The sequence below is a fragment of the Ruditapes philippinarum genome, unplaced genomic scaffold (assembly GCF_026571515.1).
Source record: "Ruditapes philippinarum isolate M1 unplaced genomic scaffold, ASM2657151v2 ctg16727_1_1_1_1, whole genome shotgun sequence".
Classification (NCBI taxonomy): domain Eukaryota; kingdom Metazoa; phylum Mollusca; class Bivalvia; order Venerida; family Veneridae; genus Ruditapes; species Ruditapes philippinarum.
This window is the reverse complement of record NW_026858401.1, coordinates 1-53,337: the sequence shown is the minus strand read 5'-3', so window position 1 is coordinate 53,337 and position 53,337 is coordinate 1. Positions and strand designations below refer to the sequence as shown.

Here is a 53,337-nt window from a genome sequence, read left to right as displayed (position 1 = left end):
TTCGAATGGTCTTTGTTGAATTAGTTTATTTTTCATTATTAAATTAAGATCTTTTTTTTTATTTCAGACATCCTGTTAGATTTTTATTTCTAAAAAAGAAAAAAAATTTTGAAAGTTATAAGATTAAATTAATGTAAAAATTGCAATATCTTTCTATGCCCCTGATGGAATAATAATAGGGGCAAGTGGATAAGGTGTCGATTAAATATCTTTATTTAGGCTGTAGTTAAAATCCTCATGTTTTTGGATTCTTTGTATTGGGGAATTTTACAAGCTAATTTAGGGGAAGGTCAGGGGTTTAGTCGGTGCTGTCGTATCTGAAATGTTTCACAAGGGTATCTAGGGTCTTTTTTAAACCCTAAAGCAGGATTTTTTCACATGATCAGGTCGTTGAAATTAAAACCAAGAAACCAAACGTAAAAAACCTTTTAAATTATTAAAAAAATAATTATGGTAGAGGGAAAATTCCCAATTAAAATAAAATTAAATTTTTTGCAGTATTGCAAAATTTAAATACTGTTTAATCACCCTTAGGGTATTGCTGCTTTTAATTTGTGTTTTTACAGTTTATCTTGGTTCGGGTTTCCCATTCTAAAAATTTCAATTTTATTTAGTTTCCACAGTTTTTCGAAGGAACCCTTTTTTAACCGGGGGGTAATATGCCTTTTCATAAATGGCAATAACTTTAATTTTGAAGGCCAGATAACCCCCCCATAAAACAATCCAAGATTTTAAAAAATCAAAAGTGTCATTTTTTAAGTAAATTTCTGCTGAACCCGGGAAAGGAGGCGTAGAGGGTAGTTTGCAGTTCCATACGTTCATAAACAGGTTTAATCAAACTGACCGAAACATTTTCATGTTTCCCTGTTGTTTTTTTTTAAGGGATTTTTTTTTCTTTATTTTATTCCCTATGGGATTTTTATATTGTTAATGAAATAAGCGAAATTTTTTCCCAATACAAATTGTAAAAATTTGTTGTTGTGTGAAAAAGTCCCCTTTCTTAGGAATTACTTATTTTGCAAAAATTCAAAATTTAAACTTAAAATAAGAAAAATAGCAAAATTTAACTTTTTGCTGAATAAAAAATAATACAAATTTCAGGGAATGTATTAATGAAAGGTATGAGTTTTCATACAAATAATAGATACACTAACTTTTTTGAAATTTTGGCAAGTATCTAAACTGTAACCGAAATCTGGGGGGATAAAAACTGTTAACAAAATTGGATCAATGTGCTAGGTCTTAGATGCGGTGATACCCTTACAAAATTAACCCCTCCCGCCTCTATACCCTGTAAAATTGTTTTTTTTTTATTTTCACAAAATGCCTTTTTACCACAGAAAAAAAAATAGGTTCAAAACTGGTCCATTTACTTTTTATAACGTTTCTTAAAAACAACAGGAAAACGTTTTCACCGTAGGGAACGTGTTACAGTATGCGTTTTTTCGGGTTAGTTAAAGTTATAGAATTTTCAAAGAAGGAGGATTATTTATTGGTAAGAGAGGTAGGTGATTTTTATTCAGGCTCCATGCCTACAAGTAGTTTAGTTTTCTTAAACGATGTTTTTTTTTGCTTTGCTTGTAATGAACAAAAAATCCGAATATCTTTTTTCATACATTTTTCGACCTTGCAATCGCAGATTTATCCTATATTGTCTCATAAATGTGCAGATTTGACGGTTTTAAAAAAAATTTGAATCGAAGATAACCAAACGCTTTTTTCCTCCCCATTCCAAACATTATTATTAATCATGCCTAGAATTAAAAGTAAATCACAAAACGTTAGTCCTTTTGTGTTTAAAAACGTTTATAAAAGTTAAATTTGACCAGTTCGAACCTTTTTTCCTGTTTTGGTTAAATGCGTTTTGAAAAAAGTAAACAATGTTTACAGTTTTTGAGCGAATGGTTTAATTTTGAAGGGGTTACAGCATAGACCTAGGCGACTTTGAGTCCAATTTTTGTTAACAGTTTATACCCCGATTTTCGGTTCATTTTAGATACCTTCCAATTTCAAACAAAGTTTCGTGTATCATTATTTTTTATGAAATAACCTCTTTTCTATTTCATAATTCTTGAAAGAGTTGTATTTCTTTTTTCTTCAGCAGAAAAGTTATAATTTGCTTATTTTCTTACTCTAATTTCAGATTGAGATTTTTTGCCAGAAATATAGTAATAATCCTAAGAAGGACTGTTTTTACGACAACCAACCAGTAACCCTTATATCCCCGAATTGTATTGCGCGAGAAGAAAGATTATTTGCTTGATTTTCATTACACATTTTAATTTAATGCCAAGTTAGTAATAAAAATATGATAAAAAAATCTCTCCAAAATATCCAACACGGAAAACTAAAACTGCAGGCTCAGTGTGATAAACCGTTCATGGACGGTAGTGCGTAATTTGCAAGCTACCGTCCCACGCTCGAATCCTAGCACCCCGGCGTTCAGCAAGAATTCTCATTAAACATGAACTGACACTTTAGATTTTTTATGACATCGTGAAGTGTTCGATGGAACCTTCAAGTACTGTTTATTGCCATTCTATAAAAAAGGGCTTTCCCCCATTTTAAAAAATTGGGGTTGTGCCCAAAGAAATACAATGAGTGAACTGAAAAAATAAAATTTTGAGAGGGGATGGAGGGTTATAAAGCCTGTTTCCATAGATATTAGAAAAACCCTTTAAAAAGCCCATTTTTAAAAGCGGGGAACCCCTAAAAACGTTTAAAACAGTTTTCAAAAGAGGATACGCAAACCTTTTAAATTTTTTTTTAATTTGGGAAATTTTCCATTTCCCTTTAATGTATTTTGTAAGTTTTAAAAGGGTTTTTTCCCGTTTGGTTTTTTGGGATTTTAAGTTTAAAACGACACTGGGGTTCATGTAAAAAACATTTTTTTTAAGTGTAAAAAAAGCCCCCAGACCCCCCTTTTTTGAAACTTTCAGGACCCCGAGGGGAAAATTGACGTAGAAACCAATCGCCCTTCTGTAAATTAGCTTGATAGGATTCCTCAACATACAAAGAATCCAAAGTCATGATTGGATTTCAAACTACAGCACAAAATTAAAAGATGATTTTGAAGGTCACTGCCTTACCCCGATTTCTGCCATATTATGTAACCTCCATCAGGCTCCCTAGAGAAAGATATTGTAATTGTCTGACGCTTAATTATTACTCCTAATAACTTTCAATATTATTTTCCTTTTTTCAGAAACATGAAAAACTGCTATACAGGATGTCTCAAATAAAAAAAACTACTTTTATTTAATAATGAAAAAATAACTCTCGTAACCTTCAACAAAAAAGCATTCGGAATGACGCCATGATCATGATCTGATTTCGATTTAATGCTTTGGTTCGAGATGAGAAGGGTCTTAAAGCATTGCCTTTTTTTTTCAAAAATCTTTGGCTTTGTTTTCGTATCCCCCCATCCCCCCCAAACCCCTTTTTAAAAATTTTAAATTGGTAAAAATTTTTAAATTTTCCCATCACTTTTAGCGTTTTACGGGGATGAATTGAAACCCCTTTTGAAACGACAGACGGAACCGAATGCAATCGGGTAATTAGCTCAAAAAGGGGTTTAAAATATTTGAAACCATTCTTTACTTTTACAGTATATATGAAAATTCGAAGTCAAAACTGAAACCGAAATCTGGGTATAAACTGTAAAAAATTGGATAAAAATGGGGTTTAAATGCTGAAACCCCTGCAAAATTTGCTCTTTTTATTAAATTATTTTTTTTTAAACCCGATTTAAAACGGAAAATGGTTCAATTTGGTCTTTCTTTTTAAACTTTTTAACAAAAAGGATTATGGGGTTTTCCCAGTTTTTACATTTTCTGGGGCATGCTAAAAAAGGGAAATTAGAAAATGCTTTTGGTCTTGCGTTTAAAAATTTTTAAAAATTTTTTAAAACTGCATATTTATGAGAAAATTTTGGGATAAAAGTGCGGTGGAGATGAAAAATAATGAAGATCCGGTTTCTTTTCCCTTAACAAGAAAGAAAAAACTTTTTTAAAAACCCTAACTACTTATATTTATGGCCCCGGAAAAAAATCACCTCCCTGCCCCCCAAACCAAAAAAAATCCCCATTTAAAAATTTTTAAAACGAAACCCGGAAAAGGGGGAAAACTGAAACCCACTTCCCCTACGGTGTTTTGAAGTTTTAACTTTATTTTGGGCATGCATAAATAATGTGAAATGGGAAAAAAACCCGTTGGTTTCTCGATTTAAATTTTTAAAACCGTCAAATCTGCACATTTATGGGGACAATAAGAGTTTAAATTTTGCCGGTGGGGGTCTGAAAAATTTTTAACTAGTTTGGTTTTGGTTCCTTACAGAAAGCAAAACCCATTTTTTAGAAAACTAAATATTTTTATTTTGGATGAAAAAAAATCACCTCCCTCTTTTCCCCAAAAAATTCCATTTTTTTAAAACTTATACTGTAACCAAAAACGTGTTTCATTTGTACTGAAACACTTCCCCTACGGTTTTTGTTTTTGGGGGCCTTAAAGTGTTCGATGATAAACCATTTTATATCACCATTTTCTGCCCTTTAAACGTTTTTCCTACCCCATGTGGGGAAATTTTAACCAAACTTATTGATACGCTAGTCCCTTTATCAAGTCCGACAGGGTTAAAAAAGCACTTAAACCTTAAAATTTTTTAAGCCCGTTTTAAAAAAAAAACCTTTTTAAGAAATGTCCCCCAAAGTGGAAAAGATGAGAAAAGCCCATAAAAAAAAGTAAAATTTAAGGGGGCGTAAACCAAAATTTTTTGCCCAATTAAAAGTGTTTTTAAAAATGAAAAAAAAAGAAATTAAAATTTGGAAATAATTTTTTAAAAAGTTTCGTTTAAGAATAATTTTTTGGGTTTTTAACAAAAATTAGCTCTCCGAAAAAATTTTAAAAAAGGGGTTAAAAAAATATGTTTTTAGTGGGACAATTTTGGTAAAGGTGCCCAAAAAATTTATTGTGGTTAAATTTCGAAAAACTAAGATTTCAAATATGTCGTATGGGAATAAAAATTGCAAAGAATTTAAAAAATGAATGAAAAACAAAAAAAAATTTTCCCTTTCCCAAAAATTTTATCTAATTTTGTTTTGGTTTTTAAAATTTTTAAATCATATAAAAATTTTGAAAACTTGTTTTTTTTGGAGCCCTTCCGGGGGCTTCCCGCTGGCTTTTTTTTGTGGATCTTTTTGGGGTTGGGTTTTATTAAAACCCCCTTTTTCCCCTTTTTTGATCTTGTTTATAAAAATTTTGGGGTTCCCTTCTTTTATTTTTAATAAAATTACTAAAAAAAAGTAAAGGGATCCCTATTCTGGGGGCCCTTTGAGGGCCCCTGAAGTCGTCACCTGTATTATGGGCCCCCTGGAAAAGGGGCCATTTTTAAATTTCCGGGGCTTTTATTTAAACACATTTGGTGGGAAAAAATGAAAGATTTTTATATTTTAAAAAATTGGTTAGCTCTTTGGGGTTTTTTAAAAGAAGTTTTTTTTAAGTTTTTTTTTTAAAACATTACTTTGTATTTAAAAAAACAATAAAACCCCCCCTGGGGAGGGCCAGTTTTTGCCCCCCATGGCTTTTATTTGAAAAACCCTTGTGACACTCATGGGAAGTTTCATGCTTAATATCTTAACTTGGGCTATTCGGGTTTTTTAAAGCAGATTTTTTAAGTTTTTGGCTATAACTTTATAAAAAACAATGTCCCCCAGAGGGGGGCCCTTTTTGCCCCCAAGGTTTTTATTTGAAAGATTTTGTAGTCACTCCCTAGAAGATGTTAATGTTTAGAAATTAAATTCTAGCTCCCCTTGGGTTTTTTTTTCAAAAAAAAACTTTTTTTAAGTTTTTGCTAATTTATACAAAAAAAAGGAAGATAATGCCCCCCGGGGCGGGGTAATTTTGACCTAAGGGCTTTAATTTGAAAACTTGGTAATCCATTAAAACATTTTTCATGCTAAATTTGGTTTTAGTTTTAAAGCTTTTGGGGTTTTTTTAAAAGAAATTTAATTTTTTTACTAAAATGCATATGGGGAAAAAACCAAGGGCCCCCTTTGGGGGGGGGCCAAATTTTTGACCCGGGGTTTTATTTGAAAAAATTTTTGGTAAACATTTTTTAAAAATTTTTAATCCCTAAATATTTTCCCTTTATCTTTGGGTTTTTAAAAAAAAATTTTTTAAGTTTTTACTATTCATATGGGGAAAAATAAAATGCCCCCCTGGGGCGGGGTAAATTTTGAACCCCAGGGCTTTTTTTTAAAAATTTTGTAGCCCATTATTGAACATGTTTATGTTTAAAAAACTTGGGCTTAGCTTTTTGGGTTTTTTAAAAAGGGAAAATTTTTAAATTTTTTTACAAAATTGAATAAAAAGGGAAAAATAATGCCCCCGTGGGGGGGCCAATTTTCCCCAAGGGTTTTTATTTGAAAAAATTTGGGTGGGACTCCTTTTATAATTTTTATGCAAAATATCTTAGCTTAGCTCTTTGGGTTTTTTAAAAGAAGATTTTTAAGTTTTTACTATTGCTTTTAGGGAAAAATTAATGAACCCTGGAGCGGGGCCCAAATTTTAACCCCAGGGTTTTTATTGAACAACTTGCGTAGACATCCATTAGAAACGTGTTTCATGCCTAAATATCTTGCTCTAGCTATTGGCGTTCTTAAAAGAAGATTTTCTAAGTTCTTTACTATTTGCTTATTATAGTGAAAATCGAATGACCCAGTGGGGCGGGGCCCAATTTTGACCCGAGGGCTTATTATTTAACCAAAACTTGTGACACACATTATAAGAATGTTTCCATGCTTAATATCTCTAAAGCTCCTAGCTCCTTTTCCCGCTTTATTTTAAAAGAATATTTTTTTTAAGTTTTTTTACTTTATCATATAGGGAAATCAAATTACCCCCTGGGGCGGGGCCAATTTTGACCCCAGGGCTTTTATTTTAACAACTTGCTAGACACCTTACTAGAAGATGTTTCATACCAAAGATCTAAGTTCTTAGCTCTTTTGGATTTTTAGAAGAAGATTTTTTTTTTTGCTTTTGGTTGGCCATGGGAAACCAGAGTTCTGCCATTGAAGGAATTCTTTTGAACAACTTTGGTTAAGGCTTCACACAAGGAACATCCCTGTGAAGTTTCATTATGATCTGCCTTATGGTTTCAGAGGAGATGTAAGTTTTAAAAGGGTGTGAACGGACAAACGGACGACGTAACGACGGGACGACGGACGAAGAAGTGATCCTAATAGGCTCACCCTGAGCATATGCTCAGGTGAGCTAAAAAGGGATGCAATAATACTAATTTGACTGGCGTAAAGGTACTAAATTGCACCACTGTCGCCGAGTGTCATTACCTATTTTCTTTCTTTCCAGATGCCCCTGAATGTTTAATATAATCAGATCCTGTTCCCAACGACAAGTGTAAAAGAAACGAGAAAAGTCTTACATTATTATGTAATGGGGACATGGTGTTTACCATCTTAGTTATTCCTACACAAGCTTTAATTCAAAGCTCGAACAATGTTCTTATACCAAATAACAACTACCAGCAGTAGAAAAAAATACAAAGAATAATAGCTCTCTTTACTTTAAATTTTACTCCCGACTTGATGATACGGGGGACATAAACATGTACATTAAAACAATGGAAAATATCAAACCCTATCAAGGAATACCTGGCCCCAAAGTGGCAAGGAAGAGAAATTCATTGTTAAGGGTAAAATTTCAAAGATTTTTAACGTCAAAAAATTAAAAAATCCTTTACTTATTCAGAAAACATACTAACTCCCCATTTCATAGTGTGTTGTATGAAGTGGCGCGTGCACGCAACGCGTGTTTGTACACGGACGAGTGTGTAGGGCGGTGGGAGGGTGTACAGAAGTCACGCTATCCCTCCCAATCAAAGTCTGTTTATACATGTACTCTGTTTATTGCACATTTGTGTTTCGGAAATGGTTGCCATGGAAGGTCACTGGTTGCTTTGGAAAGTCCCTGGTTGCTAAAGAGGTCGGCTTTCTTTAGGGATTCTGGTTTTATTTTATGGTCACGTCAGTGTTATTTGTGCCGTGAGGCGGCCGTAAAAAGTCTCCCCGTACATTTAATTAAAGATGTTATATTTTTTATCCTTGAAGATCGTTCAGCACGACATAATTGTTGTGTATGCATGTTATGTGGTGTTTTTAGTTTCTTCTATTTGGTCTCTTTCAACTTGGGTGGTTCCAGTATTCCTACTTGAATACTGTCTAATTACCCTTAGGATATGTTGCCTGCTTTTTAAATTGTCTTTTGACGTCTTATCTGTGATATGCAGGTTTCATAACCTCAGATCCCCTTTCAAAATTTCATTTTTGTGTCGCCTCTACGAAGTAGTGGCGGCATTTAGGGATCACTTCTCCGTCGTCTGTCTGTCCGTCTGTCTGTCCGTCTGTCTGTCAGTCCGTCCGTCCGTCACAAAACTTGTCCGGACTACTCCTCATAAGTACTTGGCAATTTCATCAAAACATATACAGGAATGATCAGTATCAAGTCTAGTTGTGCATTTGTCCAGCATTTTCCGGTTCAATGATTTTTTGTCAAAGAGTTATGGTCCTTTAATAATTTTTATTTTTCAAAAGTTTGTCCGGGATACTTCTCTTATACCCACTAATACAATTTCAATGAAATTTTTACAGGATTGATCTGTAGCTGAAAGCCTTGCGCATATTGCACGGCTTTTCCGGTTGAATGATTTTCGGCCGAGTTATGGCCCTGTGATAAAAAGGTGTTTTTTTCTGTGTGTTGCCAGATACACACAAGCTTGTCCGGACTACTCCTCATAAACTACTGGTGCAATTTCATCCAAACTTTACAGGAATAATCAGTACCAATTCTAGCTGTGCAAATTGTCAGCATTTGTTGGTTCAATGTTTTTTGTCAGAGTTATGGCCCTTTAATAATTTTCATTTTTAAAGTTTGTCCGGACTACTTCTCTTATACCACTGATGCAATTTCAATGGAAATTTACAGGATTGATCTCTAGCTGAAGTCCTTGGGCGTATTTCACGGGTTTTCCGGTTGAATGATTTTTGGCCGAATTATGGACCTGTGATAAATAGGTGTTTTTTCTGTGTGTTGCCAGGTACATAAAAGCTTGTTCGGACTGACTACTCCTCATAAACTACTGGTGCAATTTTATCCAAACTTTACAGGAACGATCAGTACCAAGTCTAGTTGTGCACTGTCCGTCTGTCTGTCCGTCTGTCACAAAACTTGTCCCAACATGAAATTGGCCATCATGAGGCAACACAAGTGATCACTGATCGCTCTTGTATCTAGTTCTGCCCATTGTTTTTTCGTTTAGGGCACACGCATTTTTAGCTCACCTGAGCATGCTCAGGGTGAGCTTTTAGGATCGATGATTGTCCGTCGTCCGTCGTCCGTCGTCCGTCCGTCCGTCGTCCGTTCACATTTAGTTGTTAACACTCTAGCGGTCACATTTTTGCCTTCAATCATCATCAAACTTGGTCAGGATGCTTATCTAGTTGATAGCTCGGATGAGTTCGAACATGGGTCATCTCGGATGAGAAACTAGGTCACAAGAGCTAAAAATAGAAAAACCTTGTTAACACTCTAGAGGTCAGCATTTTTGCCTCATCATCATCAAACTTGGTCAGGATGTTTGTCTAGGTGATAGCTCAGATGAGTTCGAACATGGGTCATCTCGGGGATGAAAAAGTAGGTCACCGGAGCTAAAAATAGAAAAAACCTTGTTAACACTCTAGCGGTCACATTTTTGCATCAATCATCATCAAACTTGGTCAAGATGCTTGTCTAGGTGATAGCTCGGATGAGTTCGAACATGGGTCATCTCGGATGAAAAAGTAGGTCACCGGAGCTAAAATAGAAAAAACCTTGTTAACACTCTAGCGGTCACATTTTTGCATCAATCATCATCAAACTTGGTCAGGATGCTTATCTAGTTGATAGCTCGGATGAGTTCGAACATGGGTCATGTCGGATGAAAAAGTAGGTCACGGAGCTAAAATAGAAAAACCTTGTTAACACTCTAGCGGTCACATTTTTGCATCAATCATCATCAAACTTGGTCAAGATGCTTGTCTAGGTGATAGCTCAGATGAGTTCGAACATGGGTCATCTCGGATGAAAAAGTAGGTCACCGGAGCTAAAAATAGAAAAAACTTGTTAACACTCTAGCGGTCACATATTTGCATCAATCATCATCAAACTTGGTCAGGATGCTTATCTAGTTGATAGCTCGGATGAGTGTGAACATGGGTCATCTCGGATGAAAAAGTAGGTCACTGGAGCTAAAAAATAGAAAAACGTTGTTAACACTCTAGGCGGTCACATTTTTGCATCAATCATCATCAAACTTGATCAAGATGCTTGTCCTAGGTGATAGCTTGGATGAGTTCGAACATGGGTCATCTCGGATGAAAAACTAGGTCACAGGAGCTAAAAATAGAAAAACCTTGTTAACACTCTAGTGGCTACTGTTGTGATCCAAATATTCTGTTAATTGGTCTGAAAGTTTGTTTTGATGATTTCAAAGTTCGAACATTGGTCATCTTGGATGAAAAAAACTAGGTCACAACGCCCAAATATAGAAAAACCTTGTTAACATTCTAGTGGTCACATTTTCGACTCAAATATCATCAAACTTGGTCAGGTTGCTTGTATAGGTAATTGCTTGGATGAGTTCGAAATCGCATGTGGAACTAGGTCACCGGAGCTAAAAATAGAAAAATCTTGTTAACACTCTAGTTGCTACTGTTTTGATCCAAGTATCCTTGAAATTGGTCTAAAAGTTTGTTTTGATGATTTCTAGGTCAAGTTTGAATATGTGTCACCTGGGTAAAAAACTAGGTCGCACTGCTCAAATATGGATAATCCTTGTTAACACTGTAGTGGTCACATTTTTGACTCACCTGTCATGAGACTTGGTCAGAATGCTTGTCTAGGTAATTGTTTGGATGAGTTTGATAAATCAGGTGAGCGATCTAGGGCCATCATGGCCCTCTTGTTTTTAATTGGGGACCATACGCCGCTTTTTCATTGAATGGCACTACTGTGTCACATTGAAGGTTCCATGAAAACCACCGTATAAACACATCTGCGTATGTTTCTTAATTCAAAATTTCGCCATTTTCGTGTTCAAATGTTGAATTCTGCTTAAGCCGGTGCTAGGGGCGTGGACGGTAATTTACACTTGACAGTACCGTCTTTGAACAGGCTCAATCAAACCGAGCCTGCATCATTTTTAATTTTGCCGTGTTGGGCTTTCTTTAGGGATTCTCTATTCCGTTAGTGTCATTCCATAAAAAGCGGCATATTGTCTCCAAGTAAAAAATGCATGGACTCGAAACGAGAAAACAATGGGCGGAACTAAATAAAATTAAATTCTAAAAGGAGATCCGCGGATATGTAATAGGGAAAATACGAACCCTGCATATCACTGATAACACGTCAAAGGACAAATTTGAAAAGCAGACCTCATATCCTAGGGGTGATTCAACAGTATACAAGTGAGGAATATTGGAACCACCCAATAAGAAAACAACCGAATAGAAAGAAGTAAAAAAAACTATTTTTTAATAATTATGTCGTGCTGAACTATCACCTTGTCACTTTGTTGAGGTCACTCCGTCATAATCGAGGTAAGATAATCTTGGACAGTTGATTTGTTCTTTCTGTATATAAAATGTAAGAATTTTCGCTTAAAAAACAGAATATTTACGAGACAACCGTGGCGAAACCATTTGCATGATTCCGATCCAATTGTGTACGAGTTTGAAGGGTCTTCTTTTCAGTAACATAAGGCCATGTAAAACGTCCAGGAGATTTCCGAGTAACATGGTCGTTTTCTTGTTCTTTCTGTTAATGAACTGTAACAATTGCAAGTTAGTTTAGGTTAGTTGATATCAATTTCATAGCTGTACATACATCGAAGAAAAAAGTAGGTCACTCGGTCAAAATCTATGTCAGCTAATATCAAAGTTCAATTTGACATCTGAAACTGTAAACATCGTCCACATTTCATAGGTTTAGATCATACGACAAGAAATAAGGTCACTAAGTGAAAATCTAGGTTAGCTTATATCAAAGTGTAATTAACATCTTAATCCAAAATACATAGTTTAAAGGACAAGAATGTAGGTCACATCATCGAAATAAAGGTCAGCTGATATCAAAGTTCAATTTTACATCTTATTCCATGTATTCCAGACTTCCAGTTGACTATATCTGAATGCGGATAAAAGAATATCATAACTAAATAGCATAACAGGCAAAAATGCCATCATACGTAATTTTGAAATTGTTACAAATAAGATAAATTTAACATGAGTCTTTTTCATAATTGATGATGTGACGTCATGATGTGATGACGTCATAAAGGAGAATGTGCGATGTTACGCGACTAAATCACTGAAAATACCAAAAATCACTTAAAAGAATGAAATAGAAAGAAACTTCATTTGTTTATACGTTGCGTACATCTTTTGTTAAATTAGCCTCATTTAATATCTTTGTACATATGTCACAGGTCGACATTAGCGGTGGTCCATTGGTCCGAGACCACCTGATTTTGGCAAGGACCACCTAATTTTACAGGCAACTGGTCCGTTAGACCACTTGAATTTTCCAAATGGTGCATGGCTCATCTGGGAGAATGGTTATTTGGTCGAAAAACGTGTTCTATTATTGTTGTTTAAAACCATTTCTCCGATGTACAAGTGTTTTCTAGTAGACAGTGACATTATATTTTGATTTTATAATTGAATAATAATAATTTTTTAAATGCAGATGAAAAGATAGCATTATGAAATATGGTCAGAAATACATTATGTCATAAATTAAATGTGTTTGATTACAAGAAGCACATGGAAACCAGCACACATCATTTTATAAGTGTAATAAAATTCGTGAAGTTTAAAAGAATTAATTTTCAACAAGAGCAACCTGACGTCATTGTTTCATGACATCATATATAAGTGCGCAGGTCGGTATGCCTAAACATATGTAAAAATCGCGGAAAACCACCAAAAACCACGGAATAGATATAAAAAGCATGTCCCTTTGGAAAATGAAACTGTTCAATTTGATAATCACTCAGTTAAAGATATTTCGGTCTTACTTAATAAACATATACTTATCCTCTATGTAATTGATTTCTAAATGGAGAAGCGATACAACTTAATATTATATAGCGCAGAGCCTGTATGTTGACTTTTAAAGCAAAAATAAAAAAGGATTTTATTCATATTTTCAATTCTTATAATGTTTTATTTTTATGCAATACCGAAATAATATCTCGCACATACAGTAACGCCACAGATTTGATTTTCATTAAATCATTTATAAATATTTTAGACGAACGGGCCAATGTTTTAAGTAGCGTAATGACGTCATTCTAAGTATTAGTCACCAATAAACGCTAAGGTCATTTTTAAAACAAATTGGCGCACGTTATATAACACAACTACATATTCTAGACGTAAGTTTTTTAATTGATAAATATTTTTTCTTAATTATTTTTTTTGGTGTAGTAAATTAATATATATCCCTTAGCAACAATGGGTTGCGTTAACAGCGGTTGTCACGAAAGTAGGCACAGCGGAAGACTATTTCGCTTGAAAAAATAATAACATAAGTGATAGAAGTTTTATTTTATCCTGTAAGAATGGAAGTAATATCGGTCTTTGTAGCGGTGTTTACCGTTCTATTATAACAACGGGTTTGTCGATTTTGATTGCGGAAAAAATAACCAGCCTCTAGCTAACGGCCTTCGTGGCTCAAGTTCCTAAGGGCATGCAGTCAACTGGTGTTCAAATAAAGCTCGATAAACACCTAAGAACCTTATTTATTTCCTTTAAATTGATACAACTACAATTTATCATAATAAAGGAAGTTAGAAATTCGGCTGAGGTGACTTATGTATCATCAAACACGCACTTCTAAGTCATATAGGGAAATTGTTTGTGGCTTGGTAAGCATTTGCAACAGTCCGAGTTTTGTGATGTGTTTAAAATTTGAATTTTAAATATTAAAAATCGTTTTGTACTTTAATCTGTCTTGTGTGATGTCATGACCGTGAACGTCCAAGAAATTCGTCTATGAATGCAAATTCCAGATGAAAAAAAATATTTGTCTGCCGAATAATTTAATAAAATTAACGTATGTTAATATGCCCTATCCTTTTTTTAGACAAGTTTATTATGTTATTAATCATGTGTTTCTCATCTATTTCCTCCTATACTCATCAATGATTTTATTTCCGATGTTCGCTTCTTGCATTTACTTTTTTCGTTACTGGAAGTTACTTGCAAATGATGCGTCTTATAATTTATTGTATTTATGGATAATTTTTTGATGCAATACTTTCGCTTAGTACTTATTTCTTTTAAATTACAACATTATTTAACAATATAGACAGTTATAATATATAAAACATGCAAATAAAATATATACAAATCATCAGAGCCCGGACTATAGAACATGAATTAAATTAATAAAGACTAGATTTAGTACATCATTATCATTTATAATCTTTACCCAGCAGTGGTAATAAACGGAAGCGTCCTGGTGCCATTTAATAATCTAGGACTTTTAAAACCCCTACATAGGTGATTATAAAACATAACTCCTACGCAGGACTTAATAACTCCAACGTAAGGATTTTGAAAAAATCCTGCGTAGGAGATGAAAAATCCTAATTAGGAATTTTAAATTCCTACGAAAGACTAAATAACTCCTACGTAGAACTTTGAAACTTTTGCTGCTTTCATTATATAAGGGGCACAACTCGGTGCGATGATCGATGTTCTACGTTTCGAGTTAGTAAATACTATAAAGTTTATTAAATCTCCTACGTTAGGAGTTTTCAAAGTCCTACGAAGTAATTTCAAACATCCTAATTAGGAATTCTTATCTTCTACGTTGGAGTTTAAAAGTCCTGCGTAGAATGAATGGTTTTTGGTGGTGGTATTGGGGTAGTTTTCACTTTACGGATGATGGCAGTTAGCTTCTTGAATTAACCAGAGCACAGTTCAGACACCGCATCTTTCTTGATAAGGTGTCAAGCAGTTATGCAAGTAGTTTGGCTTCAATTTTTGCAAGGAACTGAAAACGGTCTCAATGCAAGGCCAGATAAGGTTCAAATCGTATGACCGTAGACAAGATTTCATGATCAATCACAAACAAAAGTGACCTGCACCGTCGGGAATCGAACTCCGGTCGTCAGATTCACAGTCTACCAGCGCTCTACCTATTTAGCTAACACTTAGAAAGTTTAAAACTCCTAATTTGGCTTTTTATCTCCTACCTAGGAATGACAAAATTCTGTGTAGGAGTTTTATTAGGCTTTTGCATGTCCTTCATAGGAGTTATAAACTCCTGATTTTGATTTATTTTTAAAGAACATTATGAATTGGCAGCTAGGGCGCTTCCGTTAATAATATATACATTGATGGGAATGTAAATTAAAATACCAATTTTTAACATTTATATGTTTATCATTATACTTTGACTTTACAGTTTCTCCGAAGATACTTAGAGATGATCTTCGATTTACTGGTTCAACGGGAGACGCAATAAATATTGAAATCCCAATTTACAGCAATCCTGTATTTGACACTATAGAAATAACAAGATATGATGGTCAGTCTATTTCTAGTGATATGTATACTGTCATGGATGATTCTGTAGAGACACATTTTTATGGAAAAGATGTAACACTGCCAGGGAATGTACTTTATCTCACTTTGAATGATGCAAGGGAAGAAGATTTCGGAAATTATTCATTCAAAATTACAAATGTTATTGATACAACACAGACGTTTGTTTAATGTTTGTGGATAGCCAGAAGGTAAGCAGATAATGATTTCATTTTACAACATTATCAAACTCACCTTTAATGGCCTGATTAATTATTGTAAAAATATTGCATGTAATTATTGTATTTTTTTTCTTTTTCCCCAATTTTAAAACCTATTTATATTTCAATAATAAGATTAATATAATTATTATTGATTGTGTTGGTATGCTGCAAAACTCTTGTTGTGATTATAGCTTATGGACGTGTTACGAAAATATCAAAATTTTGTATTTTTGACTTACATACTTATGTACTGTCTTAGGTGTCCGACTAAATATAGTGAAAAATGACAAGATTTTTCGCAATGACTGGCAAGATGTTAATTGATAACATCGGCTTATAAGACATCTTTACAGAAAACGTTCCCTGTGGAATGTCGGGGCGGCTATTCCGAGCTGAAATGCAACACATGACTGATGTTATTAATATATGACTGGATTACAATAAATAAGCATATCCATTTTCTGAAGTGTTCGTGTGTTCGATATCCTGAATTAATTTCAGTGTATTGAACATGTGAAACATATTTAACGCTTCTATCACGAGACATTGTAAAAGCAGGTACTTTTTTTTAATTTACAAATTTACACATGAACAAGATTTTCAATTACGGGAAATGAGATTTGTTTATCTTTAAATTTCTTTATCTTTATCTGTGCAGCCAATATTTTCTTTATGACATTTACTTCGATTAACTTTTTGCTTCTCTCATATTTACGCAATAGTAAGGAAGCGTCATGGTGCCATTTCATAATGTTCTATAAAAAATTAAATCCTAATTAACTTCTACGTAGGAGAAACAACAGACTAATTAAGAGTTTAAAAGTCCTACGTAGACCTTTTACACTGCAACTTAATATTTTAAATCCCTACGTAAGGGATAAAAAAACCTATTTAGGAGTGTTTAAGTTTAAAACTCCTACGTAAGACTTAAAACTCCAATGTAGGAGTTGAAAAGCATTATTAGTCAGTTTTATTATAAATGTTGAACTTATTTCTCCCTCTATTTGCATCAGGATTTTCATTTAGAAGACATTTAAGGGTATACTAAACTTGTATTGTTATATACATGTACATTCGTTCTGGTAAATTGGCGAAATATTTCAATGCAAAGTTGTACAAAATTAAATTTTGTGATTATTAAAGCTCTAATTAGGCGTTTGTATGTCCTACACCGGAGTTTCAAAGTCCAACCTTGAAGTAATTAAGTCCTACGTATGAGTTTAAAGTCCTAATAGGTTTTATGTTTATCCTAGACGTACGAGATAAAAAGTATTCTGTAAGAATTTTCAAAATCCTACGTTGTAGTTATTTAATTCTACATTTAATTATACGTAGGAGTTTCAATTTCATAATAAGTTTTTTTTTCTAAATCTTCTATTTGGTGGTTTAAAAGTCAAGCGTATGAGTTTAAAACTTTTATCTAGTTTTATTTTTAATTTCCTACGTTGGAAAGTTCTGTATAGAAATCTCCTTATTATGCTTTTAATATCCTACGTAGTCATAATTTACTTCGTAGAAGTTTTAAACACCTAATTAGGCATTTTTATTTCCTTCGTTTGAAAGGGTGTATATATCCTATGTAGGAGATTTTAACTCCTAATAAGGCTTTTGTATCTTTTACGTAGGAATAATAAACTCCTAAACAGGTTTTTTTGTAGAACATTATGGTTTGGAACAAGGACGCTTCTATACAGTAACAATAGCAACTTTGTCGCTAAATGCAGCTGTTTGTCACATTTTGCTTAAATACGCAACACTTCTTCCTTCGCTTTAATAATCTACCTGACATTTTCAAAAAACGTCTTATCGAATCAAAACAAAAAGGATTGTATCATAGGTATGCATCAGTTTGAAAGATTTACAATTGCACGAATTCTCGGCTTTGCTTACATTTATCTTATGAAAATGTGATAGTTATAATGCCAATTGATATTTTTTTCGAATTTCCAGGTCCACCTTTGCCACCTAAATTCTTACAGTTACTGTCAGAAAAAAACGTACTAAAATTTGTGTGGCAAAAAGACTTCAATGGAGGACTTCAACAATATTTTATCATACAAACCTCGATTGTGGGTACAGAAACATGGACAAATCTGTTTAAATGTTAGCGAGGTGGACAGTAAATATAACTAAACAGTACTTTCTATACCGCAAATATAAAGGGTCTTTCACCAGAAAAATATAATCCTCGAATTGTTTCTATCAATGCGATAGGGAGTTTAGGATACACAGAGTTAGCAACAACATTTGTTATAGAAAGAGGTAAGTTTTTTTCAAAGCTTCGGTACAGTTTAATGGAAGCCAGTAAGAACTGGTTGGCCTGGTAACTATGGGGTATAAATGATTATTTAGATACAGTATTAAATTGTTATAACATTTTTTATAAATAACATATACAGAAAGTATGAATTCAATATGCCACTGCAAAAAATGTCAGTAAAAACATGGTGTTCTAGAGTTTCAGGCTCCAAATCGCTTTCACAGAACTGGAACTTTTTGTCGCTGTCATTATAACTGTAGTACTTATTGCTGCCGCTATTTGCATCGGGCTTTTCATATGGAAGAAAAGAAAATCGGTGAAAGGTATGCTTAACTTGTATGGTTATTTATATGTACAAGTGAATTCGATCTAGTAAATTTGTGACATATTTCAATGCAAGTTTTTTTCCCGTTGTAAGAAAAAGAATTTTGTGGTGATTTAATCGTTAAGAATATTAATGCCTATTTACTAAACTTTAACATAATGCATTTACGACTAAAAATGAAACATTTTGTTATGGTGTAAACATTCTTTTAACCATGTTTTGTAGATCGGTATATAAGCACCTAAATAAAATTGAGCAAAAAATAAATACGGTAGATGTTATAAAAGCATTTATATGTTTTACATATTTTTCCAAATAGAGCAAGCTAATGGAAATATATATGAATCGTAAGTATTTTTATTTCACAAATTAAAAACGTTTTAATATGTATTTTTACTATCATAGTGTAGAAGACGAAAAGTGAATGTGAACACTTACTTTTGGCTATAAATGGGGAATCTTGTGTTTAATTTTAAGAACGTTTATCTTACCCTTTACGATACTATTTGCTTTCTTATTCAATTGACCAAATCATACAAGTATAGAAGTAAATAATCTAGTAACTGTTGTAATTCAATTATATTTTGTAGAACATCACGGTCTGATACAACATCCCAAGAACCGTATGAAGTCTTACACGGTAAGAATCAGACATGAATAAATAATCATTTTCTTTTAGTTTCCTAACTCTTCAAAACCTTGTAATAATTATGTTAACTTAAGCAGCATAGTACCATCTATGTAACTGGACTTACTTTAATTTAATAAATTGCTAAGTCTTGCAATACAAAATACTCAATGGGCTTCAAAATATTTTACTAGTAATTAATACACCATTGTTGAGCAAACATGCAAAAAACAGCAATATATCATACAATTTGATTTTACCGAACAAATGATAAGATTACATGATATCGCAATGCGGCCGGCACTTCGTTATGTGATATTATGTTAATGTGTTTCCTTTTCAATTTATCACCTGCGTCAAGGATATTCTTTTAATGTCAAGCCACCTACTTATAAGAAACATACATATATTGTCTTTTGAAATTCTAAGCACACTCAATTTTCAACTGTGTAAATTTCTGAGATACTGAGAACTTTTTGATGTCTGTCTTCATTAACAATGTTTTCAATTCCACCCACTGTTCATGATCCTTTGACTTTTGGAATCGCATTTTTGCTATTTTTTTTTCTCAATACAATCATGTAACATATCTCCTATGACACTTGTGTAACAACAACACAATATTTTGGTACTTTTCCCCAGTGTAAAACTTTTTTATCTGGATTGTTACTGTCATGCAGCATTAAAATGCAGATATTAATAACCATCTACGGGTCGTGTCAACGCCAAACCTTGCATTTTTTGTTATGCTTATATTACACCGTGTATACCCAGTAACGCCTGAACGTGAAAACAACGCACGATTCGTGCAATACGTAACGCAGAATTATGCAATAAATGGTGGATACCTGACAGGATTTCCAAAGGCCAATATATGTTTTATTTTACCGGACTAAAAAAAAGAATACCCGCTTCGGCTGCGAAGACATTACTCTTTATCCCTCATCAAGATTATTTCCATCGTTATAACATTACATGTGTTACAGCACAAGGTCTAAAATGATCAAAATCTGCATAAGTAGGGTAGTATAGTTGATACGTTATTAGTATTTATATTTCTTTCCGGCACGTTAAGCTTGATTTTGTTTTGATAATTAACATTCCTAGAATTATATTTTCTCCTGAATAATCAAAAAGAATAACTATCCATTGTAATAATAAAAACAAAATCTACTTAACACAAAATTAAAAACCTCAAAATGTGAACGCCTTGAACAACCTTGAATAACCAGGGTTCTTAGGATCGTGATATGATCAACATAGTTGGACGCTTTACTGTTTTACAGTTGATTGAACACGGAAACAACCTGAGTTTAAATCTTGAAATGAAGTAAAACACCAGTAGTTAATATTGAACAAATCTATCAAATACTGAAAAGCAACAACATTAAATAAATAGTTTTAAACATATCATTTACATTGCTGTGGAAATCTTTCAATTATTTTTTTCATTACACAGGTTTCAGAGATTCCAACACGTAAGCTATACTTTTTTATTATATATGTTATTAATATTATATATGTTATTAATATAATAATTTCTTTAAGGACTATGCAAATTATACCTCAGCAATCGGCCTTACTTAACAAGATTTTTTTAAAATTGTAGACAAATTAATATTTTCTTTAGTCGTTTTAAAAGTATAAATATTAAATTTCGTATGAATGCAAACGCCTGTACTGTAATGCTGAAAGAGAATATAATACATAATACTTGCCATGTAATACACGTATGTATCCAAGTTTATATATTTGTTTTTTTTGATTCATACTAAAATTAGAATATTTATATAGATATATCAAACCCCGGAAAAGATAAATAAGGACCAAGTCAATGTACATGATGTAGATTTCCATGGAAATATCAATATTTTAGTTTAACATTATCGCAAACAAGAACATCACAAAATATATTGCTGGATGTTCATCAATATAAAGTTTATTCACATTTCAATTCGTAGTAAGATTACAACAGCAGAATTACTGTTTTCAATAGTTTGTCTTAGTATGTAAAAAATAACGCAGGAATCGTTATTAACTCATTGCGTCCTGAAGATAATGATTAATTTTAGAATGCAGACTCCGGGTAAGATCAAATGAGCGTGAAACTAAATTACAGACTAATAATATAATATTTAAATCCAAGATTTTAAAACAAAATGTATACCATTTAGTATTAAATAAATAAGGTTATAGTTACGTCATGTTTTTAACGAGAAGTATATCATACAAATATTTCACAGGTTAGACACCTATGACAGTCTAAATACCAAAAGAAAAAGATGCTCGAATTAATCCGTTTCCAAATGGAGGAGATGATATAGGTAAGTAGACGATTTGTTTCAAAATTCAAAACAAATACAATGGACATTTACCTAGTATATTTTTACTCAAAATACGGTTCCGATATGTTGAGCACATGGAAACAGCTCCCAGTATTATTGTATTATGCAGTACATGTATAGAAAGATAATGCGTTTATACAGAATAAGAGATTAATACAAAGTCTTAATAAGCCTGTAAAAACTGAATACCCGAGGGTTTCAGCCCGAGGGCAATTATTCATTTCAGGGCTGATTATCACCTTCTGGCCAATCTATGACGTGTATTAATGTCATCAATACACTTGATAGATCTAAAATTTACTTTGAAATTTCGTTAATTTAAATTGCGATGCTGTAGTTTTCAACTGTACTTTACAGTAATTTCTGCAGTAAATTCTCCAGAGTTGCTTTCCTTATGTGAATGTAACCGAATCAAGAAGTTCTATTTATGTTCACGGAATGAAATTGTAGCTAGTATTTTTTTTAAATTCATTAAAGCTGTGTTTGTAGAAAAAACGCTAATTTCTAATTATAAAATCAAGCTATTCGTGCTTCAATCCTACTTTTATATTTACAGGTGTTTTGATGACAAAAAATATGACGTTATTGTTTCAGTTTGTGCACGTATTCATGTTCAATTGGCCGATTATCATTATCAGTTATCGGCCCCGGGTCACTGACTGAAAATCGGTCTTTTTGCACTCATAATCAGTTGAAATCATAGGCAATTGTGCTATTAAATATAGTAGCAAGTGTATTTAACATAGTTATACACATTTTGTTTGATATTGTCTAAACACTTTGCAACGATATGAGTTTTAGTTTTGACAAGATGCGCATTGAGACAAAATTGTCATAACAAAAAATCTCGATAATTGTTTAACTTTTGTAACCGTTTCACCTTATATACAAATAAATCTAACTATTTTTTTTCCAGCTCTTCAAACCCACGATACCACTGACAATGTAAATATGTACGAAAACCTAAAAATTGGAGGCTTCAAATAAAGAATCATTGGTGGAGAAATATTCATTAGTAAAAGATTTCAACGATAAAAGTGACAATGTCTCAGGATTGTTTATATCATGGAATGTCGTTACAAAAATGTGTTGATAGGAAACAAGACTTTGTTATTAGTTTTAGCAGATCTAATTAAGATCAGTATAAAATAAAGAAGTATAATACAATAACAGTGAAAAAATGAACTAGAGTCTATATGATAGACGAACAATAACATTGCTTAATTATTCATTATTAACATGTTCGTTAATATTGATTCTTTATTCATTTCTAACTTTTTTTGTAACAAAGTTTTAAAAGTTTATTTTAAATGTTACCTTACTTTCACACTTACTTGCAAACAGCGAAAACAGTAGAAGCAAATATTGAGACTGCAAATGATGGCTAGTTATTAAGAAAGTAGTTATCAAAAAAGCCTCGTATCAATTTATCTATCTAGATTCTTTCTGTTACAAGCGTATACATTCTTACCATATGATTTGAAAAATACTAGTTATTTCTTTACACAATATGTTTCTTTCAACGAAGACACAACAACTTTTTTTAAGTTTCATTATTTTGAGTTAAACATAGAAGCAGTATCAGGTATACATCAGAAGAAGATTATTTTCTATGAAAATTATATTTTCCTTTTAACTACCTAAATAATCTGCAACAAAAACTCAGCAATATGATCAACTAAACACATTTAAATAAAATGAACGCTGATAAATATCAGATAATAAAACAAGATCTTGCTAATACGTTTAACTGATTCATTTATATATGTTGGTCAAATGGCATTATTAATTCAAAATCACATTTATTAAGTTAAAGTGTTGATATATGCAAGTGAAGTACAATCAAATACCTCTAGCATTGGGTTTAAGATGCGTCATCCATAGATACAATTTTGCTAATAATTTTATGTAATTAGATCATATAAACTAAAATGATGTTAATAAATTGCATTACATTATCAGCTGATTATCATTACATGTCAAAGAACGTTTAACAAAATAATAAAACACTAACTTTTTGTTGTTGCTGTTTTTTCATGTTTATCGAAATATATATTTATTGTTTACATGCCATTACTTTTCTTTGTCAATGTTGTAAAAAAATATGAAAAAAGAAACAACGTAGCTATCGCGATGATACAAAATTGTTATTATTGTCCCCCGCCTTTGCGAAGAAAAAGGGGGATATAGAAATGGCCTCCGTCCGTCCGTCTGTCCGTCCGTCACACTTTCATGTCCGGTCCATAACTTTGTCATTTATCAAAGGAATATGAAATAACTTAACACAAATGTTTGTTATAATAAGGCGAGGCGTCAAGGTCAAGGTCGCAATTGCTCATTCATGTGTGCGGTCTATAACTTCTTTATTTTTGAAGGGATTTTGTAAATACTTGCCGCATTTGTTCACAATAATGAGATAATGTGTCATGCGCAACAACCGGTCACCTACCTCCAAGGTCAAGGTCACACTTGGAGGTCAAAGATTAACATAGTCTGTTATAGGGTGTTTTTTGTGTCCAGTCCGTAACGTTTTCATAGATCGAAAGATTTTGTAAATACTTGCCACAAATATTCACTATAATATGATAATGTGTCATGCACAACACCTGCATCCCTACCTCCAAGTTCAAGGTCACACTTAGAGGTCAAAAATTAACATTGTCTGTTTTAGGGTATATTTTGTGTCCGATTAAGAACTTCTTCGGGATTTTAAAAATAACTAGGCACACATAGTCACAATAGAAGACTATATATCAAGTACAACACCTGTATTCCTACCTCCAAGGTCAAGGTCACACCTAGAGGTCAAAGGTTAACAGTCTGGTATATTTTGTTTCCTGTCCATAACGTCTTCATAGATCAAGGGATTTTGAAAATACTTTACTCAAATAGTCACAATGATAAGATAATATGTTATGCGTAACATCTGTGTTGCTACCTCCAAAGTCACACTTAGAGGTCAAAGATTTTCAAAGTCTCTCATAGGGTATATTTTGTGTTCGAAATAAGTTCTTCACAGTTCAAGGGATGTTGAAAAAACTTGGCACAAATAGTTACAATAATAAGACGATATGTCATGCTTAACACCTGCAACCACTACCTCCAAGGTCAAGGTCACAATTACAGGTCAAATTTTAACATGATAGATTTTTAAATTCTGTATTTCATTTCTTAAATAAATTTGATTTTGCTTTTGCAGATCTAGCATTGATCACAAGTTTATACTGAAAGTCCTGAGATCCATACCTCAATCTTTTGAAATAGCACAATTTTATGCTTCGTATAAAAATTCTCCGAGGCGGGGGACGTTGGTAACTCTGTTGCAAATTCTTGTTTAAACAAAGATTGTTTGTGGATGAAAGCGATATATGCAAAATACCGTCCGCCCCCAACCTTCCCTGCCCCTGTGCTGGCCTAAAGAGTATGAAAATAATTAATTTCAAAATACATCTAGCAGATGTCTTCATACGGCTGTTGATACAGAGCCCACAATGTGTCACTTTCCAACAAAGATAACGAAGGTGTTGAATGAAATTACACAATAAACTTAGACTTAAACTAGAACAAGCATGAGCGTTTGAATAGTGCTATTTGAATGGAATGCCAATTTCATTATCTAGAAAAATGTCGGTTTAAAGACTGTTAGCACAAAATGTTCATGAGATGAACATAAGTTTTTTTCTAATTATAACCATTTAAATTGAAACTGATAAATGTTTTAAAAGTGCGTCCAACCATGTCTTTATGTCTATATTTTTAGAGCTTTTAAGAATTAATAAATGACTGTAAAGAAATGTTCCATGTAATAGAGGATAAAGTAATAGAGAGCGAACAATATTTAATTTATTAAATTAAAACAGACAATTCAAGCCATGATGGCTTATTACCGGTCATAGTTGTGACGGCACTGGCAGGCGACGTTTCGATAAGGAAGTCAGGCCCCGGATTCACAACAATATCGACTGTAACGATATTAAGTCATAAACCTACACATCTTGTGACTTTTGTCTAACAAAACTTTTATCATCTCATTACGCGTATAATGCTCAAAATCCTAACTTGAGTCTTCTAATTTGAGATACCTTTAACGTTCAAAGTACGACTGGCTTTTTAGATGCATAAAATATACCCAGAGACGCCAACATTATAAATTAATACTATATCACTTCAAATAATTAATTTGTGTTCATAAACGTAGCTCAAACGTCCACCTGACAAAGACAATGCGCAGTACGAAGTCACCATTATTTAAAATTTTTAGTAATCTCATGTTTGCCCTTTGTTTAAGAAGGAAATATCAACTCTTTGCTGAGGTATAATGTGCCTTAAATTTTTTTTACGTTGGTAAAAAAATGTGTATCGTAAAGTAAATGACATAATATAATAAACAAAAGTGCGGACAGGCAATTTGATTGATCATGGAAATGGCAGTGTGAATGTGTCTTTTTAGAATCTCAGTCACATGAACCTCATTTTAAATCAAATTTTCCAATGAAATTATCTTCAAATTTCAAATGTATGTTCAAAGGAATAAAAAGAATCAATACGTTATACATGTTGTATTAAGTGAAATATTTTGGAAACATGCTTGAATTTAAATCACGCTGGACCTTATATATTCAGCAGAAAAGGAACAAGTGCATTCCATTTTCTTATATGATTTGTGATGAGACTTTGTCACATTTTAAAACAGTCGCCTAATGTTCACGGGGGTTTTGACAGAAAACATAGCATAAAAATGTGATATTTAACATTTCTTTCCTTCAAATGTAATATCGTTGGCCATAAATTTATAAATCGTTTTATTGTGCTCCCATATTAAACGTACACTAATCGAATTAAACGATATTGGCCTTTGCCACAAGCCAAGAGCTTTGCCACTAACTTTGCTACCAGCCTAGAGCTTTGCCATCAGCTAAGAGGTACCAGCCAAGAGTTTTACCACCAGCCAAGTGTATTGCAACTCTCCAAGATTAAGGCAAGATTTATATTCCTGCAGTCTGACCATGCTCTTTACTGTTGACTGACTAACGTCTTCTTTACAGAATCCTTAATCTAAAGGCAACGCATTACATACACAAATAACACAAACAACAACAAGACAGTCAAACGTCCCATATTTAGTTTTTTAAAAGTTTTATTTTTAAACAAAAAATCATTTCCACGACATGCGCACAGTAACAATCTTTCTGAAACTTATTCAAAGAAATCTCAATATTTCTTATGTAAAAGAAAACAAATAATTCAATCCACAAATTTCGTGTCTAACATTTTACCTGTTATTAGACTCATAAGTAAAATGATAAGATTCTGATACACTTCTATCAAAACTACGATCAACAATGCTGCAGTACAATAACAATGCCTCATAATCATTAAGGTCTCGGAATTGGAAACAGTTACTATTTAGGTTCAATGAAGTACGTGAAAAATGCTGGTCAGATATACATAAGATCAGAATATATCAAAATGATATCTATATGGCCCGATGCACACTATTTTTAATATTGATAATACATTCCACTTTCTATGACAAATGATAATTAGGAAAGTAACGATACCTAAATATTAATTATTTCATTTCTAATTACCAAAATAGTGCATCAAATAGTCTTTTACTTTCGAGTAATTACGTTATTAAATATTAAATTGTTTTTTTGTAAGTTGAATAAATGATAAGTTAAGTGATAATGGAATTGTTATGTTTCGATACATTACTAAAATGGTAACATTCATACTAATAAATCATCGGATCGACTCTCATTGTTCTTCATATCAAGAAACACCTTTGTTTTATTGTTGATCTTTTCTTCAAATGCCATAACTACATATTTAAAACATATAAGGTTGCATAATATTGTTTCTGTTTCTTTTTTAAGCCGGTTTTAACACATTTTAGTCATACATCGACGGTCAATCCTACTGACTTATCCGGATAATTCACTATAAATAACCTGGGCAAGTGACCCATGATTTTTGAATCTGTGGAAAGAAACAAATAATCATAAGATTTACTGTTCGAAATGAATTGTCACCGAGAATTTTCGCTTCCCCCGAGGATCGAACAAGCGACCTTTGAATTACCATGGCGATTGAGCTCAGCAAGCGGGAGATATCAATACTAATCATCTGGTGTATAGATATAAAAATGACTTTTTGTTTTTTATAAACACTTATTTTGATTGTAATACTACAATTTCCATTATCATTTTATGAAAAACTAAAAGAATTATTATTAGTGCACTATGTTAGACGTAGTTGAACTAAAAATCACAAGTCATGACTTGCGACTTTTTAACAGCAACGGATTTAATAAATATAAGATGAAAATATAAGAAAAGTCATTTATTGTTGTCAATTTGAGCTGAATTATCCACTATTTGTGTTATAATGTATCACAGTACGTCTGTGTTAAATTTTTCCAAATTTACAAAAAAAGCAAAAAAAAACAAACAAACAAAACACACACACACACACCCAAAACAACAATCGCATATCAGTCTTAAATGTCATACGCATAGTCTATGCATATAAATGCAACGTTAATAGTTATGCTTTATATAGTAATGGTATCAATTTCTTTTGGTTTAAACATATTTTTATTCAAGGTAATATATACATGTTAATAATTTACAATTTAAGCAGAAAGGAATTGGACCGAGAGCTACAATAGCTCATGGTTGTCATCTCCTTAATTAGTTATCAATTTCTTTTGATAGCCTCGTACACATTATTTCCTTTATCCCGTGAAAAGTCATCCAGATCTGTATACTGTGTTTTACTTGGATCGTCTTCAAAAGTAGCTTTACTTTCAACGCGTTGATGTACGTCCTGGTAGTTTGATGAACTGTTCATATTGACGTATGTTCTAGAAAATCAAAAATATGCCGGAAAATATTTTTCTACAGGAAGGGGGCATATTTAAATTAAGTACACAAAACAAATACAACAAAAGGTGCATATTTTTAATCATTTCAAATAATAGTGCAATAGTTTTAATCAATCAAATGATATATTTGGTGATAACATTTAAAGAATTATCTTCTATTATGAAAAAGGCATGTATCTTATCCGTTATCGTTATTATACAATGTTTTACATTTCCTATATCAATTGATATAAAAAAATAAATGAAAAAATAAATAAATGAATAGATAAATAAATAAAAAAGAAAAACAACAAAAAACTACTTACGTTTGTCCCTGTAATTCATTGCCATTGTCTATGCCTTAAAAACAAAACAGTTTCTATTAAACAGATTTTGCTATTAAGGTTATGTTCTCTATAATTTCAACATATTTGAAAGGTTACCCATTTTCATCTATATAAAATGCACTACTTGTTTGAGCACTTGTTATAATATACATTAATTACTAAAAATAGATCTTACAAAAGCGACTAGCGATAGATATATCCCCAAATGTCATGCTTTTGTCGAGCATTATCATTTGCATATGCACGAGGACGTGCTTATAGAACGGGACGAACGATGGACTTCATAGACACGAGGGCTTCTGCAAATGTAAATGCCCGAACAAAAAAAAGATCAAAAAAGTATGCGCTCCGCGTTTCGTTCTCTACTTTTCATTTTAAGTGTCGGTTTTTAAGTTCCAGTGATATGCCATGTCGCATTTTCTTTTGATAATTTGGTACCAGACAAACTCTTGCAGTCACAATCTTAGTAACGTGCAACAACGACTCTTCCAACAACGAATTTATCCAACATAATTTACAACAGAATTATACAAAGCTAGGACTATCACTAAATGTGATTTATACCCCCGCAAGACTGCTTCGGAAATGAGGTTACTAGAAACAAAACACCTTGTAAAAAATAATGATTGAGTTATGGTTGTTACCATTAATTTTCAAGGTATGCATTGGGCAATAAAAAGTAACAAAGGGCAAACACTCTTAAATATGTCAAGAAAGAGTTATGGTTTCTGTGCACTGCGCTTCATCTCAATATACTTGACCAGTGTATGAAATTTTATTAAATTCCAACCAGTAGTTTTCAAGTTATGCTCTGGACAAGAAAAAAACAATGGAAAAGTAACAAAAGGCATTAACTCTATTATTACTCTGGATAGAGTTATTATTCATTTGCACTGTACTTTTTCTTACAATGCTTGACCATTGTATGAAGTTGTTTTGAATTCCATCCAATACTTTTCAAGTAATGCTCCGGACAAGTAATAAAGGGCAATAACTGTGTAATGAGTCAAGATGGAGTTATGATTCCAGTGTACTGCACATCCTCTCAATGTGCTTGATCATTATATGTAGTTGTTTTGAATTTCAACTATAAGTCTTCAAGTTATGCTTCGGACAAAAAAGCAATGGAACAAATATCAAAGGGCAGTAACTCTGTAATTAGTCAAAATTGAGTTATGGTTCTTGTGCACTTCACTCACTTCCTCTTAATGTTCTTCACCCTTGTATGAAGTTAAATTGAATTCCAAACATTAGTCTTCAAGTTATGGTCCGAACAAATGAAAGCAATGGAAAAGTTACAATGGACACTAACTCTTTAATTACTGTAGATAGAGTTATGGTTCTTGTCCACTGCACTTTTCCTTTATGTGTCTGACCACTGTATGAAGTTGTTTTCAATTCCTACCAGTAGTTTACAAGCTATGCTCCGGACAATGAAAAGTAACAAAGGACAATAACTCTGTAATTAGTGAAGAGTTATGTTTCTTGTGCACTGCACTTCCTCTTAATGTTCTTGACCATTGTTTGAAGTTGTATTGAATTTCAAGTATTAGTCTTTAAGTTATGCTCCGGACAAGGAAAATGCAACGAACTGCTGGACCGACCGACCAACCACCGGGTAACTCCTATATACCCAGGGGTATAAAAAGTAGCTTTTTTAAGTTTTATCATATAGTTTCATCTATCAGCTATATATAGTGGATATTGAATGAATGTAGATTTTATACTAAATTTATTGAAGGAGTTGAATAAAATCATAGTATGCGAGCCTCTGGCGAGCATAAAATTGTTTATTCAACGAATTCAATAAATTAAGTATTAATCCTACACGAATATACTATGCTATTTATCACATATATAAAATAAGAATGACAAATTGTTAAAAAGGTGTATTTTTTCAATGACATGCCTAGGTGTAACAGTAGCATTTGTGCTTTAACGCTATGTATATATATCGTACAAAAGACATCACGTCATATTGGTGAAATAAAAAATTCGTATTTTCATATTCCGTATTTGATTGTAAAATCATATTTTCTGTATTCTCACTGGTGTCTTGCCGGACTACTTTTTCTAAATTCAGCCAATACACAAAATGTAAGGGGAATACTTTCATAGTGTAATATCAAATAGAATTATGTATATTATAAACATAATTTCTTTTTTCTCTGAATACAAGATTTATGTTCAACTTGTCATAACGCCACTCATGAAATATTTATTTTCATACCACTCGATGAAAATAAATCAGGTATTAATAGGAAAAACTGGAATATTATCTATATATTGTAAATTTTCAATTAATACCGCATAGTTATTTGTTATACATGTTGCTTACCTATATTTTTCATCATCAAAGTGCTACTTCGATTTTTACTGAAGGAGACATTCCGTTTCCATAGAACGGTTATTGAAGTTGCGTAAATTGTGAGGATAAGAGAAACTGTTCCTAAAACTATACCAATTGTCAGTGTATCACCATCTTTACAATCCTCTTTTCTTACTTGTTGTGAAGCCGGTTCTGCAATGGTTAAGTACGTTTGTAAATTACGTTTGGGCAACAGATTATTACATACTGAACGAGTTAAAACCGTAATTATGATTTCCAGTGTGTTTGTAGCTGTTCTGTTTTTTTTGTATTTGTCTTGTCATTTGACACGTGTGTAATAGCTTAACTTCTTAATATCGAATAATCTCGTCAAATGTTAAACTATAGTGATACTGGTTTCAGTTCTCATTTTATATCGATCTACATTTTATGATCTCATTTCTAACATTTTTCATTTGCAACATATCAATAACAGACCTACACGTATTTTCCAGAAACAGTTTTTCTATTCATTGCATTTATTTGCCAATTGATTGTTTCACCAATTGTATTTACTTTATATGAATCTGCAGTGTCTTCTTTGTAAATAGTCTGTGTTACTCTAAGTTTCGACACATTTTAGATTTTCTATGTCAATGGTAAAAAATATGGCAGTAAGCATATATTGTTGTTAATTATAATATTGTTTTTCAATAAAATCAATTTTATTTTGATGTATCTATTTATATCATTTAAATGGCTAGGACATACGATTTAAACATAAATTAGCAGTGTCTAGTGTTGCCTGTTCAAACATTTTTCAAATATAATACCATCAGAGTTTTTAAAAAAACTTACCTTGTTGTAAGAGAGAAAAATATTGATTATAAGTCCCAATACTGTTCATTGTAGTAACACGATATTGTCCGTAATCATTCTGGGAAACGCTAAATATTGTGAGATTTGTCTCTAACCCCGAAGAAGAAATATGAAAATCTTCATTTGTTAAAATTTGTAACCATCTTGTTTCTCTAAAATTGTACCAAGCAAACCCTTTTGGACCAGGCTCTGGATGCGCAAGAGCCTGAAATGTCAATGTGACAGGTGCGTTCAGTGTAACTGTGAGCTTTTCTTGAATTTTCCGTACTGGGCGTGGTGAACCTATATTATCAAAATAAAGTGTTGAAATGTTAATAAAACTGATAATTTGCAAAAGTTGTTACGAAATAGACACACAGCTTAACAAGGGTAAGTGGGACGGGGGAGGCTCCACGATCAGGTTTAAAACACGTAGAAGTAGTTTCTTGTTGATACCTCTTGTAGTTTCAGAATGTCCCGGACAAAGTTCAAAGGTTAAAAAAAGACAACTCCAAATTTAGGCAAGGCAGCGTTACGGTTCTTATGCACTGCGCGTCAATCAATATGATCTATCTACCTAAGTTTTATATTGACACCTTATGTGTACCCGGAAAATGTTTAAAGTATAAAAATGAAAAAAAGGTAATAACTACAAAATAGGCACATCATAGTTACAGTTATAATGCAGGACAGATTAAATTAAGTACCATAAACTAATGACGTAACAAAGTTTATGCGGTAAAGAATTTCTTTCAATTCATTTGACATTATATCAAATACATCTATAAAATAAAGACTTACAGTTAACAAACATTGATACATTTCCGCTTGATGTATTCATATTCCTATTTCTCACTTCACATATATATTCACCGCTATCATAACAATTTACTGTCTTGTGGATAAATTTCAAAGAGCTGGCATTTTGCTCCTCTTTTAAGATTTGTCCATGATGAGTTATTTTGATGTTTTCAGCAGGATCTCCACTGACAGTACATGTAAATATTATGCCAACTTCAAGCTCGTCCACGGTAACAATTGTCGTATTGATATGACTTCCAATGTAGAAAAATTTCAAAAACGTTTGTTCTAAAATGAATTCACAAAATTAAGTTATCTTAACATTTCCATATTTCGCAATATATATCATTATCACATCTAATGTTTAATAAGATTCTGTTATGCAATTGTTTATGTTGTTTAACTGTTTTAACCATTTTACACGTGTTAATTAAATGAGTTAATACCTTAATAATTACACTTAAAATAAATATCAGGGAAACCGAAACATAATAAATTTACCTTTTATATTAATCGTTACAACAATATCTGCAGATTTCACATAAATTGAATCATCATTATTTTTAGCTTCGCATCTATAATCTCCTGTCATATATTTGTCAACTGCTCCGATATACATTACAGCACCTGTTGTATTCATCCTTAAACCACTTGTAACATTAACACATGTGTAGGAGCATCCAGGATAACATTCTGCCTTACATTGTATAATCAGAGACTTTCCTTCTAACACATCATATGGTGATGTTATGTTTAAGCTGACTGTATCTGGTCCATCTAAAAGCATTAAAATGATTTACCCTCGTAACTGACTAAAAGCTTTTTACAAGGTTATAAGGTACTCAAAACTAATACTACATACTCTAATAGAAATCCGTAATTGTATATCAAAATCTGTAATACGGAATCGTTCGTTAAACAAACAATGCAAGCATTCTTTTTCAAAATTCGAGGTACAATGAATCATATACATAATTATATATTTGTGTTCTAATAATCAAAGTCTTCAATAAGTCGTTTTCTTTCTTTGTGCGGTAAAAGAGTCCTTAAAGAAAGTCCAAAACCGCAAAATTGAAAATGTTACAGGCTCGGTTTGATCGAGCCTGTTAATGGACACCGTCCCTAGCACCGGCTAATATAGTATTCAACATACACGTATGTTATGGTGAAATTCTGTTTTTGAACCCTTATCCAACATCCACCCCATAACAGAGGCTGTTTTTTTATTCAATCTCCTTTTAACGCATATTAGTATCTAAAGAACGGATTTCTGTTATATACTTACAGATAATATATATTAATAAAATCATGTTGATAATATACTTACATCTAACATTGACGAGAGTTTGTATTGTTGTTGTTGGAGATGAAATTTTTTCAGGATTTTGTGCTATACAAGTGTACAATCCAGCATCTTCACGTTGTAGTTCTCCTACAGATAAAACACTTGTACTGCTGGCTGTGGTTGTCTGCCCTTGTCTTGTCTTATTCCATGTGTATGTGCAATCAGGATAGCAGTTAGCAGAACACGTGATATCATTTAGACTCTGTCCTTCATTTTTGGTGTAATTTTGTGGTGATGGTGATAATTTAGTTGATGACTGGTATGGTCCATCTGAAAATCAAATAAACATATGAAAACCTGACAATAACTAAGGACATCATAAGGTTAGAAAAAGTTCATGTTAAATCAGATGTATTCATAGTGCATCTATCATCATTATTCGGTGTTAAGCTATAACAAAAAAGGTAAATGTTTTTTTGTTTTTTTTTTGCATACCATATTCTTATAACAGAAAGAGCTTATTGTACCTACGTCCTAGTAAACTACTTATTATAATCAAATAATATATGAGAAAAACTAAGCCAATATTATTGTGTATTAAGAAGGAACAAATCGATGTTAAACAACTATTAATTAAAGTGAAAAGAAGGACAGTAGAATAGTATAGTATGTATAGTATGGTATGGTATGGTATGGTATGGTATAAAATAATATAATATTGTAATAATAATGTCATAAATACTGCTGTTATATTGATATTGATAAACAATATCATGAATACTGCTTTTATATTGAAGTTAATGGACAATGCCATGAATACTGCTATTATATTGAAGTTATTAGACAATGTCATGAATACTGCTATTATACTTAAAGCTGCACGCCTCCAGATGAGCCAAAATAACTCAAGAATATCAATATTGAGCAAAATGTACTAACATTATCAGAAAGTTAAAAACATTCAAGATCCAAGTTAAATTTTTCATGTTATGTGCGGTTTAAGACTGTTTTTGCGGTATTTTGTCGCCATAATTCTACTGCGTTACTAACGCAGTAAGGGCTGTTTTTACATATGTTGACCACATTTTGGTAATTTTCTTGGATTGTAAGTGCCGGATTGCAATATGTAAATTACTTTATTTGTTTACCTCACAATATTTTACTTTTAAATTCTTTTTTTAAAATTTTCATGAAAACTGACATTAATCGGCGTGCTGCTTTAAGCTAATAGAAAACGCCATGAATACTGCTATTATATTGAAGTTATTAGACACTGTCAAAGATACTGCTATTATATTGAAGTTTATAGACAATGACATAAATACTGTTATCATATTTAAGATAATAGACAATGTCATGAATACTGCTATTATATTGAAGTAAGTAGACAACGTCGTGAATACTGAATACTGCAAGTGTATTGAAGTTTGTAGACAATATCATGACATTCCATACTGCTATTTTATATTGAGGTTAATAGACAATGCCAAGAATACAGCTATTTTATTGAAGTTAATAGACAATGTCATGAATACTGCTATTTCATTGATGTAAAAAGACAATGTCATGGATACTGCTTTTTTATTAAAGTTAATAGACAAAGTCATGTAAAATTCTGTTAAATTTAAGTTAATAAACAATGTCAGGTTATTGCTTTAAAATTAAAATTAAAGATATACTATGCACAAATATGCTTTTTAATGATATTAATACTTAGCGCATTATATATGCGGTGTCAAATGTTGGCGTTTTTTAAAGTGTTTTGAATTGGCGGGGTCATAAATTGGCGCAAACGCTTTTAGACCGCCAAATTAAAACACTTGTTGGCATAAATATGGGGTCATGAATTGGCGATTACAAATAAAGAATAAAAAAAATAAATAAAAATAACACCGGTCTCGCAGTAGTTGACTGTCCTCGTTTATTTTACGGCATACGGTATACCTATTCTTGGTCACCTTTATCTTTACATCGTGCTAATTCTGAACGATTTTAATAAAAACATGAACTATTTTTGTTATTATTTGTATCGTGATTTATTTAAGTCTTATCTTAAGGCAGAGTTTCAATCATTTTACGGTGATGAAATTCAAAAACGGTTAGCTGCTGGGACGGATTTGTCAGATATAAAAATTGACCTGCGGACTTCTGTTGTGAAACCATTGCATGCACAATGGCTGGTCAAGGCTGTTTCTAAACTAGCCACAAAGCCCGACATCATTGCCGAGTCTTTCTCTAAGGCAGGACTATAAATTTTGTTAAGTAATTAAATGTACAAAGTGTAACATGATTCCATATCTGATTTTTATATGACATTTAGATTTGTTTCTCGTCGTGTGATCATCTTCGTAATAAATACAGTATATAGATATATAATTAAATGAGTTTCGTACCAAGACTTAAAAATAAACAAATTGTTTTCAGCTTACTTGTAATGTTTATTTTTATTACAAATAATCAAGGGAGATTACTCGGACAAACCAAAGCTATTTTACCATGAGTTGTCTACCTTTCAAAGAATAATAACGATGATCTAAAATGGCGGTGCTTTAAATTGGCGTTGTTTTGAATTGGCGCTTCTGACCCTGACCGCCAATATAGCCAAATATAAACCCCCGCCAAAATAAGTACTTATACAGTAATTGATACACAATTCTCTTTGTATGTATAAAATAAACATGTTTTGACTTCATTTTAAGTAGATATGTTATGTTTTGAACTCGACACACTATTGGTGGTCACAGTATGAATATATAGTGTCATTAAAAAAACTGACGGATTTTTTAAGAAAAAACAAACAAACTTCACTTGACTTGTGATAGGGAATGCAGCTTCCCATACATAGTCTATTCATTATTTTATTCAAACTAAATATATTTAGTAAGAATTTCATGGATTTCAATACATTTCTTAGATAAAAATATTTAACCTAAAGATGAGCATAGTATATCTTTAATAGACAAGCTCAGAAAAACTGCTATTGACAATGCCATAAATACTGCTATCATATTGAAGTTAATAGACAATGTCATGAATAATGCTATCATATTGAAGTTAATAGACAATGCCATAAATACTGCTATTATATTAAAGATAATAGACATTTCCATAATAAATGTTATTATATTGAAGTGAATAGACAGTGCCATGAATACTGCTATTACATTGAAGTTCGTAAACAATGTGATAATACTGCTATTATCTTGAAGTAAATAGACAATGTCATGAATACCGCTTTTATATTGAGTTTAATTGACAATGCAAAAAATACTGCTTTTATATTGAGTTTAATAGACAATACCATGCATACTGTTATGTTATTGAAGTTAAAATACACGGCTATTATATTATAATTAATATACAATGTCATGAATACTGCTATTTTATTGAAGTAAATAGACAATGTCATGAATACTGCTATTATCTTGAGGGTAATAGACAATGTCATGATTACTGTAATTATATTGAACTTAATAGACAATGCCATGAATACTGCTATTATACTAAAATTAATGGAAAATGCAATTAATACTACTATTATATTCAAGTAAATAGACTATGTCATAATTACTGCTATTATATTATATATAATAGACAATGTCATGAATACTGCTTTTACATTGAAGTAAATAGACAATGTCATGAATACTGCTATTTTATTGAAGTTAATAGACACAATCATAAATACTGCTATTTTATTGAAGTTAATAGACAATGTAATCAATATTGCTATCATATTGAAATTAGTAGACAATATCATGAATACTGCTATTGACAATGCCATGAAAACTGCTATCATATTGAAGTTAATGGAAATGTCATGAATACTGCTATTTTATTGACGTTAATAGACAATGTCATAATACTGCTATCATATTGAAGTTAATGGACAATGTCATGAATACTGCTATTAATTTGAAGTTAATATATAATGTAATAAATACTGCTCTCACATTGAAGTTAATACACTATGCCATAAATACTACTTTTATTTTGAACTTAATAGACAATGTCATGTATACTGCCATTATATCGGTGTTAATAGAAAATGTCATGAACACTGCTTTTATACTAAAATTAATGGAAAATGCAATAAATACTGCTATTAAATTGAAGTGAATAGACAATGTCATAATTACTGCTATTATATTATAGATAATAGACAATGTCATGAATAATGCTATTACATTGAAGTTAGTAGACAATGTCGTAATACTGCAATCATATTAAAGTTAATAGACAATGTCATGAATACTGCATTTATATTGAGTTTAATATACAATGCCATGAAAACTGCTATTATATTGAAGTAAGTAGACAATGTAATGAATACTTAAAACTACAATTGTATTGAAGTTTGTCGACAATATCATGAATACAGCTATTATATTGAAGTTAGTAAACTATGTCGAAATACTTCTATCATATTGAAGTTAATAGACAATGTCATGAATACTGCTACTATATTGAGTTTAATAAACAATGCCATGAATACTGCTATGTTATTGAAGTTAAAAGACAATGTCATCAATACGGCTATTACATTGAAGTTAATAGACAATGTCATGAATACTGCTATTTTATTCACGTTTATAGACAATGTCATAATACTGCTATTATATTGAAGATAATGGACAGTGACATGAATTCTGCTATTTTATCAAAGTTAATAGACAATGTCATAAATACTGCTATCACATTGAAGTTAATAGACAATGCCATGAATACTGCTTTTATACTGAACATAATAGACAATGTCATGAATACTGCTATTATATCGGTGTTAACAGACAATGTCATGAATACTGCTATTATACTAAAATTAATTGAAAATGCAATGAATACTGCTTTTATTTTGAAGTAAATAGACAATGTCATAATAACTGCTATTATATTATAGATAATAGACAATTTTTTGAATACTGCTATTAAATTGAAGTAAGTAGACAATGTAAAGAATACTGAATTCTGCAATTGTTTTGAAGATTGTCGACAATATCATGAATACTGCTATTACATTAAAGTTAGAAGACAATGTCGTAATACTGCTATCATATTGAAGTTAATAGACAATGTCTCGAATACTGCATTTATATTGAGTTTAATATACAAGGCCATGAATACTGCTATTATATTGAAGTAAGTAGATAATGTAATGAATATTTAAAACTGCAATTGTATGGAAGTTTGTCGACAATATCATGAATACTGCTATTATATTGAAGTAAGTAGACTATGTCGTAATACTTCTATCATATTGAAGTAAATAGACAATGTCATGAATACTGCTACTAAATTGAGTTTAATAGACAATGCCATGAATACTGCTATGATATTGAAGTTAAAAGACAGTGTAAGAATACTGCTATTACATTGAAGTTCATAGACAATGTCATGAATACAGCTATTTTATTGAAGTTAATAGACAATGTCATGAATACTGCTATTTTATTGAAGTTAATAGACAATGTAATCAATATTGCTATTATATTGAAATTAATACACAATGTCATGAATACTGCTATTTTATTGACGTTAATAGACAATGTCATGAATACAGCTATTTTATTGAAGTTAATAGACAATGTCATGAATACTGCTATTTTATTGAAGTTAATAGACAATGTAATCAATATTGCTATTATATTGAAATTAATACACAATGTCATGAATACTGCTATTTTATTGACGTTAATAGACAATGTCATAATACTGCTATTATATTGAAGATAATGGACAGTGACATGAATTCTGCTATTTTATTGAAGGTAGCACACAATGTCATGAATACTGCTATTATTTTGAAGTTAATAGACAATATCATAAATACTGCTATTGACAATGTCACGAATACTGCTATTACATTGAAGTTAATAGACAATGCCATGAATACTGCTTTTATATTGAACTTAATAGACAATGTCATGAATACTGCTATTATATCGGTGTTAATAGATAGTGTCATGAATACTGCTATTATACTAAAATTAATGGAAAATGCAATGAATACTGCTATTATATTGAAGTGAATAGACAATGTCATAATACTGCTATGATATTGAAGTTAATAGACAATGTCATAATTACTGCTATTATATTATAGATAATAGACAATACCATGAATGCTGCTATTAAATTGAAGTGAACCATGTTCAACCAACCAACACCATTCACAGACCCCCTGAATATACCTCTACTGAGAGACCACACTTCCAAAGGAAGACCGTGTTATACGTTGAATAAAAGTGAAAAAGAGAAGTTATTATAGTTATAAACTTGTACAGTATACTACAGAATTGTTTGTGTGTGTATTTGAGTTTTTTTATATCCAAAATGAAAGAAACGAATTGCTCCCCGCCCTTTATTTTCGGATAAAATATTTTCATTGGTCATGTGAAAACTTTACACCAATGAAAATACTCTGTACGTTAATACAGGTGAAAACACTCTGCTTTACCTGTTACTTGCATTACCATTAGGAATTTGACAAATCGGAATACGGTTCGTGATAGTTTCATATGCTGTATTGATTGAACAGTTTTTGCAAATAATTATAAAGAGGATATTTGATTGTTTGTGTGTAAGATGAAATTTTATTTCATCTTGTGATCTTTAAAAACAGTATTACCGATTGACTCGGCCCGAGAACTGGATGTTTAGTCAAATTTCTCAAAAATACAAGAGTCTTGAGCTAAAAAATTAAGAATCACCGTTAAATGGTGATGACTTTATTTATTTTATTTAAAAAAGAATGAATGAATGCTTCTTTATATAAGATAAACAAAAAATTCTAGTTGCAAAAAAAAATCTCACACAATCCGACCTTATTGCTGTTACTTAAGGCGATCAGGCCTTGAGTAATACATGTATAAGTGGCCGCCATTTTTAAAAGTTGTGTATTTCACGGGAAGAAAATAACTGTGTTTGATTCAGAGGAATATCATTGGATATGCTAGTCAAAGAAAACTTATTTGAGGACTGCTACAGACAGTTAACGGAATTAATAATTGTTGTCATATGTGTAAACATTCAAAAAACAAACGGCTAGGCATTTGGAAAACAGGGACGTTTTGAAAGGCTGTCTTACGAATGCTAGGTTGTTTACTTTTTCTTTGAGCTGATGACTGTCTTTTTTCAAGTTTTTTTTTCATATTGCATAAGGCAGAAATTGCTCAAAAGATCCTTAAATATCCCAAAATGTCATCAAGAGCAGTTTTTGCGTTTGGAGAGAAGTGAAATAAATTTGAGGCACCAAATGGGGGGAAATCTTTGAAAAGTAGTCTCGTCATTGAAAAGTGTAAAATTATATTTTGGTAATTTTGAGTGTGAAATTACCAAATATCATTTTTATAGATTAATTAGGTAACCACTTAAAAGCATAAAATAAATAATTTTATCAAGTTTATATGCGCAATACAAAAACAATCATTCATTTCGAATAAACTGCCGTTCAGTCGGGCAATTTTCACAATAAACCGCTGTCGACTTACACTTGCGGCGACTTGGAGATTTACGTATCTTCTTGTAAATTGAAATGATTGTATTGACAGCTTTATATCCTTTAAAGGTTATCAATTCCCTTCCATTTGATACATTGGTGAAAACTTGATTTAAATTTAAAGCATATACCACATTTAAAACATATTTCAAAAGAAAATTACACACACCGTCATGTAATATTGAGTTCGAGAATAAAAGGATGGGACATAACTTCTTAAAATTTGAAAAAAAAAAGAATAAAGAAATATGATGTTGTATCAGTAATGGAGAACAAATTATTGAAACTAATTCGGTAAACGTACAATATCTAATATTTTTACCATTAATATAACGGAAATCATTCAACACCAATGGTCAATACATCTCGGGAAAGAAATAGTGGACCTAGACGGTTAATATTCTTTGTGATTTTACTTCTTAGAATTCGAAATAGTAAATGAGATTTACACTTTTCAAACATATGCATACTGCATCTTATAACATTATTTTACTCTTGAGTCAAGGTACGTCCTATATTTGAATAGACAAAATTTGATAAAATTAAGATTCATTAAGAGGGCTTAATACCATAAAGAATAGCCCCGTGACTTCGAAATAGTTTACATAAATATGAAGATTCCGGATTAAAAGTGATCCACATTACAAACCGCCTTTCAGTAAGAGATGCATTTTTATTCAAACAAATATCAAGAATTCATAGTATTTTGACGATCATGTCATGGATACCAATATGCTTTAGTTTAATCATTGTATATTATGTAGTCATATCTTTATTATGAATACAAATTGACCTTTAAACCATACTGAGTGAGTTGAGTAAATAACATATTTATGTGTGCGTTAGACATGAGTCATATGATGAAACGTTGATTATATGCCACTATCACATTTAAAATTACGTTAAATAACTATATGCGGACAACTAAAATTATTTGCATCTTGTAGTTTCACAGCGCAGCATCGGCCATTAACAGACGATTTATTGCATTAAAATAATATATCTCTTCGCTGTTTATGCTTATAATTACAAAATTAGTCAACACAATTTTATTATTGTTTCCGGATCATACTGGTTATTTCTTCCGTGACTCACCACTCCTGTTGATTCTCTATTTTTAAAAGGAGTATTCGTTTGTGATATGTCTCGTAATTTAAGCTATGACAAGGATTGGGATGAAATCCAGTAGTACTTTACATTAGATCAAAGTGGTGCAAGCAATTCTTTATATGATATAAAATAAATTGATTCTGACGATTAAACCACGCAATGAATAAATTATAATTTATTCAAAACATTAGCTATTTGCAAACATATGAATACATGTAATGTTTGAATCTGTTTTCTATTCTCAGAACAGGACATGACACGTTTTCTTAAATTTTAGTGTCGGATTTAAATCATCACACAGAATATATTATGTTAACGAAATATACAAGCCGTTTTCACTTTGCATTTGTCATAAAAACATAAACGAAAAATAATGAAATACCATGTATTCTACACAACAATTTGTCATTTTGCACAAGACTTAAACCAAAAGCAATGGTACCAGTTCTGCATGAACAATCTTCAATACGTTTCCTTATAGTGGCATACATTTTGCATTTCTGTATGTAAATAAACATATATAGAAAATGGACAAATGTTTATGTATAAGAATAAGAATGCAATCAACACACATGGATTGTAACATTCAGATATTAAACGTGTTATCAAGATACATTACACTTTTTTGCGGATTTTTCCCGCATCGATAATATTTTGTGCCAATCTGCATTCCTTTTTTATGCTTAAGGTGGAAGTCATACCCGATATTGATATGTGATTTTTTGTTTGGCGACCCAATCTGCATTTTAACTACCATTTTTTTTACAAGCTATGTACACCGAGTTCACAATAATGTATTAATATAGAAAGTTTTACGAGTCATATGATGTGAGAACATTTAACTAAACCAATTCTGATAAAATAAGAAGAAAAGAATATATATCTATCGAATTGTATCCTCACTTTTTCTTCTATCTATTCATTATTAGCTGCAGTGTCAATCCCTTTAGTAGCCGCATGTCATGTTTTACAAATTCCAAGCTAATGATTTTTGAATTTCGTTCAAAGACAAGCGACATCTGTATTGCTAGTACTCTCTGACCATTTATTACAACAATTTAATATGTAACCCATGCTGGAAAATGATCAGGCACTCAGCTCATCTCTCTAATCGTTAAGTTCTTTTCCCCTCTTTCAACTGATATCTATACTGGACTTTCCATTTTGGTTACATTTATTTTCTTATAGAATCAGGACACCAACTGTAAACAACAGATCATACCTAGAGCATTAATTTAGTGAATAAATATAAGTCTAGCGACTAGTGACAATTACAATAAGGCCAGGCTTATGCGATTGTCTAAGCAAAATAAATAACTCCAAATACTCTGTGGAAATATTGTCCGTAATTATTATGTGTATAACAACTATTTTAATTTCATTTATTGTTATCTTCAGATGCGAGAAAAATTTTCCCGAGGAATTTGTGAGAATTTTCCTGAGAAGCCTAATATAATATGTGCAGAGAATACACACATTTGCAACCAATGAATAACGAAAATCTCGCACAAGATATCATGCAAGTACACAGAAACAATAAAGCATCTTATTATTGCAAATAATATCGTCTGAATTCCTTTGTATCGTGTGTCTGTAACTAACAGTTCATCGTCTCAGCAGATAGAACGAAGTCAAATATATGAAAATTAACAATATACAAAAATTCGTATTTTGTTCAAACTTCTAACTTAATAATCAACACTCCTTCGATGCTCACCGTTTGTTGTGAAATTAATACCTCATTTTTTCTATAACAGTGTCAATAACATATCTATAAAACAAACATTAAAATGATGGGGACATATCAAACTTTGAGCACCATATGCAAACAGACACTAATCTGTTCACATACTAGAGTCTTCATATATTTACAGTTCCGTATGAACAGTGGACTAGAATATTAATGTTTTGTATAGTACATGTTATTAATTATATAAATGCGGATCTAGGCACTCGCAGTTTAACAAAACATTGAATGATTCGTATTTTGTTAATATTTATGTGCTACATATGATATTCGGATTGTTCTACTTATAGGTGAGAATTGACATCTTATATGTATATCAACAGAAGTTTATAACGTCTAATTGTTTCTCTTAGATAATATAAAGATGATTTATTCCAATATTGAATGGCAACGTTTCATCTACCGTTATATTAAAAACTCGACAATATCCCTCTCCATATTAATACACATGTATAACAGTATCTTATCTTCAATGCATGTCTATTCAAATCCACTTTAAGTTCGAATAATTAGAATTATTACAAAAGTACAGATGATAGCATGTCTAGATATTGTAACAGTCCGTAAATTTATTCTAGTGTACTACACTGAGGCTTAAAATAATCCAGGTCTTGATCACCCATAACAAGCACGCCTATAATCATTTTTTTATATCCTCAAGGATTATGTGCCGAGTACCTACACTATACGATTTTGTAATTACGCATAATACTTAACTAATAGATTTTATTTACAGTCAATATTCAGATTTATCATGGAATTATACCCTAAACTTTTAACTTCTTGTAGAAAGATATGATCCTTTATATACTCTAATTCAACATTATTAACTTGCTCTACTTTGATTTTACAAATCCAGTGAATACGTTCAAAAACAATATGAACCAATCCAGCACAACTCATTACTAGCAAATTCCAATATACAAGACACTTTTGACATACACTTATCTTGCACGCCCTTACGGCCACGATTACTGGTGTAAAATGATTGTCATAACTTAACGATCATCCATTATAAGATTTTCTCAAAGTACTTTCAATTTTCGATGCAATGCATATACCGTTGCGGAGTTACAATGTCTCACAAACATACTCTATATATTTCAATGAGATAACTCCCAAGGAAAAAGTCGCATCTTTTAACTGTCTCTATCGCTTGACCAGATTGTGTAGAGAGAGCAAAAAAAAAGTCGTATACATATCAGGAGAAAATCCAAAACCTCCGTGTTATACAATATGTGTTTTTTTTTCAACTTACACTATATATCTATATGGTCTGTTACATCAACTCATCGAACATCAGGACGAATAAAAATAATTATTAAAATAAAAATCTAGAAAATAAGACTTATCGTAGCCATTGTAACAATACAATTACTTTAATATTATAGTGCTTGAAGTTCCAAGAACTTGAACACTCAATAGAAAAACTCATTCTGAGAGATTCCCATTATTAATCCTAACTAGAACACTACTTAAAATGACGTGAAACTTATAATGTTGGTCCTTAAGATATATTCATTATTATAGTGATCGAGAGCTATCTATTTATATTATATATAATATATATAGTTATCCTAACTTGCTTAGGGACTAAAAAAACAACGTTTTCAACTTAATATGTGTGTCTCTCGATTCCACGCCCTATTTCATTTATATATAAGAGTTTATTTGGCCCTTAATATTGCTAAACATTATATTAAGTGACGAATATAATAATTTACTGTGATATATAATGTGACTTATACTACAGTTAAATTTTCATCTGTTCGACACACAAAACCATTTTCAATGAATCTAGAAAAAAAGGCAGGCTGCTGTGTTGAATAGCGTATTTTTAAAAAATGGATATCTCAGGAGGTATTATACTGATTATATAATACAGGTTATGTCGCACACGGAATTCATGATATAGAATAGGTGATAGTGAAGCTTAATATTTACGAAAAAACAATACATATGAAAATATATCAACTTAATCTAACTTCAATTAACAATCTGTAGTGGTTGATTGAGTACAATTTACATCATTTCTCAGCAGCACACGTACATTTTCCACCTCAGGTTGACTTTGTTAATGACCAGGTTAAGGACTGGCTCAGAATACACTATTGAATTTCTGGTCCCAGATCGAAACTATTGTCAGTTCCCTCCCACACCCAGCTCTACCAATGACCACATCCAGCCTGGCTCTTGATGACAGCAATCTGCTCCACATTATTCTCTTATGTCACGCATATTGACACTCATTTGGATATCTTGAAAAGAAATATTTTTCCTTCCGAGTCACCTGTAGAGAACTTGTTAGTCATATCAAACATTGTTACTGTTCTTATTCCTAACACAGTGGTTTTGAGTGTATTAAGTATTTGTACTAGTTGTATATAATAATACACTATAAGATAAACATCGCTTTCGTATTATTCAAAGAAGTTAAAAACCATATACGAAATATTAATTTTGTAATAGACTGACCCCGTGACGCCACCAATGAATTAAATATAAAGTGAGAGTACAAATATTAAGATATATTCTATTTAATATACACCCGATTGCATTACAATAAAATAAAACTTCCGGCTATTACCTTTCCTTGATAATATATATTTAATCCTATACATTCACATATTTCATAAACGCTTTTTGTATTTAGAGGAAAAATCTTCACGTACTAAGGCCTATATAATTGATAATGACGATCAGTATCCGTAAACATTTAGCCAGAATATGCCGAAGGCTGAGGCCCAGTTCGGTGTTCGGGCTTACAATTAGATTATCCTCGTTTAACACGCTGCCCTAAATTTATTGAAGCCTGCCCCCCAAATGTTTATAGTTTGTGAATGAATGGAACCGCCTGCATTTCCCTTTCCCAAGTGGTAATACTATGAGATAATGTTCCAATACCCAAAGAAGAAAAAGTCCACGAACTTACCATGTACTAAATCTTCACATTCTATATTTGCAACTTACTATATGTTATTTTATTATCCAGTGCTCACGAAGCCGCCGTTGTTGTAAAAAAAAAGTCCCCTTTGCATTAAATTCAACATACCGGTAAAAACATACCACAATTTAAAAGGAATAAAACACCGTGAATCGCCTAAGATATATAATTCTACCAAAGTAAATGTTGTTCCATTTAATATCTATCGATAACTTAATCAATATTGAGTACATCAAAAATCCATTCGAGGGCCACATGAATAATGGTACCTTGGTTTTGTGGTAGATACAGCTGCACCATCTGAGCTAGTTTCCACAATCTGTAAGTATATGTCAGCACAAGCTTCAGAAGGATATGTCTTTCACTTAAATTGTGTTTTTCTTTCTTTATCTTCTGGTGAAAGAATATCAATGTATTCTTTGGTTTCAGACATTAACTTCACGTATAATAACTTTTCCTTTGTCTCTATATCTATATATCTATCTTTTTGTATTATCTTTTAACAATACAGCCTTTAAAAATCATTTTGGAAGAATTCCTATCACATTCCCTTTATGCTTGTTATCTTATATCTATATTTTGATGGGCCATGATAAATTGTCAAGGTTGGTTAAGTCAGGCATTTGGGTCTAAAACTAGCCAATCTTCACTTCATACAGGGCGCAAGGAACTCCATTTAGCTCATTTAAAGAATAAATCTCTTGGCTAGCTTTAATGATAAAATACCACTTACCTCGTTCAACGTTGGGATCACATCCAGAAGACAACTCTAATAGCTGGCCAAGCCAGCGCTGATGGTCAAAATCTATAAAAACATGTTTAATACAAATACAAAGGTTTTACACAAACTCTGAACAATGACAAACGGGACAATTTTCTTTTTTCTATAACTCTTTTCAAAGCTTGATTGGAAACAAATTGACATGCCTCTGCGACCAGGTGTTATGATTAAAAAACATTTCTTTAAAATGCAAGGTTCATTTCATCAAATCTAAATTCAGTCAGCGTATTAAATAATGTTCATTCTATTATGTGTTCCGCTTCTATACATATTAAGTGCGTTTAAAAATGAAAATAGATTAACATATCAGCGAGAATAGAAAGTAACCTATATATATAACATATCACACATCTAGAGAGATATAAAAGAGTTGTTTATCTACATGTATATACTGTTATGAAAACAAATTTATATCAAAATATACTATGATTTTTAATATTCAAAATAAATTATATTTTCGTTCAACCTAGATCATTTATAAGAACTCATGAATACTTCTTAAGTCCTACGCATTTCAGTTATTCACAACGGACGAAGCCATTATAGCCCAAATCACGTCCTTTAATGCTAAGGTATGCAACTAGTCGACAACATTGATGCTAATTAATTTAATAAAAACATCTCACAACCATTTTTATTGGACTTATTGATCTGATTACTTATTGCCTGAACCCACGCAGTGTTAAGACGGTGTGCGGGTGGGACTCTATTCCGAATGCACTGTATCTTCTTACTTTAGTCTTTCATCTGTTAAACATAATAAAAATCATACAAATGGCAAGATAACACGAAAAGGACACAATTATCGATCATAAATCAATAAAACATTTTAGCTATGCTCATCCAAACCAAACTTGATCATACTATTCAACACCAAGTTCCAAAAAATAACTCACGCAATACTTTACATGCCATTGTCAGTCCTCACAAAATTTCAACCCCATAATTAGATCTCTTGTGCTGTAACATCTGTATGTTCCTCAGCGCGATGATTGCTCACTCTGAGTTCTCCAGTTTAATAAGACTCAGAGCTTAACTTAACAAGTGTTTTCCTGTTTTGCTGCTTTAGTTTGTCTGTAAAATCTATACAAAGTAATTTGTTGATACAAAATATAATAAGTTAAGCTTATGAATTAAAGACTTTACATTATCATCTTCTACTATCATAAGCAACTATGAAATTTACTTATGGAACTAAAACAAAAATTAATTCTGGAATACCAAACAACAACAAGAAATATTACAATATTATTTGAATAAAAAACACAGTAGTTATAGTAAATTATCTAGTAATTAATCAGATTACTAAGTTTAAGATAGTGATATTCCGCGTCCTTTGCTCAATAACTTTATATGTAGCAACAAACCTGAATTACCTATACCCACTATGCTATGCAAAAATGAACATAGCGTAAAGCGTAGTGTCACAATAAAAGTGTACTTGCTTTATGAATTCCTTTCACCAGTGCTTGACGTAGAAAAACAAAAATATCTCTTAAAGAATATTTTCACACAGGCCCATGTGTTAGGAATGGGAATATATACATTAATATTGTCCGAATGGGTTTTCAATGAGATTCCGTTGCTAATTTAGTATAAACAACATTTAATTTCTCTTTATAATTAATACTTCATACTTCATTAAGTTGTACGATTGGACACTTCTCTTACTTGATGTTCACTGAGCTGATGTTTGACTTATAGTTATTGAAAAAAAATTAAAACTTAAGTCCCTACCCCGCTTCATTTAAAGAATGCGTAAAAACAATTCAGCACCATGATGTCGAACTCAGATGGCATGTGATACCGGAAAGGTATCAATTCAACGCTTGGCTGAGATCATCTTCTAGTTAATAGTTTAGAGTCCTAATAAGAAGCTGTTATTTGCATACATACGTTATGTGCAATTAGGTTTTATTTCTCTGACTCGTTATATGTCAACATTCATTATTAGAATACATTATAGTAACTATCAAATAGTCAATCGCCGTTTAACTCCTTCCTTCATCAACATATTATCATACACTAACAACAACGAACAGCATTCATCAATGACACATCGATTCGTAAGTAGTAATATGATTTCAGTTTAAGTCCACTCAGTGACTGTTTTGTCAAAATATTTGTCTTAATTTTTGGACATTATATATAGACATTGATCTACACATACGCACATATCTGTTTTCTAGGTCCACCCCTACACCTGTGGGTATAGAAGTCTGGTTGGTATATATTATAAAGTTTCGCCTGTGATAACCTACTTTTGCGTAAGCAGCGTCTGTCTCCGAGTCCACGTCAGGTCTTTAGTATTGCCGCTTAATCATAAAGTTATAGTGGTCTTGCAAAATATGTACAGGATTATTTTTGATATTATGTATGTATAATGAGTGACATTTGACGATTGTCGCTCTGTCACGAGTCGGGCAAGTCAATGCAATGAGAGTTAAATGCTTCCTTTGATTTAGTCTGGATAGGAAAAATTGTTTCGATCTTGTGTCGCTGCAAAATGCAGACAACTCTCCACACGACTAAAAGCCTAGAAACATATCATGAAAACTTGGAGAGTTTTATTTATTACACACCGCGCAACAAACGTTTTTGATACCTTCACAATGACGTTGTTAACTAACATAAATAGAACTTAACTATTATTTATACGTCCTGATCTTGCCCCTGTAAATAATAATCAAATCAAAATCTGTTATATAATCATAGATAAACAACGATTTATTGAATATTTTACAAAAATTATTTCCTTCACACTGCAAACCAGATGTATAATTTTACATTGGTGCGCACGAGAGGAGATTGTTATGAATGGCGTTCTGTTCACTCCACATTTATAAAAAACTTGCTCCTTAAACGTTAAGTTATGCCTAAAACCATCAATGGTCATTTTCAAAAATGACGATTGTTCCCGCATTTTTCGGCTGATGAGTGTGCCATATTCGAAACCGAATATATCACACGTGTGCCATATTCGGTCCGTGACATGTACGGTCGCGACAATGCTGCACTTATATACGAAGTTAAATAGTATAGAATCTGACAGAATTCCAAAAAAAACAGATGTGTGTTCCCTTGTCAAGTTTCAGTCATGAAACTGGAATATTATTTTGATAAATATTTGTGATTTGTTTAAGAACAAGGGCCTATCGCAAACTTAACATGTACAAAAACTTTTCTCTCGGTAAGAATAACAAAAGAATTGTTACAACAAATATAGAAAATTGACAAGGGTATTTCGTTTCTTTAATTATAGTGTCAAGTGTGCTTCCATGCACAAATAAGAACCAGTAACAAGAATGAAAATGTATTGACAATCCTACCTCAAGTCTAATATAAATTAAATCAAAATGTCTAGGTTCAATGATTGCAAAACAAATGGATGAATGAAATATTCTATCGCAAACTGTTTAAACTTCAAATAGAATGTATAACTTTGTTTGTTGTATAGGTGTAAGTGAAAAGTAATGTACTTAAATACCAAATGCGAATGAATCACTTTCTGTTTGTTTGTATTGTTTAAGTAACATACGATATACTAACAATAGACATAAAAAGAGCATGTATCACTTCTGTTTGCTGTATAGTAAAAGCGACATAGGATATACTCACAAAAGACATCAAGTGAGAATGTATCACTTCTGTTTGTTTTATAGTATAAGTGACATAGGATATACTTTCATTAAACATCAAATGAGAATGTATCACTTCTGTTTGTTGTATAATAAACATAAGATGTACTTATAATAGACATTTAATGTGAATGAAACATTCTGTTTATTGTTTAGAAGAAGAATGGCCATAACAAATACTTACAACAAACATCAACTCAGAATTACGTAGATAATGAATCACGTTTGTTTGCTGTATAGTATAAGTGACATAAGATATCCTTACAATAGATATCAAATGAGAATGTATCACTTCTGTTTGTTGTATATTAATATAAGTGACATAAGATAAACTGACAATAAACATCAAATGAGAATGTATCACTTCTATTTGTTGTATAATATAAGTGACAAATAAACATCAAATGAGAATGTATCACTTCATTGTGTTGTATAGTATAAGTGACATAAGATAAACTTACAATTAACATCAAACGAGAATGTATCACTTCTGTTTGTTGTATAATATAAGTGACATAAGATATACTTACAATAAACATCAAATGAGAAAGTATCACTTCTGCTAGATGAATATCCGCCAGTGACATCTTCTGTAGCTGAACATGTAAACTGTTTATTTGCATCCTCTTGTACAATGTTGTTTACAGTAAGTTTATTCTTACTAGGAGTGTATGTATATTTGGCGCCACCTGGATTGTCTGTGTTGTCAACTTTCCAGGAGTATGTCAGACTGAGACTGTGGTTACTGGGTGTGGTTGTTGATGTACTACTACATGTTAACGTTACACTCTCTCCTACTGATGGTGTTTTATTAACTGATACTGTGGGCTTTCTTGGTGTTCCTTAAATTAATATGATCCAATATAACAACTGTGTACTCTATTAGAATCATCCAAAGATAGAAATATATCTTACATTAAGGTATAACTGTAGATAAAAAATGATAAATTAAATAATCAAAGCATTATTTTAGTTCTGGCCTTTAGTTTAAGACCTACATGTACAGTTACATAAGAAATGGCGCATGACACACAATAATATGCAGTATTATTACACTTTACGCAACTTGATATAAATAAAAGTCTAAAAGAAATAAGAAAAACTCATTTCTTGTGTTTTTGAAAATAAACTTTCATGCTTTAAATGAGTACAAACAGCTACACAACTAAGATTCTATTTCTCCTCTTTATTTTAAACTAAGATCATTATTCTTACATTAAAACTAAACAAAGCTTTGTTATAAAAGCTATGAATGGATTTATTTTAAATAATTGTATTCCATATATAAATAAGGATCAGAAGAATGTTCATTTTGATATTAACTATGGGACTACATGTAAATAAATACATTCAGCTATAAATAATTGTGGAAAAATCGAAACATCATTCAAGAGCTATGAAAAAGATTATTAAGTTGAAATAACAGACGTTCGGTGTTACTGCAGCTTTTTATACTGCTATCGCTTCATCTACTTCTACTACTGCTAAAACTGATACTGATTCTGCTGCTTCTGCTTCTGCTGGATGCACTATTCCAAGAACCACTGCTTTAACTACTGGTGCAACAACTGATACACTTCTCCTCCTACAATAACTGCTGCTACCGCCAGAAAGACAGCCGATACTACTTCTGTTTTACTATTGATTCATTCTAATGCTCCCGCTTTTAATACCCTTTTTCCCACTGCTACTGATGCTTCTACTATTACTCTGCACTGTAATGCTG

At 31.8% G+C, this 53,337-nt stretch overlaps 1 protein-coding gene and 1 long non-coding RNA gene across 2 annotated transcripts; one reads left to right on the top strand and one right to left on the bottom strand.

The window, feature by feature from the left end:
* Positions 1-17,996: 17,996 nt before the first annotated feature.
* LOC132753080 (uncharacterized) lies at positions 17,997-21,405 on the top strand. The gene is made up of 6 exons (XR_009628907.1): positions 17,997-18,130; positions 18,325-18,451; positions 18,773-18,800; positions 19,044-19,093; positions 20,541-20,559; positions 21,325-21,405. It is a non-coding gene; the product is annotated as an uncharacterized LOC132753080 (long non-coding RNA).
* A 6,495-nt stretch (positions 21,406-27,900) lies between these two features.
* Positions 27,901-52,453, bottom strand: LOC132753079 (hemicentin-1-like; the record flags this gene model as incomplete). The annotated part of the gene is made up of 9 exons (XM_060743489.1): positions 27,901-28,294; positions 28,621-28,654; positions 30,980-31,162; positions 31,808-32,110; positions 32,609-32,896; positions 33,110-33,385; positions 33,936-34,223; positions 47,926-47,997; positions 52,142-52,453. Coding segments are annotated over 9 exons (1,922 nt in total), but the record flags the coding sequence as incomplete, so codon positions are not given.
* Positions 52,454-53,337: the final 884 nt, after the last annotated feature.